This window comes from Triturus cristatus, chromosome 8, assembly GCF_964204655.1.
Source record: "Triturus cristatus chromosome 8, aTriCri1.1, whole genome shotgun sequence".
Classification (NCBI taxonomy): Eukaryota; Metazoa; Chordata; class Amphibia; order Caudata; family Salamandridae; genus Triturus; species Triturus cristatus.
Window position 1 is genome coordinate 1357268248 of NC_140591.1, and position 72089 is coordinate 1357340336.

Below are 72089 nucleotides of genomic sequence, written 5' to 3' on the forward strand. Positions count from 1 at the left end.
AGGAGTATATACTATTATTCGGTTTGATAACCATGAAGCCAAAGTACAAATACAATACCTTAGATACATATTGAAATAAATATCCAGAAATTGCATAGGCATATATAGCAGCAATACATTCCAGAAAGAATCAGTGAATATAAAAAACAAATTACTTAAGCTAAAACTTGCACATTGGCATTCATATAAGTACAAGAAAACTAGATCAATACTAGCCACCCAATCCTCAAAAATATCTCTTATTTAATTTAATTTTTAACATGTTTTATAATATTGTTTACGTTTATTGTTTTATTATAAATTATTGTAATTATGATTTTAATGTTTATCATAAAACATTTTTATTTATTTCTTTTCTGGGTAGTTATCTCAATATAATTAATTATTTAGCATTTTTGCGGGATAATTAAAATATATTTCTTGTTAGATTTGGGGGTCTCTAGTTGGCACAGGTATGCATAAATAGGGACCCTTGCCTCTAGTCAGGGTAAGGGGGTACATTACTAAAATAACCCCTGCTCACCCCCTTGGTAGCTTGGCACGAGCAGACAGTGCAGTGTGTAAAGCATTTGTGAATACATACAGTAATCAAGTGACAACACTATAGATGGACACCACACAAGTTTTATATAAAAAATAAGTATTCTTTATAAAGATTTAACACAAGACCATAAACGTAAAAAATCCACAATACTGTTACTTAAAAATTGTAGTTTTAGCTAAGTTCTCTTTAGTTCATAAAGTGCGACACTCTTAGTTCAATGTACCTTTAGAAGCGACATGCAGGACAACGAAAGTGTTGCAAGGGCGGTGATGCGTTGAAGATTTTGGTGCAAAGAAATAAAGACGGGAAGATCTTCCTGATGCGGCACACTTCTCCGATGTTGCGAGACGCTTCCGCGCGATGCAACAGTTGCAGCAGCGACACCCTTGTTCAGTAATGCGACGACAGCGGCTGCGACGGCGACACGCTTCTTCCTCTATGCGAGACACTTCTCTTGATGCGGTCCAATGCGACAGCTACAGCAGTGACATCCTTGTTCAGAGATGCGACGGCAGCGGCAGCGGCTGCGACGGCGACACGCTTCTTCTCCGTGAGTCGCGCTTCCAGCTCCTTGCGACACGCAGTTCCTCAGAAGGCCCAAAACAGCAGCAGGCACTTCAAAGGAACTCTGGTCAGCTGGGGGTTGAAGTCTGTTGTCCCTGAGACTTCAGCAAGAGTCAAGCTCTTTTCCAAGCACTTGGAGATCCTTACACAAGTTGAAGGTAAATGCACACAAAGTCCTTTCTTTGGCAGTCAGTCAACCACTGCAGGCCAATCCCCCAAGCAGCACTTCAGCTTAGGGATAGTCTCTCCTCAGTTTCTTCTGGTTCCACTCCTCAGCAAAGGTTTCTTCTTGTTTCCCAAGGTGATCTAAAGTTCTTGGGTTGGGGTCCCAATATTTATACTAAGTTTTCCTTTGTTCTCTGAAGGCAGAGAGGCCTTTGCCTAGTCCAAACCAGTTCTGGTCAGTCCTGGAGCACTTTGTTTACATGACTCCTTCTTTCCTTTCAGAGTGCAGGGTAGAGACATCAGATGCATCACAGGAGGTGGAGCAGGCATTGTGGAGGGAAGGCACAGCCCTATTCAGGTCCCAGGTGCAACTCCTCCCTCCCATCTAGATGCAAATCTCTCTATTCACCACTGGGCTGCCTCACCCTGTCTCCTGGAATTCCCCAGCCCTGTCAATCAAACTCCAGACAAGGAATACACAGCCTAGCAGAGGCAGGTTTGAATGGTTAGACAAGAAAATACCTACTGTCTAAAAGTGGTATTTTCAAACACAGAATGTTAAAACCAACTTCACTAAAAGATGTATTTTATCATTCTGAGTTCAGGCATACTAAATTCGAATTTCTACTATGTCCCCTGAGTCAGTTAGGATTGTAAGATGTAAAAATCAAACTGTCCATTCTGGCCTATGGAGAACAGGTAGACTTGCAATAGTGAAAACCGAAAATGGTTGTATTTCACTATTAGAACATGCCACACACACCAGGGCATGTCCTACCTTATACTTACAATGCACCCTGCCCTTGGGCCTACCATAGGGGTGTCTGATGTGAAGAAAAGGGAAGGTTTAGGGACTGGCCAGTGGGTGCATTTGCCGAGTCAGCATGACAGTACCAGACTGCACGCCGGCTCTGCAATGCAGGCCTTAGACACACTTTTACAGGCTGCTTCTGTGGGTGGCACAACCAGTGCTGCAAGCCGACCAGCAGCATTTGGATTTACAAGTCCTGGGCACTCCTGGTGCACTGTACTAGGGTCTGCCAGGTAAGCCAAACCAACCAATCATGGAATCACTGATTCATACATCAATTTACAATAGGGAGCACTTGCACTGTGGCACTGTGGCACTGGACAGCAGTGGCACAGTGTCCAAAGCATCTAACACCAGCAAAACACATGAGGCAACAGCAAAAAAGGGAGACCCACGCCAAGTTGCCAGGACTAACATTTCTTTAATTTGTTCTTTTTAGTGAAATGTTTAATTCCTTAATATGCTTAAGTTTAAGAATAGGAAATGTCACTCCCATCCCTCAAAGCCCAACACTTTCCCTAATGTAGTTAACCCTTTCGGTGTGTCGGACGGCCGGGAGCCGTCCGCCGCACAGGGATTTCCTTTCGATCAAAATAGCCTCAGGAGCTGATCGGCTCATTTCAGTTTTTCTTCCTCAGCACCGAGGCAGACGGTAGAGGTATCATTGGAAATGGGAGGATCTCCCTCCCTATTGGATCCCTGCTTTGGGATCACCTCAGGACAGCAATCCCCAAGCAGGGATCCACCCTTTAGGCACCAGGGAAGGGGGAACAGCTCCTTGGGCAAGGTATTTTGCTCCCCCCAATGTTTTCCCAATTATCAGTCTTTCTGCACCCCCTGGGAGGCAGATGGGGCAATAGTCCCTGATCTGCCCCGGGGGAGCAGAAAGCACACTAGCGACCAGGGATTTAAAAAGAGTAGGGGCTTCCCAAAATGGGCATGCCAATGCCCCCACCCCCAAACAAATTCCACAGTCTTTTTGCCCCCCCCTTGGAGACAGATAGGGGCAATAGCACACTAGGCACCAGGAATAGTTTTTTTGATACACTGGGGTGGGGGGCTGCCCAAAATGTATATGCCAATTCCCCCCCAACAAATAGCCACAGTGTTTCTGCCTCCCCCGGTTGACAGATGGGGCAAAAGTCCCCGATCTGCCCCCCACCAGGGATTTTGTTTTTTATCTATATAGGGGAGGGAGCTGCCCAAAATGGGCATGCCAATGCCCCCACCCCCTAAAAAATGCCACCGTCTTTCTGCCCCCCCGGACGCAAAGGAGGGCAATAGCCCCTGATCTACCATGGGGGGGCAGAAAGCCCACTAGGCACCAGGGACTATGTTTTTTTTTATACGTAGAGGTGGGAGCTGCCCAGAATGGCCATGCTAATGCCCCATCCCCAAAAAAAGTCTTTCTGCCCCTCCAGAAGGAAGATCGAGGCAATAGCCCCTTATCTGCCACCGTGGGGGGGTATTGTTTATAGGTCTGTCAGGGAGAAGCCCATAGACAAGGGTCACTCCCCTTTTTTAGGCACACATTTTGGCTGTTTCAGTGATATTTTTAGTCTTATCTGACCCCACGCGGGGGCAGAAAACCACTAGAAACCAGGAAGAGTTTGTGTTTGTGTGAAGTTGAGTTTGGATGACAGTCTGTGTGTATTGACCTTTGGCTGGCATTTTGCTGGTTCTGTGTGTGGACTTGCACTTGGCTAATGGTGTGTGTGGAATCGCGATTGATGATAGAAGAAGTTACAGGTGAAAATGTTGGTACAAACTGCTGTTTCTTTCAACTCAATTTGAATAATATTTAATTTCAACTGTTAGTTTCCATAGGAAAACCTATCATTTCAGAATTGTATCTACTTGTTTGTATTTCTTTCCATGATTCATTATTGCTGTCACACCCATTTCTACTGGTAAATGAAAGGAGGTTGAAAGCACAAACAATTGTAAAAACAGGCTATGTCCCAGTAAAATGCCAAAACTGTGTAGAAAATTTTAGTTTTCTGACGAAAGTCTGCCTGCCTCTGAAAGTTGGGAAGAGGGTGATTTCAGTTTCATAAACCCTTTGTTGATATCTTTTGCAGGGAAAAAAACCAGACACTTTCTTCTGCAGCACATTTTCCCAATTTTTCCCCAAAAACCAAAATGTCTCTGTATTTTGCGCTACTTTCTGGTCCCCCTCCAGGGGAATCCACAAACCCTGGGTACCTTTAAAATTCTCAGGATGAAGAAAGAAAAATACGCAAATTTTGTGTGGATACCTTATGTGGACAAAAAGTTACATGGTCCTAAGTGCGAACTACCCCAAATAGCCAGGGGGGAAAGGCCCAGCAGTGATGGGGTTACGATAGAATGGGAATAATAAATTATACCCCTAACTCCAAAGTCCAAAGCTTTCCCCAATATGATTACTTTTGAAGGGAAAATGGCAAATCTGAACCCCCTGCCTTTCAGTTCATAACTTTCCTTGATGCGGTTAAGTTTGAAGTTGGCATAGTTAATCTGAACACCCCAAAGTCCAACACATTCCCCAAAGTGGTATAATTAGTCTTGGAAATAGTAAGTCTTAACCTCTTAAATTTTATTACTTTTCCCAGTGTGGTTAAGTTCAGAGAGGGAATGCTAAATCTGAACCCCTTAACATCCAATACTATCTCTAATGTGTTTACTTTGGGAGTGGGGTCCTTGGGAGACTCATTATTAATTTTTTTTTTAATGTTATTATGTTTGCATATTTTCATCAGTATTTCTTTAACCCCTTGGGTGCGAAGCATTTGATGGGCACAGCACTGGTATTAGGGTGTTGAGGACGTGCCCAATATGTCCTAGCACCCATACACAGGGGAAGTGCAGGAGCTTCCCCGTGTACTCCCCTACCACATTCCTCCACCAGGGATGGCAGCGAAAGCACTTCCGCTGCTACCCCCTCCTCTGGTATGATGATGATTTCATATGAAGCCAGAACATGCTGGAAGCCATTTGCTTCCATCGCGTCATGGGTCCTGGACCTTTGAAGGTTGGTCCGCCCACTGGAGAAAGGACTGGAGCTGAAGTGGCACACTGGGGGAAAGAAAAGAGTTTTCATTTCCCCCAGTGTATCTCTTCAGTGAATTCCTGCTGTGATATCATGGCATGGAACTGGGATCGTGCAGCAGAAATGCACCTACAAGACACTGGGGATGTCTTTTAAGTATGGGGAGCACCCCCATGGGCAAGGTTTGCCCACCAAAATATAGGAGCCTTTGTTCTTGACATTTCTGCCCCCCTGGGGGCATATCAGCCATGCTTTTAGGTTGATCTGCCTTCCAGAGGGTGGAAAGCCACAAGACACCAGGAATTATTGTGTATATGTATTTTTAATGGTGAGCTACCCCTTGGCCAACGGTCACTCCCTCAGGGGCACAATTTTCCTTTGTTTCTGCCCCTGAGGGGCAGATCAGCCATTTTTAGGCCAATCTCCTCCCGGGGGTGAAATGTACTAAGTGCCAGGGATTTTATTGTACATGTGGTTGGGTTGCGACCCCCTGGGCAACAGTTGCTCCTCAAAATATTTGGCCATTGTTTTGACCTGAAAAATGGCTGATCTGTGCCCCGGTGCGTGGAAAGCCACTAGACACCAGGTATTTTATTGTACATGTATTGTACATGTATGCTGGGAAGTGGCCCCTTGGGCAAGAGACGCTCCGCATTTTTGAGGACATATTTTGACCATTGTTTTAGGCTGATTTGCTCCTAAGGGGAGCAGAAAAATACTGGACACCAAGGAATTTTATTGTATGGGTATGCTGCGGAGCCTCTCCTTGGGCAAGGGTCACTCCTGATTTTGGGGACCTTTTTTGGATACCCTCTGCCTCCCACCTTGGGGAAATTTTTTAGGTCGATCTGCCCCAAGGGCCCAGACAACTACTAGACACCAGGGATTATATGTTTGTGGAGCAGCCCTGTGCTCAAGAGTCCATCCCCAGCATTGCCCACACATGTCCTTTGTTTTCTGCTCTCCCTGGGGGATATCAAAGTTTTCTTTGGCAAATCTGCCCACGGGAGGGTGCAGAAAACCACTGGACACCAGGGAATACATTGCTGTGTGTGTGTGATCTGGCATTTGGCTGGGGGTGTGCATGTACTGGCGTTTGTCTAGCGGTGCATGTTGACTGGTGTATGGCTGGCATTTTGCTGATGGTGTGTTTGAACAAGGGTTTTTGATGGCAGTGTGTAGTGACTGGCTTCTGGTTGGTGATGTGTGTGGCTGGCTTTTGGATGGTGGTGTGTATGAACTGGTGTTTGACTTGTGTTGGCTGGTGACTAGGGCAAGGTTCATTCCCCTCTGGAGTGCCAATGTTTTGCCTTTGCTTTGTTCCCCCCTTGGGGCAGATCGGATGTTTGAATGCTGATGGGTGCCTAAGGGCAGACTTCATATTGTTTTATAATGTTAACTTTTTTATTTCTTTTCATCATTTGCATTTGCAATCTTAATGTTTTATTTCTCCTTTTTATTGTAGGAAAAAGCTTTTAATTTCCTTTGTGGCGATTCCTGCTTGCGGTTTCAGCACTGGTAGATTAGGAGTTGGTGCAGTTGCATGTTTTTGGTGAGGAAACTTTTTTGTAATGTTTATTTCAAATGAGTATTATTTCCCTACTTGAATGTTTTTTCTTTAATAGTTAATATTATTGTAGCTAATTTAGTTCATGAGTTTTTTTATTCATGTTTGAATTTGTGCAAGGTTTTTATTGTGTTATCTTGTGTGCAATTTTTTTTTCCTAGTGGGATATCTTTGGTACTTGCTGTGTCTGTGTAGAGTAGGTGCAGTTGATCCTCAATTTATCTGTCTGAGGCAAGTGAGACATATCTCTTTAGAGTATCAACTTCATTGTGTTGATTGCATTGATGGGTTTTTTCCAGATCATATGCCAATAGTTATATTTACTGTTTGATACAGCTGAGTTTGTTGAGTTTTAAATTGATACAGCATTGTTTATTGTTGTCTTGTTTGTTATGTTAAATTCATAAGTAGGCATTATGGCTGACCACACATCAGGATGTAGGTTTGCTTTTTGAATTTTCCTCTGAACGTGGCTCTGGGACTGACTCTGTATCTAAGGTAGAAGCCAAGATGTAGATTCTGGCAGATAATTTGCTATACAAGAGTAATCATCTGATGATGAATCCACTATTAGTGCCAATGGCTTTGCTTTTTAGAGAAGGGCAGTGTTATGCAAATCGGAATGCAGCCAGAGGCAGGAAGGCTTCCCATTGGAAGTTCTAGAACCTGGATTGCCCCTAACATTGAGCAGCCTGATTTGCCTGCCTTTAATTGTGTTTCAGGATGTAGAGTCAATACATATAACATTTTGCCTATCAATTTCTTCTAACTGTTAATGTAAGATATGTTTTTGGATGATATAGTTGAGCGTACTAGTTTGTATGCAGAACTGTTTTTGAGGGACAACAATGCCAAATTTAAGACCCATTGTCACATTTAAGACCCACTGCAGAGCTTCCTGCTGGACTCCCACAAATATCCATGAGATTAATCATTTCTGGGGTATAACTTTACTGATTGGATTGATAAGGAAGCCATCAGTGTCTATATATTGGTCTGCTAGTTTCTTGATGGCAACTGCTATATTTCCAACAACTATGAGTCGAGATCAGTTTTTAGTTCTGCAGTGGATGCTGCATTTTGTCGATAATACTACAGCATTGCCATTAGATCACCATGATTGTGACTGTCTCTTCTAGATTCGACTTGTCCATGACTATTTAGAATATCGTTTCTCAGAGAACTATGTTCCAGGGAAAGATATATCTGTGGATGTGATGCAGCGCGGAATGCAAAATCCCTCCCTTCGTCACAGATCATAGATCACACAGACACACTCAATCACTACATTCGCTGGTGGGGCCCATAACACCAACATTCATCCTCTATTAACCTGTCTCCAAGGAGGTGATTGTTCCATTCGCTGTAATGAAAGGAAGTACCCACTTATCCCTAATGAACAATAGATTTCCCTACCTTTCTCTATTTATTAAGGCCTAAACTTCACCTTTTAGTACTCCTCCCATGGATAGGCCATGAATCTGCTAGCTGCTGGTTGAAGTGATAACTAAATCTATCATTTATTTACATCAATACACTTTTCATAATAACGACCTAACACAGTTCTTGTAATAAATCTTAAATCTTTATCTAAATAATTGAAAATCGAATTATTTGTTTAATCAAGCAGTAGACCATCATATTTACCTATTCTGGCTAAAAGTCGTCCTCTAAGTCAAAATCTTGGTCATCAGTTCATACTGTCAGAGTCTTAGGAAACAGCTGTCCTGCAGTGTCACCGTCCTCTCCGTCAGCATAACGTCAGGAAATCGAAAATCTTCTGAAGGGTCTCGCTTCTAACCTCTCTAATCTATGGTAATTTATAGTAAAATTACATTCCAAAAGTAACGAGTAATATTTTTAAATGTCTCTGATTAGTTGGTGAGATCTGTTCCAGAAGTTTCCCATGCGGAAAATGTGTCTTTAGATATAGTTCAGAATTTCTTCGGAAAAGTATCTTTTATTGTTTCTTTCAGGGCAGCTGGCTGGTAGCCCAGAGCGTCCTTGAGTGGCACAGTTGAGTTAGGGTCGCGTAGAGGCCTCTGCTGCTGATGGTGACGCATGCACACTTCACCCAGAGACCTTCACAATAGAGTTGTGTTCGTCAAATAGGGATGTCTGCCATTTTGTGGCCACTCCAAATGGTCAACTTAAGCAAAGAAACACAAAAACGTAATTAATACATGGAAATGACTAATAAATGTTATCCCCTTACTAATACGCATATGTGTGTGTATTTATCTAGCAGAAGCAACACTTAATGCAGGTTATATTCACATTAATAAAGCACAAATCACGAATACATAACGAAAGCAACATATATTCATGCAAAATTCTAATTATCTATGATCAATATGCATATACAATTTAGTTTACGTATTAGTTAGGCCATGCAAATACAATTCCCACGTGTATTCTTATTAGTAAAGTTGATTAAATTCCACAGCAATCCAATTAATACAATTACGATTAGTTAATTATTCTTATTAATAAAAACATGCAAAATGGAGAGGGTATACAACATTTTTAAAATAAAACCCGCTCCAGCAGATGCATCTCTGGTCTTTTTTTAGGGGCGTTTGATTTTCAGGCAATACATTCCCAGCACGAGAACACATGATGGTATTAAGCTGTATATGCTGTGTGATAATGTCACTGCATATGCATAGAATTTCAGGGTGGACACTGGTAGCTATTCTTCAATTGCCTACCATGGTTGGCCTTCCACTTTTGGAGTCAGTGAGAAAAATGTGTGGGAACTTGCCAGATCACGTTTTTACAAGGGTCACCATTTATACATGGTCAATTTCTTCACAAGTGTACAATTATTTAAAGAATTGTTCAGAGTGGGCACAGTGGCGTGTGGCACAATCCACTCTAACCGTAAAGGTTACCCTAAAGAGCTTGTGTATAAAAAGCTTGAAAGGGGACAGAGCGGTGCTTCACCTGGTAATGAACTCCTTGCTGTGAAATTTTCCGAAAGAAGAGATGTCCACATGCTGACAACTATTCATGATGAAAGTTTTGAGCTTGTGACTGTTTGGGTTGGGGTTGCAGAAGTCTGCAAACCACTATGGATTCTAGACTACAACAAGCACAGTAGAGGTGTAGATAGAGTAGATCAAAGGTTGGAGCCTTGCAATGCTGCTCGAAAGACCTATATCTGGTAAAAGAATGAGCTGTTCCTTCGTTTCGTCTGGCATCCTTCAATGCTTACATTGTTTTCAAAGATCTTTCTCCAGAATTCAAGATGGCTTTTATACAGTCTGTAATAGGCAGTCTTCTTGCAGTTGAGCAGACAAGAGTTCCAAGAGTCAGAATGATGGAAAAGACTTTCCTTGTCAGGGATGTCTGTGTCCGAAGAAGAGTATGAAAGGAAAGTTGTATGTACTGTCCAAGTGTCCTTCTAATCCTGGCGTATGTGTGCCCACATGTTTTAAACTATTCCATACAATTCAAGCATTGGGAGCTACCATGCCAGTAAAAGAGAACTGACTGAGGTCTGTATTGCTATATTTTCTCTGTTTAGATGGCTGGTTGGCTGTGATTTAATGTGCTCAGTTACACCTGTTGTGTATTCAGACATAGTTGGTATTTCATATTTTACCTATAGGTTGATTCTTTCTATTTGAAAAAATGTGTTCTTTTGAGTAGGATATTTGATTTTGTCTCCTCTCTGTGCTTTGTGTCTGCAGGCTGTTTATTGTGGTAGTGTTTTTGAAATGAAAGTGGTGTGGAGTTTCATGGTTATGTCTGCATAGTGAGATTATTTCCTAATGTGAGGTTTGCTTAGGAGGTGAGGGTCTAATGCGTTTAGACTTATGAGATGATTCCATAATGTGTTTATGCTGGTGAGGTTTGCGCAGAATGTAATTCGCGCCTAATGTGATACTGTGCATAATGTGGTTCATGTTACAGGCGGATGCTGAGTACAGTGGTTACCAGTGATTACTGGTTGTACGTTTATGATATGTTTTATTTTTACTAAGGTCACTAAGTGACAGTGGTCCACGTGGCCCTGTCATGTGTATATAATCCCCTGTAAATATTGCCCACTGCCAGTTGGCACAGTGTATATTGTGTGATTACTATTCTAATGTGTTTTATGATAATACAAAGTCTATTTTTGATATAACCTTATGTGAGGTTCCTTTTCTGGTGTGCCTAGTATGTTGTTGCTGTGTGTGTTGCGCAAATGCTTTACACATTGCCTCCGGGATAAGCCTGACTGCTCTTGCCAAGATACCAAGGGGGTTAGCAGGGGTTATCTTTGGCGTGTAACTCCCTTGCCCTGACTAGAGTGGTGGTCTCTGCCTGGCTTTGGCGCAAGCCTTAGCCAACCAGAGATCCCATTTCTAACACTGTGCCTATTGGCACTTCCAAAGTATTAGTAAAAATATCACCTGTGCATATTATGCCAAAATACTTCCCAGATATTTTCATTAGGAGGGCATCATCTAACCTGGACTCGTCATACTCTGTATATGCCAGATGCCTCCCAAATTCTTTAAACGCCGTGTGTACAGATCTCTTCATTACCCCCGCCAAAATATTGGCCATCTACGTTGATTTCAGTGGGCTCGCTGACAAAACACTATTGGCCTTTGCCTATTTTGTTTTGGTGGGCTACTGGTTTGAAAGGCTTCAGGCAGTGGGGCAAAGGTAACACAAACCTTAACAAAGGAATAGAAGATGAGGCCTTCCGCTAACTGCTCAGTTGATAAGAAGACGGCCATAATTTCTGTAGCACCGCCACGATTCCTCTGCACCTGCTGCCCAGTCGATAGCGCTGCCCCAGGAAAAATGTGCCACGATATTAATCCATTTTGCGCGAGAGAAATTATAACACCTATGTATTGATCATATACTTGATTTGTACACATCAAGTTCCCCTAACGTATAAACATCAACTTTTTTTTTTGAGAGGCAAGCGTCCTCCAGTCATTTTCAAAGCATATAGCTGCCGTTAACACGCCAACAACCCGAGCATGCTCTCCCCATGCGAGGCACTCCGGCATGAATGCAGCCGGAAGCAAAGACCGGGCGGACAAGCCATGCAACTGTATTTGTTTGTTTAAAAAATTCTGCCTCGACATGGAAGGAAGGCGCGCATCTCATACGTTATTGCGAGGCAGCAGTAAAATTACACACACTCGCCCTTACCCCCTGACGTGCGCAGCCTCCCTCGGCAATTCCCGCTGCTCCCCCAGTTACCGGCCTCAGCAGCTCGTTCCTCTGCTTTGCTGGAATACTTCCCAGCCTGCGGGGATCCCGATGCCACCGGCCCGCTGATCACCACCTTAGGACGCTTGGAAAACGGGACCCAGGAACGACGCCGGACAGCTCCCGCGGCTGCGGTCCGGAACTTGGCTTCATCGCAACGAAACCTGCAGGAAAGAGAAACAAAGAAAACAAATTGAGGGCCACTGGTGGCCCGGGTGCCGTGCCTGTGGGGAGCAAAGGAACAAGAGACCGTTCTGCTCCCCTAACCCCCTTTTAAGGGGGGAGGCACGGGCCAGGCCGATCTAAATCGGTGGCACCCTTAAGTTGGACGCCCGCGTGAACCGGAAGCACTTGAGTGATTCCGGTTCATGCCCCTCCGCACGCCGCCTATTGGACGCTCAGGGGAGGTGGGAGTGCTCCCTCCTCCTCCTTGCCCCCGGGGACCGGTGCGACCGCCATAATGGCGGCACGCGCTAATTTAGCGCTCAGCCTTGCCCAAACCCTGTTCCACAGCGTCGACGTGGACCACTCTAGCCATAAGGAGACACAGTTATCACTTGTTAAAACTTTCTGCGTTACGAGGCATTAAACAAACGTAGAAGGGAGTTCTTTAAATCCCAAACTTTTGATCCAAGCTGCAGGCAAAATTTTGTAGCGTTGCCTGTGCCATTAGAGTTATCAAAATCATAAATATTAGTATTTTCAAATATGTGTTCTACTCAAATGTATAAAATCAGGTACACAATAGCTAATGAAATCAAAATTGTATTTGTATATCCAAGGAAGGAGCTTCTAAACCGTCCCCTCTCCAGTAAGGCAATAACATGCATGCACACACGCAAACACACACAACGCACGAATAACAGGCACACACACACATACACAGTCACACACTCATGCCCTAATGACATTTTTAATAGCTGATTGACTTCTGTGTCTCCTGTGATGCATACAATCCGAAAAAAGCCATGAAGCAATTGTGCAGATCCATTTTAAAGATGGCGAACACTGCACATCCATATAGTCCTCTCCACCCCTACAGCGAAAGCGAACCTCAGGCCAATGGTCTCGAACATTACATTCTCATGTCATCACCACCCGAAAAGAGAAAGGTTAGTTATGTGCTAAAAGGATACTTAGTTCCTATTTAGCACATGATTAACTACAGAGGGAAGAGAATCATAGTAAATGAGGCCAATTGTGTTGAAGGGCATCGTAATTGAACACGAACCAAGTGGTATTTGTTTCCACCAGGGAAGCAAACAAAAAATGCATCGGCGCAGTAATGGATTCTGGAATGACCATGAGCCGCCTAATGAACACAGGTGGCGCTGGCCTCAAGAGAGACATTTCTAATAGACTTTAGATTAGCAGGAGGAAAGCATCAGCTTCAAATACTTTTGAAATCTCACAAGTGTGAAAGACTTCATACATCATAACTGGAATAATAGAAAGTGATTAATAATTGTCCCTTGCCTAAATGAGTTGCCAGATGCATTTGATTCTCATGTGTAAAAAAATTAATCCGCAAAAAAGTGTTTGATTTTCCTTCATCTAAGCAGCTTGCGGTAATTTATGTTAACCCATTATGGGCGCTGCCATTTAGTGCTGCAAAATGTTTTTAAAAAAGACCTCAATTCTCCTCTAAATGATTCTGAGCAACATCAGTGGATGCATATTTCAATTACTGATAGTTACCAGAGTGTGTTTAAACAGTCATCATTTAAATGATAAATTACACAAATAGAAAAATTATACTTCATGCATAGTACATTGCTTGATGTTTAAATAGAGTCTCCTGTGTCAGGCCAAAGCCTGTTGTGTTTTATCTGGGCGCAAAAGGGGTATTGATTCAAATTCAGAAATACAGTGGGGCGGGAGGAACATGCTTAAGGGGAAAGCTATTTTTGTTTAATGGATAATTTATGCATTGATACACTACAGGTGTATTTGCAAGACTGTCACTACCATACATTCCCATGGATTCCTCCTTTCATTTTAGATACATGTGCCCATGTTCCATCAGAGTATGCTTTGACAGTTTCATAATCATGAACAACCAAAGGTGCACATTGCACCACAATTGCACTTTCGCAGTTTTTATTCCTACTTGGTTCCTTGACCCTAGAGAAAAGACACATTTCTGAATGAAGATTCTAGCTGTTTAGGTCATTGCCACTATTCCTATTTTGAAATATATCTAAAAAATAATTAGAATAAGAAAAAGCACACCAAGGATTGACTGGAAGGCATAACCTCTGTGAGGGTTACATTGTCTACTGCAGTAGAAACAGAGGAAAGAAAAAGAGGAAAAGCTAAAATTCATGAAAAATGTGCATAAACCAGGGAGCTGTTTTAAGATTTCTGACCCGTTTGCACTGACAGCCTTATGCATCAACCCAAAATCCAGTCGGTAAAATACCGATTCCTTATTAGCTCCCGGTATTAAGTAAAAAATTCCCAATCCCAATGCATCAACCCAAAAGCAGAAATCGGTATTTAAGGAATCCTTAAATAGCGATTCTTTAAATAGGGATTCCTTAAATACCGATTCCTTAAATAGCGATTGCATTTAAGGAATCCCAAAGTGAGATTCCTTAAATGCAATGCATCAAAGGTAAAAAATTAGCGATTTCGCTAATAAGGGGAGCAAATTACCATGAAGATGAACTGCATGGTAATTTGCAAAAACTTTGAAAAATGCACTTTTGTGCATTTTTCAAAGTGTCATGTTGCGCACACACATGCCCTTAGAGCATGTGTGTGTGCAACATATGTGCACATATCATTTTCAGGGGTGCAACAGGGTGTCCTTTTGACACCCTGGCACCCTTGAAAGTGCTCCAGCTATTAGCGATTCGGTAATACCGAATCGCTAATACAGAATGGCTTTACATTCATTCCTATGGGCCTCCAAGCCCATAGGAATGAATGGGTAGGTATTCCTTATTACCGATTCGGTATTACCGATTCGGTAATAAGGAATGTTAAGGAATCGCTATTTGAATAGCGATTCCTACATGCATAGCCTTTTGCTATTCCTTATTAGCGATTCCTTATTTTTCGCTAATAAGGAATCGCAAATGCTAATGTTGATGCATATGCCCCTGAAACTTTTAAGATGAGATTGTACTTCTTTATATATTTCAACACATGAACAGCTTGTAATCAGGAGTAACATAGTGGAAAGCGGCCATAAAAGAAAACACCAGTTTTTCCTCCTGGGGATTAACTCATCAGAGTAAGGAGCTCAGTGGTGAACTATAAACCTTGGTGCAATGATGCACCTGGGTTTGTGTAAGCCAATAAGGAGAGAGCAAACACACTTTAGCACTGTTTAGCAGTGGTAAAGTTTAATGTCTCAATGCTAATAAACACGAAATTCAGGGCACAGCAGGGGTGAAGGAAAAATGTTTGGGGGAAAGACTACGAAAAGGATGACAGGTCTAGCATTTGCCCCCCCCCTATATGAAAGTAGGTAAACCTACCCATCCTTATGGGAGTTCTCATCACTAAGGCGGAAAATCCGTCAGCATTGGAGTGGTCAATGGAGGGTGTTCCACCATAAAATCCATTCCCAGTAGGGAGATGGACCACCTCAAGAGATTGGGATAATCACTCTTCATTTGCATTAACCATTTTAGGGTCCTGTAGTCTGCCTGAACCCGGATGTGAGTCCCAAACAAGTATACTCTCAGCTTCTTCAGTGTTCAGACCACAGCAAAGGCCTCCCTCTCCATAGCTCTCCACCTCTGTTTTCTGAGCGGTAACTGTGAGAGAACAGCCCCTATGCCATGCTCTGGCATAGGCATCTGTCTGTACAATCAATTATTTGGATAAGTCATGGGTCTTGAGTACAAGTGCTATACACATGGCCTCCTTCAGCCTAACAAAGGGTTTCTGGCAAATCACTGTCCAAATCATCTTTTTGGGCTGCTTCTTACAGGTCAGCTCAGTGAAGAGTGCAATAATGGTGACATAGCCTTTAACAAACTTGTAATATCCAGTGAGGCCTAGGAAGGCCCTCACTTCAGTCTGAGTCCTGGGGTTTCCCTAGCCAGGATAGTCTCATTCTTGGCTTGGAGGGGCTGAGTTTTGCCACACTCACTAAGTGTCCCAGATACACCACAGATTTCTGTCCTATATGGCGCTCCTTAGCATTGATAGGCATGCCTGCTACAAGGACTGAAGCATTTCTTGGAGGTAAAACACGTTATCTTCCCAGCTGAAACTGAAGACTGCAATGTCATCCATATAGGTGGCATTGTAATCCTCCATCCCAGCTAGGACTCCGTTAAGCAAACACTGAAGGAGGCAGGGCAATTCCTTAGCCCAAAGGGCATTATTTTCAACTGGAAGTGCCCTCAGGGGTGGAGAATGCAGACGTCTCCCTGGCCCCTTCAGTTCGGGCAATCTGCCAGTACCCTGATGGTAAATCAAAGGTACTTAGGAACTTGGCATTTCCCCAACCTATCTATGAACTCATTAGCTCAGGGGATGAGGTGAGCATTAGATTTTGTATCTAAGTTGGGCCTCCTATAGTCCACACAGATTCTGACGTCTGGGGCAATGCCCATTGGAGCAGTTTTGGGTACCAGCACCACTGGAGTGCTCAGTCACCCTTAATTCCAGTACCTTACACACTTCCTCCTTGATGCTGGCTCTCAACTTGTCAGACAGTTTGTTAATAGTGTTTGTCACAGGCATGCTGACCCCATTGCCAATATAATGGGTACACAGATGAGTGAACCCAGGGGTCAGCGAGAATAAAGAGGCAAAGTGCCCCAGCAAGTGACGAGAGTCTGTCTTCTTCTCAGGGGTCAGAGTCGGGGAGAGGTTGATACCTTCACTGAACCATCCTGCTCCTTAGAAGATAGAGGTTTGCTCTCTTCTTCCACCCCATCATCTGGCACAAGGAGCATAGTTACTTCAGACCTTTCATAGTGGGGCGTGAGGTGATTAACGTGGAGGACCATTAAGGGGTTCCTTGCCGTATTGAGGTCCACCAGGTAGTTGACCATCCCCTTTATCTCCTTTTCCTCATAAGACCCAGATCAGTAGCAATGTAGGTTCCTAGGCTCCTCTGGCTCCATCACTCACTTTTGTTCAGACTGAAACTCGACCAAAGAGGCCTTCTGGTCATGCCAGAGCTTCATCACCTCCTGCTGGCTTCTAGATTCTCGGTGGCCTTCTTCCAGAAGCGCTTCATCTGAGTCCTGACCGTCATAATGTAGCTGACTATATCCTAGGGGACTTCTTGGGAGCTTGCTCTCACCCCTCCTTTACAAGACTGAGAGGTCCCCAAAACACTTTGCTGTACAGAAGTTCAAAAGAACTTAAACCAACTTCTTGCTGTGGCACCCCACTGTAGCAAAAGTGAAGGCACAGCAAGATGACATCCAACTTACACCTCATGGGCTCTGACAAGCTAAGCTCTCAACAAGCACATTAGCCTGGGGTGATAGGGTGTGGCAACATTGTAAATTACTCAACACTCATCCAACATTGACTTATTGTATGCTGACATGATGTTTGTACCCATCAGACACTACTTCTTTAGGGAGTTACATATGGGTAAAAATCTCCTTCAAGGCCTAGGCCACAGCAGATGCAGTCCCAATCCCTGGAGGTAAAACCTGTGGGTATCTAGTGGCACGGTCCACCAAGACGAGGATAAACCTTTTGCCCAGGGCAGTCATGAAGCCCAGGTGACTCACCAATTTAATGCCCACCATTTCAAAGTGGGTGCCAATGATAGTTAATGGACCCAGCGGAGCAATTATGGGAGCCTTTCGTTTTCTGCCTGACTTCCCACTGGCCTAGCAAGTAGGGGACAAACTGTCAAATGCCTTCATCCATGGCAAACAGAAGTGGATGACAAGTTGGCAAAGTTCTTGTACTGCAACCAATGTCCTGACAGGGGTATGTCATGAGGCAGACCCAGCTGAAAAATGCTGTAGTACTGGGGGACCACCAGAAGATGGGTGGCTCCAGGCTCAGGAACCTTATGCTCATTATACAGGAGGTCATTCTCTCAATAGATTAGGTGATCTCCAGAGGTGCTACCAGTTTCTTGGGCCTTGGCCTGTCACCTGAGACCCTCAAGAGTGTGACACTCCTTTAGAGCCTCACAGAAATCCTTCCTGGTGGGTCCTCTCTCAGCTTACCAACCGGCTAGCTCAGATAAGATCCCCAGGGCAGAAATGTACTCACCTGTAGGTTCCAAGACATCAGCCTCAGGCTCAGCCTCCTCCCAGACCATAGGAGTTTCCCATACTGCTTGATCTTTTTCCTCTTTAAAGCTACCTGGGTGATTTGTCTAGGCTCCAGGTCCCCTTTACTACCTTCTCTAGCTGCCATGGACTTTGTGGTCAGCTACATCTACTCAGGCAACCCTAAAGCCTCCTTGTGGGTCATGTGCACCACCTCCTTCCAGACAGTATGCTCTAAGTCATTACCAAGCAGATAGTCCACAGGCATTGCAAGACGGACAGCTACCCTCTAGGAACTTGAGACCCCACCCCCAGTCAAAAAAGAACCTGAGCACTTGTCTTTTGACTCCCAGTGTCGTCTGCTACCACAACCTAGTGGAACACATTAGAGATTACCTGATCTGAGGATACCAGGTGACACATTACAGTAGTCATACTGGCTCCTATGTCCTTTGGACCCTCTACCCTTACTCCCATGTAAGAAGAGGGAGAACTTTGGTAGAAGTTCAGGAAGCCTGGAGTTCGGTTTCCTTTTGTGCATTTCTCTTTGACTTGAACGGAGTTCTCTTATAGTACGGAATACTGTGGTGTCACCGCGTATTGCCATTTCTTTCTCATGCGAGCTTTCTTTCATTCTATTTTAGGGAAGTTATTATTCCTTCAGCACAGCGGAATACAGCGGTGAAGTTAACCACGTATTACCATGTGTGTTCTTCTTTATTTTGCATTTACTTTGGAAAGTCTGGGGACTTTGAAAGTAGCGGATTTTGTGGAACTCTGCTGAACGGTGCAGAGGAACCTCTCTGTGTACTTTATTCAAACCTGATTTCTATTACTCATTTCATCTACATTCACAGTGGTGAAGCAACCCCGTGTTGACTGTATTTTTGAGCTGCTACTCCCGTGAGAGGGGCTATACCTTCCTTACCTACGAACAGTGCAATAGGTTGCCAGCATTCACGTGCTGGAGTATTGTTTGCGCTGCAGCCCAATCTTATATCTCAGGCCTGTGTTTAATACAACCTCTGGGTATGCAAGCTACTGAATTGGCACCTATTGTTTTGTATGGTGGAATGAGTCTGTGGAGTTAATGTTGTGAGTTCTTTTATTAACAGGTCAAATGTTGTTCTGCATAACATGGAGAATTCCCCAGGATTGTAACAACAGCCTAAACCAGTTCAGGTATATATAAGATCTTCTAGAGAGATAATATGAGAGTAGAGATATATGCCCTGTTTACATCTTTAAATATTTTGTTGTTGCAGGTTCTATTCCACTCCTGTCCCTTCCCTCTCCTTTTCCCTCGCCTGATCATTCGAATACCCAGTATCTATTTATATCCCTGGGTGTTGGTAATATCAGGAGGTGGACCATATTTTCTGCTACGACTGGATCCTGCGGAGCTGGGCCTGACAAGGTAACCGGGGCACTCCCCCCATAAATAGGAACAACCTCCCTCCAAATCACTACAACAGCCAAGCCGTGTATCTGTCTGCCAATGGGGGGGGGGGGGGTGCTTCAGCATCTTGGGGCTTCTGGCATCTCCCTTCATACCCATAACACATAAAATGTAAGGTTGAACTTTCCTGAGGACTTTTAGTTAGGGAACCCATTCTTCTTTTGGTCAGTTTGGGTTTGGGAATCCTTCCCCACAGAACTATTTTGGGGGCCATTATAGAATTCCTTAATTGTAATATTGTCCACCCCTTTTCCTTCTGTTGGAGACACCTGGTCCTTAGCCAATGGTCGGCCTCCTTAACAAGCTCCCCAGGGTCAGGTGGCTCACTATCCACTAGGTGTTGGTACAGCTCTGCAAATTAATTGCTGAACATGTGCTCTCTGGCATCCAGATTGCATCGGCCTTTTTAATCATTTATATTGTTGTACTTCACCCAACCATCCAGTGTCTTGCAAAGGTAATTCACATAATCTACCCAAGACAGGTGGGACAGCTTCTGTCCCCTAAACTTTTGCTGTGGGCGAGCCTATATTTCCTAACAATGGTGTCATTTCCTTCATGAGTGGTTCCCTCAAACCATCTCCCCTCCCCAGGGCCAAACGTTCACTCCCTCCCTTCAATGGGAATGTGCTTCCAGAGACAGGCTCCCCAATCCCCCTCACAGACCCAGTGCAACCTCATAAACCTCAAAGTATTTGTGAATGTCTTCAACCACAAAGTTAGACACCAGGTCTTTGGGGATGTGAACCCTCCTGCTCCAATGGGCACTGGGGTATCAGTGCCACCACAGCTGTTAGGCTGTGTGCTTTGTTTGGTTTTAAGGTCCAGCTCCTTCAGACTCCCTTTATGAGCCATTATGAGCTTCATCTCCTCCAGAGCAATCTGTATAGCAGCCTCCTCTGCAGCCCTTTTTGCAGCAGCCTCCCCTATCATGAGTTTGGCCAGCTGCAGTCTGAACTCCCTTTCAGTCTTCCTGTCCTCCAGTACCTCAGAGAACAGGTAGTGGGAGGAAATGCTGCTGCTTTCCTTAGACCTGGTAGGGGACATCACTCCAGTGGGCCCTCCTCTCGCCTCTGAGGTCATGGTTAAAAGGTTTTCTTTGTCCTCCTCATCACTACCCTCATTCTGCTGTTTCTCCAAGTCCTCCTCCTCCTCCTCCTCCTGAGCTGTGGCTCATAACTGGCTGGCCCCCTCACAGGCCCTGAGGAACGTCTGGAACTTCAGCTTCTTGGAGCTCTTAGTTGCTTAAAGCCCACTCTCCCTGCATAATACCTTGAGCTCAGCCACAGTGTACCTCTTAAGTTGTTGAGCTCAAACTCCAATCTTGCAGACAAGTGCACAAAGTCAGTTGGAATTGAAGTGAATGTGGAAAAAGCACAAGAGGCCAACCAAGGAGAATTTAAACAGAGAATGAATCTGATGTCTGATTATTTATATGGGATTTTAGTATTACACAAGATCACTGAATGGCTCTGCACAAACACAAATACTGGATCCCGCTACTGAATACCAATATAGGAAAGTGGGTTTATGGTTGAGGGGGTGAGAAGTGTTCTCAAGCAACAACCAACAACCACAATACTTGTACTAAATGAACCTGTGTTTAACACTTTGGCAGCTTGGCACTAAGCAGACAGTCTTAACTTAGAGGTGATGTATAAAGTATTTTTGTAGTACACAATTGGTAATAAAGTGAAAACTTATAACAAGAAAAATCTCAAACTGCGTCAGAAAAATAAAGTGAATTTTAATAATAAATTGATACCAGAAGGATAAAAATCCCATCAGTAGATCTGGAGACATGCAGTTTAAAAGTTTTAGATACGAATAGCTTCTAAAATCACACAGTGTCGCTCATGGTCATCTGGTATTACTGAAGCGGAAGAAAGTCAGGAGTTTAGACTGACTGCAATGAAGCTGTTAGATTTAATAATTCCCTTTCCTTTGATGCCTCTGCCGTGGTATTTTAGATTAGCAGTGTGTGGCTAAATTACATGTATTGATGCTCGCATCCAGAAGCCTGTCAAGTATTCCTCGCAGCATGCATGCCGCATTAGCCAGTGTGACTCCATTTTGTATTTTGCAACTCTTATAAGAATACCTGTGTCGTGCTCATGTTAGGCCTTAGAATCGCTTGCCTCAGCAGAACATTGCATTTTGTTATATTTTTTGTTCATGTCCAAGGCTGCAACCCGACTTGCTAAAAGGATAATCATTCTGCTCTGCATTCCATTGTATACATGCAACTCTGCTCCTACATTAAGAGACGCTGATACTCGGCACAGTGGCCTTGGGCCGCTGATAGTGCACCCATCTGGCAGGTGTTAGCCCATCTTTCTGTGCCTCCTTTGTTTGTGTCCAGCTCTGGCCGGTACTTTTCCATTAGAGGCGTGGCCGAAGTCTCCTGAAGGGTTTATCATCTATTAGCGAATGTTGGGGAGCCAGTCCCTCGGCATCCATCTCAGGGTGAAGGTCTGACAGGGCTCCTCTGCAGAGAATATACAATAGATAACGTGAATTCTCATTCTCTACTGTCTGATCGACTCTTCATTTTTGGAAGGCATAGCAGGTGGTTCTAAGTATCTGAGTGGCCCTAGAGGGCCACGTCCTTCAGTTGGCGCCCAAACAGGAACCCCACAAAAGGGGCCCCTCACCCATAACTGGGTTCGTAGGGGCCGGGGTGGTGTCTGGTTGGTCGGGCGGATCGGGCCCCCATATACCAGACAGAGCATGGTTCTCGCAGCTGCCCCGCCCTCCCGATCAGATGGATCTTCGGCTAGTGGCCCTTGGCTGGGGTCCTGAAAAGGCGAAACCTTGGTGCTGACCGTTTTGGTCCGAAGAGTCAGCAGTGGAGAATAACTTGCTTGAACTGTGTGCACCAGGTGAGTGATCTGATTCTTCAAAAATGGCGCCATTATTGGTTGGCACGAGTTTTTGGGCTGTGTTTTGATGCAGTCTCCTGACTGTCTTGTTTGCAGTTTTTGAACAGCCTTGCTTGAACAACATGACAGGCTGTGTCTTGGTATGGTTTAGATACCATCTTGGTTTATATTTGGTTGGTTTGTAAACCGTTGTGGAAGGCACAGAGTGCCTGCGAGCAGCTTGCCAGACCAATTGGTAATTCTACTTTCTTGTTGAAAAAGGTCTGGGGGCTGTTTGTGGGAAATCTGCTAGACCAACTGGTAATTGGCATACTTTTGAAAAGGGTCTGTGACTGAAAAGTCTGCCTTCTTGAATTGGTATAGTTTTGGGGTTTGCCGTTCTGTGTATGATGCAGCTTCTGGGCTGACTGGTGACATGTTCGTGTGCTCAAGTGTTGCACGATTTGTGGACCGATGCTGATGACGTAGATGCATGTGTGAGGAGCGACTGTGCTTTCCGGACAGTGGGTTTTGATCAGAGAACGATCTTTGGTATTTTAGTTTATTTGTATCACAGTTGTGTCTGTTCGCTAGGGACAGTACATGTGTCCGACATTAAGATGCCTTGTTTTAGTAGGTTTGGATGTTTCGGATGTCGCTGCTGTTCTACTGATGCGCGGTAGGAAGAAAGAAAGCCCGCACCTCCGGAGGGTACACCAAATTTCGAAATATATGTCAAACACGGGATTGGCCCTATTATGATTAGCACATTGTGGAATAAACATACAAGGGACAATGCTGAGTCGCAATGGCCGCATACTGGCTCATTTGATGAACAGAAAATTAACTTCCTGCAAGATAAATTATTTGCTAAGAGGAGTAGACAGCCCATGTTTGACTTTTTGAGGGTATGGCAGAAGGAAGCAAAGCAATGACGCATGAGGGAAGAGAAGGTGGCTAGAAGGAAAGAGACACACACAATTACACAGAAGGCAGTAGCCTATGATAGGGATAAGATAGAGAAAGGCAAAGCGCACGAAGACAGAAGGTTTCCAGTACAGGCTGATAAATGTAATGTGGTTTGGGAAGAAGGGGACAAACTAGTTGAGGAGCTTCTGGATTCTTGCCCCCCGCCACCCTATGCCCCGCAGCGGATATACCCTACGGTCCCTACTTCCACAGCCCCGACTCCTGGAGCTGCCCACTCCGATATTCTCAGCAGTGTTTCATCAGCCCCAGCACCACTTGTTTCTCTCGTATTCCCACCGTTAGTGAGTACAGACGCCGTTCCTTCTCCTGCACTGTCCCTTCCTTCTTCTGTCCCATCTCTTGGTTCCGCCTCATCTGCTACACTTGCCCTTACACCCCCAACACTGACCCCTTATATAATGGTGCCTGTTTCTACCTCTGCTCTTTCCTCTGTGAACGCCACGCCTCAAATGCCGTTGCACACCGAGACGCCTACACGTGACTCCCTGACAACAATTGGGCAGCAGCGCAGGATTGCATGTGTTAGTGCGCTCAGCTGTGGGACTGGAGGAGAAGCAGATGGTAGCGAATCAGGCAGCTCAGTGGGTTCTAAACCTGATCTATAGTGTGGAGGATATCTGGAGTGTGATGAAAGACTATGAGCCCTTCATACAACAGCTTGCCCTTAAACACATGTTGGCTACTCTGATACAGTTGTGGGAGCAGTGCTTTCAGGGTACTGCACCGCAGAATATTTATGACATACGAGATTGAGTATATGTTACAGACATGGCCCGAACAAAGTTTTCAGCAATGTGACTACATTGGTGCGTTACCGAGGCTGATTACTCCAGAAGGTTCCACTGTTAGGAACACAGCACCCCATGAGGGAGATCCATCCCATTTAGCACCCTGAAATACCAGAATTGCGCAGCTCTACAGATACTGTAATCAGATAGCGAGTCGACGCTCGGTTTCAAGAAAAATTGATCTACACCCCTTGGAAAAGGAGTGAGGTCCTTTCCCTAAAGAGTCAGTTACCGGACCTGAGAAAAAATCCCCCTGTATATTACAAGGAATTGATAGAAGCAGCTTCTTCTACAGTCATGACACTGCCCGACATAGAGTTATTCTTCAGTTTGTTGGTACCGGTAGATATATGGAGTCAGGTCCATACACAAGACCATGCAATGGAACTGGGTGGCACATGGGAAGAGATTAGAGCATGGGATAATGAGCGCAAGCCTAGTAAGAAGTGAAAAGCAGACTTATTAGCTTTGCCATGGCACATCATCGCCTACATGCAGTCCCTTATCCCACCGTAGAGAGTGGACTGGGATAAGTTGACTGCATGTCGTCAGAAGAAGGAAGAGAGTGAGTCTGACTTCTTTACCAGATTCGATGAGGTGTTCCTCGATTTCAGTGGCCAGGATTTGTTGCAGGAAGGTGGTGTTTGATTGTTTGTGAATAGGTTTTTTACTAATTTGCTCCCTGAAATTGCCACTCTATTGCAGGCCTCAGAGAGTACTTGGACAACATCCTCCCCGTCAGTTATATTGAGCATGGCTCAGTATTACGAGCATAGAGAGAACGAAGACCAGGAAAGGGTAGAGAAGAAGTCGAAGGATTTGAAGATGAGGGTGTTGATGCAGCAGGTTTCAAGAGGAGGGGGTAGAGGATGTGGTTCGGGTTCAGGTCCTCAGGGCCTTAGGTCCAACAGGGGTGGTGCTTCAGGTGTGCCCGTGGGACCCACCCACTGTGTGTACTGTAAAATGGAGGGGCATTGGCGGAACGAGTGTCCGGAATTGTTGCAGTGAGGTGGGGCTCCGAGAGGTAAAGGTTTTGGAGGTAGAGGACGTGGAGGAGGAGGCCGAGGGGGGAAACAGTCAGAGAACACGACAGACGATAGGCAGAGCGGGAACTATGTTGACGACCCTTGGGGAAGACAGTACAACCATGACGACTATGATATGGACGAAGTGACGGGGTTGTCTCACAGCTAGGACAGCTGAGGGTAGGGCGAGGGACCAGTTCTGGTGTCTGTAGATCAGTGCGGACCCTATGTCACTGAGGATTTGCAAGGCTCCACCGAGAAATTTCTAGTTGATACAGGGGCAATGAATAGCTTTTTTTCCCATTCCCTGGTCCCGGGGGCAGCTCTGTCTGGCCAAAATGGGTTACTCAGGCATGCCGGTTGTTAGCCCCTTCACAGTCGATTCCCCATTTCTGCTGGCGTCAAATTGTGGAGAGAATCTGTTAGGACTGGATTTGCTGAAAAGACTACATGCGAAGGTGCAAAGACAGATGGCTACCTGCAGTAGGCAACAGAGCCCCGCACACAGCCATATCCGAAGAACAAACAACACCATGGAGCTACTCATCATGCAGTTCGGAGACCCAACAGGGCCACAACACCCACCACCACCACCCCCTGGACCGCCACCACCCCCAGGACCCAGACCCGCCCCCCCGGACCACCAGAGAGGCAGCATAGAGTGAGACAGCGGACCTACCGAAAATGCACCACTCACACAGACCTAACGCCAGCGGAAGTCATTGCCCACTACAGGCTCAAAAGGACAACCATTCTCCGCATCATTACCCACATCGCCCACAGACTGACGGTCCCAACACAGCGGAGAACCAACATCCCACCACAGTCAAAACTGCTGGCTGTGCTGCACCTGTTGGCCTCTGGGACATTCCAACCAACAACTGCCAGAGTCGGAGGAGTCTTACAGCCTATCAAAGTTCATCACACCTGTCCTGGATGCTAACCTCAGCTTCATACCTCAGTACCTTCCCTTCCCCAACACTGCGCAGGAACAGCTAGAGACAAAGCAAGGCTTCTATGCCATAGCCGGATTCCCGGCCGTGTTGGGGCAATTGACTTCACACATGTTCCACTTGTGCCCCCTGCGGATACTGCACACCACTATAATAACAGAAAGCACACGCATTCCATCAATTTGCAGGCAATAGTGGACCAACGGGGACTCTTCACCAATGTCGCTGCCAACTACCCAGGCAGTGTGCACGATTCCTTCGTCTTCCGATAGTCCATCAACAACCAGTGCTTCCAGGATTGCACATATGGAACTGGACTGCACATTGGTAAGTACCAAATCAACACACCACACATCCCACAGCCAAGAATGCAAAAAGCACATCAGTGGGGATGCACACGTGACCAAGCCACATGCGACATGTCAGACTACACGAACACCTACCAGACACGACTACACCACTCCATGGTCATCTGGGGCTACTCCCTGTGGGCTGGCTTACCCACACAGCCAGCACAGGCGTCACTGAGCTGGTGGGCCTGCATTCACATCCTGCCGAACCAAGTATTGACTCTTTTCTCCCTGCACTGTCACAGGTGATCAAGGATATGCACTCTGCCCTTGGATGATGACACCCCTCCGAGACCTGAACACACCTGCCCAGAGGCAGTACAATGCAGCCCACATACACACCAGGGATATCGTTGAATGCTCATTTGGCGTGTTGAAGTCACGTTTCAGGTGCCTGGATGGCACAGGTGGGAAGCTCCTGTACAGCCCAGAAATCGTGTGCAAGATGATTGTTGCATGTTGTGTGTTGCACAACATCTGTGTTCGCACCAGGGCCCCATGGATCCCAGTACCAGAGGTACTGAACGAGGATGATGGTGATAGGGCAGGTGGGCCATATCCCACTGCAGCTGCGGCAGGAATGGCCCATAGGAACTACATCATTGACACCTACTTCTCATGAGCGCGTCACATTGTGTCAGTCCGTGGCAATCATGGGAATGTAGCAGATGTCCAATTGCACTGCATGTGTGAATTAAACATTTTGCAGGTTGACGTTTGGAACTGTGCATTGTCATGTTACATATCCCTGGGTTACAGATGTGATTTGCCTGGTTGTGCTCATTTGCCGGTCCAGGTGTGTCCTGTGTTCAGTTGTGGAGGGGTTGCTGTTTGTACCGGGATGTTGCCAATGTTGAGGTGCACTTCTGCTCATGTGCGTATACTGCACGGTGGGTGTGACGCTCCAGCGGATCAGATCTGTCTGCCACTGGTCTCTTTCAGGCGGTGTGCCTGTCGGTTCTGTCATTTCACGGTGCTTGGATGTTGTCCTCTGCAGTTGGCCAGGGTGCATCCGTGGTACTCCGCTGTTGCTGTAATTTTTTCAGTGGCATTTTCCGTATGCTGTTCTTGTGCTTGTTCCCGCATGCGCGTGAGTATTGCTGGCCTCACGCTGCTTATCCCTGCTTTCCTCATCGCGGAAGGGCTCATCGCAGGTTTTCTGGTGTTGTGGTTTGTGATTTTATCTTCCTTGGGGTGGTTGCATCGCAGACATTGTCCACCTTTTCTGGTGGCTATCACATGCTACCGCCTTGTTGTGAATTTCACGTTGACACAGGGTTATTTTCCCACAATGGGCTGTGATATTGGCAGTTGCGTTACACTACTCTTGCGGTAGTTATCACACGTTCTTGTGAATATACCCCAAAGGGTCCTTATCGCAATTCCAATATTGTCGACAGAAGGTCACCTACCTAGGTCACCTACTGTCTAAGGAGGGTCGCAGACTAACACCCAAACGCATGGCGGCTATCATTAATATATCTGTTCCTAACACCCAATGTGAGATACATGGGTTCCTGCGTGTAACCTCGAATTGTCGTCAGTGGATTCCCAATTTCTCCCTTTTAACAAAGCCCCTTCTTCACTTGACCACTAAAGATGTGCATGAGCTCTTACCTTGAACACCTGCATGCCAGCAAGCTTTTGAACAATTTAAAACTATGCTTTGCTCTGCTCCCATGTTTGGCACCCCTGACTACCAGAAGCCTTTTGTGCTCAAAGGTTTTGGTGGTAAGCAGAGACCCTGCGCTTACTTCTCTGCCATCCTTGAGAATGTCGCCAGAGCGCTTCCGAGCTGTCTAAGAGCTGCAGCGGCAGCAGCAATCTCTGTTAGACAATTGGCAGGGCTCGTACTTAACACTGACCTCACAGATATGGTCCTGCATGCTGTGGATACACTTTTGAACAAGACAAAGACTCAGCACCTCACCAGTGCACATCTTACTGGATATGTTTGCTCCACACATTACCATTAAACGATGCGCTACTCTCAATCTAGCCACATTAATACCCATCCCTTCGGAAGAAAAGGACAGTGATGTCCATGATTGCTTGTTTCGGATGGAGGAGGAAATGAAGGGATGCGTAGACCTGACAGATGTTCCCTTATCTGACCCCCAAGGGGAACTATATGTTGATGGCTCTTGTTTCAAACTGCCGGAGGACACTACTACTGCAGCCTATGCAATCACCACATTACAAACTGTAGTTGAGACATCCTGTATCCCATATCAGTCAGCCCAAGCTGCCGAGTTAGTTGCCCTCCTAAGGGCTTGCGAACTGAGTGAAGGATTGACTGTTAATATGTACACCGACAGTCAGTATGCCTTCAGGTAGCGCATAATATTGGTCGCCTCTGGGCGGAGAGAGGGTTCCTGACATCCCATGGTCAGAAAAAACAGCATGGCCCTTTGATACTCAGATTATTATCAATACTCACTCTTCCTGACAAGTTAGCCAGAATCAAATGCAGTGCCCATAAAGCACTGGTAGATGATTTGGGGAGGGGTAATGCCTTTGTGGACCAAACAGCCAAGGAGACAGCCAGAACAAAGATGAACAGGATGTTTTTAGCAGGACCGGCTAGATGGGTTCCAGCCATTGCGATGTTTGAGGACACTATAGAAAGCGTGAGGGAGATACAAAGAGAATCGACTGTAGATGAATTGGCAATGTGGGAGGAGAGAACAGGACGCTTAGATGGTGACGGGTGTTGGACTGATTTGTCAGACAAACGGATGCGGTTGCTGCCCAATGCCTATGTCCTACCTGTAGTCACTATGGCCCATGGCCCAGCACATATTAGTGCAAAAGTCATTTGCAAATTGCTAGACCCAGTATGGCAGAATGAGAATATCCATAAGGTTGCATCACAGTTAGTGAGACACTGTATCGTTTGTTTGAAGCACCTTCCTGGAAAGCGCACCCCTACACCTGCTGGTAACTTTACACCACCTTCCTTCTCTTTCGAGGTCATTCAAATGGATTTCATCGAAATGGAGCAAAAAAGCAACCTGAAGTATGTACTAATGGTAGATTTTGCATTTAGTAGGTGGGTGGAAGCTTATCCAAGTAAGGGCAATACAGCCATAGCAACAGCGGAGGCACTTCTAAAGGAGTACTTCCCACGGTACATATTGCCTCGCGTGCTCTGGAGTGACAATGGGAGCCACTTCAATGCTAGAGTCATTGAGCTGGTGTGCAAGGGCCTACAAATCACAATTTCCATGCGGACAACCATCCTCAATCGGCTGGCCGTGTCGAGAAGTACAATGGCATTCTCAAACTGAAACTAGCCAAGATTTATGAAAGCACAAGACTGAAATGGCCAGATGCTTTGCCCCTAGCACTAATGTCAGCAAGAGTGACAGCACATTCTAGGACAGGATTGTCACCTTACAAGGTGACTTTCGAGGCCCTGCCAGTGTTTGGGGCGTCCCCAGACCTAAACATTTTTCAGAAATAGAATACCCTCTTTTGATTGATTATTTGTATGCCTTGTCTAAAGATCTGCATTCTGTCCACCAACAGATATCTGCCGCCCTACAACCATTGCCAGAGGGCCCCTGACATCGGATCCAGCCTGGGGATTTTGTCTTTGTACGCCAGTTTTAACGCAAGTCCTGTTTGGAGCCAAAGTGAAGAGTCCCTACCCAAGTGCTCCTACCCACTCGGATGGCTGTGAAGGTAGACGGCCGGAAGCACTGGATGCACGCCTCCCATATAAAAAAGGTGCCTTTCCCACTCCCGTATGATTCCTGGGTGAAGAACGGGATTGATGACCAGGATGGGGAGCTGGTCCCCTGCTTTGTTCCTTTTTCTGATGCTCGGCTGAGAGGGGCACAGACCGACATGGAGAGTGACAAGGTTTTGTTTGAGGTGATTCCCCTTGAGATAAGAGCCGCCCGGATACTCCAGCTCCCACAGCACAAAGTTCTGAGTCCCGATCCCCAACTGATTCTGAGTCATCACCTCTGTTTGCTAATGAAGAAGTGCATGGGCACACTAGGTACACTCTGCGGCCCCGATGGAAGGACAGTGCGCCAGCAGGGCAGTACAGGAGTTAGGGAAGGACTTGAGCTTAGGGTACAGGCGCTGTGCTTCTGATGCTTGTATAGATTAAAGTGATAAATACTGATGATGGAGGGAGGTTGCCCTATCCTGAAAGAGGGATTGTTTTCAACAAGGGGCGCAATTCTTTTACTGGGTTGCAATTGTGCACCGCTACCGTGGGAAAGACAACGTTTGATGAACGATAGAAGCCTGTCTGTGAGGCTCTAGATGGACACAGGGAAGAAGAATACCACTCTGGCTGGTTGTACAGAGGCTCAGATTCCCTCAAGTATTTTTCAGCAATGTATCCCTTTGGTCTCCCCATCCCTGATGAGGAGCAACCCTTTGCAGCTCCCCTCTCATATTCTCATGGTCCTGTTTCGTTTACCTGGCCCCTTAAGGCTTAAATTGTAATTGTGGTGATAATTTTGCTTTCTCTGATCTTTGTATTTGGAATACTGTTATCCTGTGCATGCTTGAATAAACATATTATTGGTACTTTAGCCCCTCACAAAGAAGAACACCGTAAGACTTACAAAGATAATGTTTTTATTCAGAGGCTGCATCAAACACATGCTGTTTATAATATGACAAACTGTTGGGTCTGTGGGTTGCTGCCTTCAGCCACACACAAGAGTGAAAAACTGCTGCCTATGCCTTTATCCTATGTTAATAGTTGTGAGGGTTGGTTTACCTTGCTTAGTTTGGTCCGCCCCTTCTCCCAACTGGACTCCTTGGAACACAAGGGCACTAGGCCCCTTTCATCAATGACAATGAAAGTGTACCTCCAGCATAGATCACCATATGGTGCTTCCACTGAAGATGGGCGTTTTAATCGGATATTCCTGACTTCTTGCCTTAGAGCAGTAAATAGAGGAAGAAAGATAAATAAAATGGAAGAGGAAGGGGACAGATTCTTGCAGTTCAATGTGTTCGACTATTACCAATCTTTTCAAACTCGCAATGTCATAAATGATTAGTCCCTGCCCCTGGCGGTTGTAAATGTACAGTCTTCCTTCTGTGTCCAGGGAATAGGGAGTGAAGAAGTAGGGAACAGTACCTGCAACATAACCTCTATACTGAAGATACCTAAGAGCCCACCATTGATTCCACCACATAACATTTATTTTATTTGTGGAGACCGTGGTTATGTGTGGTTACCTGAGGCGTGGTCAGGGCAATACTACCTCTCTTATCTCCTTCCCCTAGTATATGTGGCCCCTTCCGACTATCACAAGACACACCGACTACAGTGCAGGCATGTCACAATTTCCTAAGTCAAGAGAGTTGTCAATCCAGATGATATTGATCAGACAGACACCTCCCTGCAGCAGTTCACTGATATAATGAAGGGTCTCACACCATTCTGGGATCCCATATTCAATAGCCGCAACATTAGGTGTTTGGCAAGAGTGATAGAGGGGGTCATTAACACCACAGCAGATATACTCATAAACATCACAGTTGAGCTCCAGGCCACAAGACTTGTCTCGCTTCAAAACAGGATGGTTTTAGTTGTTATCTTAGTTGATAGGGGCAGAGCATGTCGCGTCATCGGGAGCAGCTGATGTGTATACATACCAGACACTGCCCCTGTCAACTTAGCAATGAAGAAATGACATAAACTTGCTTCAGAGATCCATGTAGATAATGGTTCTTGGTCCCTCACGGGGTGGCTCTGGGGTCTACTACTGTCATGGGGTTGGAAGATTCTATTTGTCCTAATAGGTATTGCAGGTATCATTTTTACTTGTTGCCTCTGCATCCATTGTCTCCCAGCATGTTGTTCTTATTGTGTGACTAGGCTTACCCTGAGTGTTCCAGGACATGCCAGACGAGTTTCCAAAATGCCGATGCAAGAAATTCAGTCAATTATGCTTATTGATGATGCTCTCTTCGATTATTAAATAACATTATGATAGCTGTTCACTTTTGCTTTATTCTACCCTGCTCAAATGCATCTATTATGTCCCATTTCCTCCCCTTAGAATTGTAAAGAGCCTGCCAGCTAGCAATGAAGGTTTTAGCCAACACTGCTAAAAGGAGGGTCTGTTAGATTTAAAATTCCCTTTCCTATGATGCCTCTGCCGTGCTTTTTTAGATTAGCAGTGTGTGGCTAAATTACATGTATTGATGCTCGCATCCAGTAGCCCGTCAAGTGTTCCTCGCAGCATACAGGCCCCATTAGCCAGTGTGACTCCATTTTGTATTGTGCAACTTTTATAAGAATACCTGTGTCGTGCTCATGTTAGGCCTTAGAATTTAGAATCGCTTGCCTCAGCATAACATTGCATTTCGTTAAATTTTCCGTTAATGTCCAAGGCTGCAACTCGACTTGCTAACAGGATAATTATTCTGCTCTGCATTCCATTGTATACATGTAACTCTGTTCCCGCGTTAAGAGACGCTGAGACTCGGCACAGTGGCCTTGGGCTGCTGATAGTGCGCCCATCTGGCAGGTGTTAGCCCATCTTTCTGTGCCTCCTTTGTTTGTGTCCAGCTCTGGCCGGAACTTTCCATTAGAGGTGTGGCTGAAGTCTCATGAAGTGTTTATCATCTATTAGTGAATGTTGGGGAGCCAGGTCCTTGGCATCCATCTCAGGGTGAAGGTCTGACAGGGCTCCTCTGCAGAGAATATACAATAAATAACGCGAGTTTCCATTCTCTACTGTCTGATTGGCTCTTCATTTTGGGAAGGCATAGCAGGTGGTCGTAAGTCCCCGCGTGGACCTAGAGGGCCACGTCCTTCAACGCGCAGGCCGGATGCAATAACCAAGTTAATCCTGCTGTAAAAGTTGCAGTCTCACAGTCCAGCGTGAAGACTCCAGTTAGTGGTGGAGAGGGGCACGAGAAGCTAGGAGATTGCTGCAGATGGTCATTGCTGTTCACGAAGAGAAGTGTGGTTAAAAGATCTGATCAAAGATTGTTTCAGGAATTTGGCATTGCCAGTCATCCCTGGCTGCCAGTGCTGTACTACAAAGTGCAGGTCTTGTGTTGCTGGTCTTGTGGGTAGGTATTGTCTGTGCAAAGAGTAGATCTCACTGGAACTTCATGTTGGTGGTCATCACAGGCAGCAGAGTTTCAGTGTGAATGTGTCTGTTTGTGGCCATGCGGAGCCCAAACTTTAGGACTTTCACCTTTTATTCTTCAAGGAGCTTCCACTGATGACAGCCAAGGTTTGAAGACCTGGGGTGTGCCTCTTGGGGATCAGAATGCACTCCAGCGGAGGCTATCAGCAGGGCTCAGGCAGGTCCAGGCAAGTTCAATTACAGCTTGTCTACTGTACTGGGCAGTTGCATCAAATCCTCTGAAGCTTGTTGTGGCCTGTCACACACAGAGGAGGTCAGCCAACTGTTCATTAGAGTCACTTTGGGTAGTCTGGCATCAAGGCAAGCAGGTCCAGTATTCTTTTTTCAGACATGGAAGGCAATCCTTCAAGCAGTAATGCAGTCTCTGGCAACACAGCAGTCTAATTCAGAATCTTCCACAGGTCTAAAAATGTTCTGATATGTGATTGTGATGATATTTTTCTTTTTATGTTAGGTGCCAGACTTTGTGTATGGGGAGAATTCACTGACCTCCCCCAAAACAGGTTCTAGGCAGTTCTTTGCCTCCCTTACCCCTTCTCTCGGCTCCAAACTGTCTAGGTTGACAAAGTCAGATTCCTTTGTGTGTGGTGTAGGCAAAGCCCTTCCAAGTGTAAGTAAGGGTGAGTGCAGGCCCTCCTCAGACATCCTGTCAGGATTATCTATCCTGTCCACACCTAAAACTCCTTTGTCTTGATGTCTGGAAGCAATACACAAACCCCAACAGCAGAGCTGTGGCATCCTGCCTCTTTCTCACTCATTGTTCTAATACCATGGTTACCTGGGATTCCACTCAGCTGGTGATCTCCCTAGCATTGGAAAGTACTGTTTGAATTGCGTGTGACTGTGATCCCTGTCTGGCTGAGTACTTGGATGGGTTTCTTCTTGCTTAAGAATAAAACTTGGATTTCAACTTTAAGAATACCTGCTTTGCGTGATCCTTTCTTTCCACTCAAGGATCTTACACTGGTGTAGTCGGCAGCTGGCTGAGGAACCCAACAAGACCAAACTCTACCTCATCTGGAAGTTGTGTAACCCAGGTAGTGAACTGGAACTCCTACCTCAGGTACTTTTATCTAATTCCTTTGAGGCACGTATGCTAGATTTTATCATTTAAAAAGAAACTCCGACTCAAATTTAAACCGGGACTGGGAGCTATTTCTTCGTGACTTTATATGAGAAAGGGTCGACGCGGGCTCGTCCTTTTAGGGTCCTTTGTGCATGTTGTAAGTCATTTTTGTAAACTCCAGTGCACCTTGCTACTTTCTACCTTGGGATTGCCTGTTCAGTACGAAAGGGAGATGTGCATTTGTGCCTTTTAATGATTAGGCTGCCGTGGTGTGTCGGTAATTGGCTTACTTTTGGGCTGGTACATTTTGCACATTTCCTGCGCTTGTTTCAATGTACTTGTTCAGCTGTATTTTACACTGTGTATCTCACTTCAACGTATGATTTTAAAGGTATATTTTTTAAGCTTACCTCACATTGGCACTCGTGAGCACAAGAATCCTCTTACTTTGCTTGTTCGTCGCGCAATGAGGAAGCCTCTGAGTGTCTAGAACGCAACCTTCATTCTTCTCTGGAGTGTCACGTTGGCACACTTTTCACATTGCGTGATGACGTGGGAGTCATCTTGGTAGTGTTCTATCTCTGTTGTCTTTTGTCTTCTTTTTCTTCACTTGCGTGCCACGTCAGTGACACGCACACTTGATCATCCTGGAGTTACTTTGTTGGGCGTGTTCATTCTGTGACATGCACACATTCACGAGAGTCAGCGTGCCACTTCTGTGACACGCACACTTGATTATCGTCCTTAATATCTTCAATTGCGTGCCTCTTCAGTGACGGGCACACTTTACTATCGTTGAGATTCTATGACCGGCGGGTCAATGCTGTGACATGCACACATACGTGAGAGTCAGTATTCTGGAGAGTTGCGTACAGTGTCAGTGACACGCACACTTGTTCGTAGTTTGGCTGGTGTACTTTAGGCACACACTTGATATTGTATAGTTATTACAATTGTTGTGTTGTTTCTGTGACACATGCACTTGTTCTAAATCAACTAATGTACACTTTTGTGAATTATTTTGTTTGTTTAATTTCACGATTAACCCCAGTGCAGGTTCTCATCATTTAGCGTGCCACTTCTCAGTGTGCCACTTCTGTGACATGCACACAATATTTAGGAGTGTTTCAGCATTTGTTTCCTGTGACACGCACACACTTTTACTGCGTGTATCAGTGTATATTATATAGTATATTATACTAGTATAATAATTTCAAGTGTTTCTCGCTCTATCACGGTTGTATTTAACGCACAGAACAGTTACACTTCTGTGTTCTATCTCTGTTGTTTTAACGCTAAAGAATGCAGAATGTTACTGCTCCTCCTTTCTTTCTTATGTCTCCTGGGGAGCCACCCATCAAATGGCAGAAGTGGAAAAAAGTTTTTGAGCGGTACACTAGAGTGTGTGGTGTAAGTTTGAGTGTGGAGCGTAGATCTTCTCTCCTTCTTCATTGCTTAGGATCTGAAGGTCAATATGTGTTTGATCACCTTCCTGAATTTAGTGATTCAGAAGGTTGGAATTTAAATGAATCCGAAATTTGCATGAAAAAGCTTGATAAACATTATTTACCCAATGTTAGCACCATGTTAGAAAGATATAATTTCAGGAGAAGGTAGAAAAATGAAGGAGAGACTGTTGAAAGTTACATCACTCAACTTAGGAAACTTGCTTCGAGCTGTAAGTTTGTGGAATGTTCAGAAGAAAGGATTTGTGACCAATTCATAAAAAATACATGAAGAACTTTGGTTGAGAGAGGAACCGTCTTTAGACGAGGTTGTTCAAGTAGCTAAGAGGGTTGAACATTCTTTGAAATGGGTTAACATTATCAAAAGAGATAAACAAACAGCTGTTCAAGTTGTTAAAGGAGGTGATCAAGCTGTTAATGCTGGGAAAAGCATGTAGTCAAACCAGAAGTTGAGTCTAAAAGTAAAAGTAAGCCTTTTGTTCCTAAATGTTTTAGGTGTGACAAAGTTGGCCATTTGGCAAATGATAAAAAATGTCCAGCTTTGCATGTAATTTGTTCTAAATGCAAAAAGAAAGGCCACATATCTATTGTTTGCAAAACTAAGATTGGAACTTCAAAAGTCAAATGTGTAGAGGCAGAGTTTCCCGAAGAGGATTTTGTATGTGGACAAATTGTTGTTCAAGTGGATGCTGATATGAATTAATCTGGTCCAGTTGAGATAATTCAGGTAGAGGGTGAAACCACCAAAGTTCTTTTTGACTCTGGTGCTAAAATCACCATTATTTCAAATGTGTTTTACCAGAGCAAGCTTGCACACAAGACTTCTCTATTCCTTTATTAGGCTATTTTGTTGGTCTAATTGAATACAAGCATCGGTATGCCTCAGGGAAGATTTATGTGTCAAAAAATGGTTTAGACATTCTTGGGCCTATCCAATCTGATGGTCGTCAAGTGTTTATTTTGGTGCTCATCAATTTATTTTCTAGGTGGCCTGAGATTCATTTCACTTCTAGCATTGAAAATGCTATTGTCATAAAGTTTTTGCAAACACTCATTGCTAAAGAAGGTTATCCAGAAACTATTCTTATTGACAACAGTGTACAGTTGGTCTCACGTGAAATGGAGATGTTTTTAAAAGTTTGTGGGATCAGGCACAAGAGATGTTCTCTTTACCACCCAGAAACCAATGGTGTTGTGGAGAGGTTCAACAGGGTATTGAAAGAGACCATTTCTTGGGCGAAAAGCTCTGGCCTTAATTGGAAAGGTGAAGTCACAAAGAAAATTGAGTCCTAAAGTTTGTCTCCTCACAGTACGACTGGTATGTCACCTTTTGTTCTGTTGATAGGTAGGGCTCCATGTACCATGGTTGAACCCTCTTGGGTGAGGAATCTAGAAGAAAACGTGGAGGAGTCAGTTTCTCAGTCTTCTTCCAATAAGCTTCCACCTGTCTGGCGTTTGAGGGAGGAGGCCCAAGGTCTATCTAGAATTTACTTTGATTCTAAAAAGTCTTCTAAGTGCACTGTTGTGAATGTGGGAGACTTGGTGGTAATCAAGTTACCTGGTTCAAAAATAAAGTTCTCTAAACCTATTTCCGTCACTAAGGTTTTTAATAACGCTGTCAGAACTCAAGATCACAGAATTTGGAATTTGAATAGAGTTGCTGTTTATAAAGGGCCTGTTATTACTGATGGTGTTTCTGGTAGTGACAATCCACGTCATTTGTCTTCTGTTTCTTCATGCTCATCCTCTAGGTTAGTTAAGAGGCCGAGTTATTTAAAGGACTACGTATCATAACATGTTCACTTTTGTTACCTTTGCTTTGTATTCCTGTTTGCTTCTCTCTTTACCTCACCTAGTTTCTCCCATTCATCCTTTCTCACCTCCCTTGTGTTCTCTTTGGTTAACGGGGGAAGGTTTGTGTCATCCTGCCTCCTACTCACTCATTGTTCTAATACCATGGTTACCTGGGATTCCACTCAGCTGTTGGTTTCCGTAGCGTTTGAATTGCTTATAACTGTGATCCCTGTCTGGCTGAGTACTTGGATGGGTTTCTTCTTGCTTAAGAATAAAACTTGGATTTCAGCTTTAAGAATACCTGCTTTGCATGATCCTTTCATTCCATAACCAATACACAAACCCCAACAGCAGAGCCATTCACAGTCATGTGACCCAAGAATAGCACAGATGGCTGGGACTAGAAAATACAAACTTTCTAAAAGTGAAATTTTCAGAATTGTAACATAAAAACCTGACTTCACCAGTAAAGAGGATTTTAAATCACAAATCCTTTCAGGGAAAACAGCATATGTCTATCTGCTCCTAATTTAAAGTTAGTCCATGGGAGAGATAATCCTTACAACAGGGAACAATGCGTTTAGGAGTTTTTCACTGCCAGGACATGTAAAATGTGCTATTTTTAAAATACAATGTGCCCTGCCCTGTAAGCCTTTAGCTCCTATTTTACAGGTGGTTTATAAGTAAAAAGGAAGTTTTAGGCCTGGAAAAAGGTTTATTTTACCAGGTTGAAAAGGCAGTTTAAAACTGCAGTACAGGTTGTAGTGGCAGGCTTGAGATATGTTTTAAAATGCTGCTTTAGTAGATGGCATAATGCCCACCAATAGCATTTAATTTACATGGGTACATGTAGTATCATTTATACCATTCACTAGAGACTTGTATGCAAATTAAATGTACCCATCAGTTTCATGCCACACACACTTCACCTCTGGTTAGCAAAAGAGCCCTAATGCCAACAAAAATGGGTTCAGCAACAGAAGGCACAAATCTGGGGTTGTTCCTGCCGAGAGGCTCAGGTCCAACAATATTGTTTCCTGGGAGATTGAAAGCATCCTAAATGTGAAGAAAGAAGTACTAGTTGTGCTCCTACAGTGGAACAGACTTCCTGGACCATGATTCATCAGCCAAGAAGGTACACAGAGGGAACTTGGGTCAGGCCATGTTTGCTTCTTGAGTGTGTAACTCCTGGTTTAACCCCTTCAGTGCCCATGACGAGATTGTCTCGTCATGGAGCACGGTTGCGCTGTGCCCATGACGAGACTATCTCGTCATGAACCCCGCCCGCTAATTCAAAGCCCGGCACAGGGCGGGGAAAGGGCGGGGCACTGAAGAGGTTAAACAAAGGTCTGTCTAGTGCCCAACGCCTCTTGAAAGGGAACTTGTTTTACATCATTGGATCTGGCTGGTTTAAAGCTGGGTTTCCATTGTGTGATACTTCTTAAAACAGCAATATTTACAGAAGGATTTTGTTTTGGCATAGTATTTTTAAGATGTGTGACCTCCTGCAGTAAATGCAGTAGGCCTGATTTTTGTTTATCCAAAGTGCATGACAAAGCTAATAGCCCAAAGTTGTTTATGATGAAAAGACTTAGGCTAAAGACAGTAGGCCTGTCGTGTGTGTCATGAAACGTCACTGACAAAGCTAGTGAGTCTCTTCTGTGTACATTATTAAAAGTTGGTGATAAATTAAGCATTCCTGATTTTGTATCACAAAACACCAATCTCAAATAAAATAGGCCAGAATTGTGTATATATTTGACATTTTTATGTGTTGTATGAATCTGTATTTGGATTAAGTATTGTTTCATTTTCAAAATAAAAACACTGGCAGGATGTTGTTTTATTTAAAGTTACTGGTGTGGATTGACGAGCTGCATATTTCTGACGCACACACTTTCATGAGTTAGTTGTTTACAACTCAGCCTCGCTAAAAAAACAACATCATTGTATGAAATTAGGTTGTTGTTTGCCTGGGGTATGAGTCCTGGTCAAGCAGCAACCACAATCCGTATCAGGGTGAGGCACAAGCAAACCCTAAACTAACCCGCCCTCAATCCCCTGTTGAGATGGCACATATTAGTCAAGCTTAATTTAGAGGCAATGTGTAAAGTATTTATTTATGAACCACTTCAAGCAGTAGCACAGTGAAAATGCACTGCAAAAGGAACCCACAAAAGTGTTAGAAAATAGAGTAGCTTTTAATAAATAAAACAAAACCAGAATGAAACAGCTCCAATTAGAAGTTTTTAATAAGATACGGCCAAAAGGTGTAAAGTGTCAACTGTGGAAATCTCATCATGCCACACCCGTGCAAAGTCACAAGTTCAGGCCGACCAGGATGGAGTGCGGGCCGGCTACAGGGACCCCGTATGACCCGTTAGTTGTAACGCAAATCGCTCCTTTAAATACTTGCTCCTTAAGAATCAATTGTAAATACCCAACTAATGTGTGAGTTTAACCGATGGCAACTGTTTATGAATCGTGCAAGCAATACATTGTGGACAAAAATTCTGGTCACTGCAGATGCTTGAGGTTGGGGCAACTTAGAGCCTGAAAGTCTTGGTGGAAGGAAGTCAACAAGCCTTTGCAACAGCAAGTCGATGCGGTGCACAGAGCTTCTGGCCCTGCGGCTCCCACAGGCGATACTGGCCTCGATCTTGGTGAGAGGGCAAGGCAGACCTCGCGAGCTGTGGAAAACCACAACCTGTGTTGCAGAACCTTTCTGAATCCGTTGGAGCTCAGCTGTGTTGCAGTGCCTGCAGATGCAGGGAAGTGACTACTTCACTTCAAGGGAGATTCCTTCAGTTGTCTTGGATGCCCACAGGCCTTAGAAGGTTCCTGTATTGTACACAGACACAGACAGTGCAGCAGACTGAAAGGGGGACAAAGTCAATCCCAAACAAAGTTCAGTGAAGTCCAGAGTGTCCAGATGGTAGAAGTAGGAGTGGTTTCTGAATTGAATCTTGTCCCACAATATATCCAGGAACCTTCACCCAGGTAAACCCATAGGTACCCTAAGGAAATGGTTGGGATGATTCAGGGGGCCCTCCCAGGGTAGGGTCTGGACAGGGTGGAGGTTACTCCCATGTCCTTTGTCCAGGTTCATGCCAGAACAGGAGCCAACGGCTCCAAGAGCTGATTTGAACTGGAAAATGCATGAGGACACCAAATGTGCCCCTCATGCTGACTGAGTGGCCCTGCCAGGCACACCCATCTAGCCCCAATACACTGAATCCTGTCTGGGAGGTGGTCACACCTCCTTGTGACAGGATACCTTTTGTTCTGCCTTCCTCTGCTCGAGCTTGTCTCAGCAGCAGAATGGCAGAATCGTGTCTCAGCTTGGCAGCAACCATTTTGTGCTGCCCGGGTATAAAAGACTGGTACCTGGAGCACTGTGAGCCTGATGGACGGCTCTTACAGAATGGTGTGAGGGTGAGGGTATGATTCCAACATGTTTGATACCAAACATGATAGGATTCGTTGCAGCCAGTTTCGAGATGGTCATCGCGTAATTTCCCAGTGCCCCTCTATATAGTATATGGCTGCTTCACTTAAAACCCGGGAGAATGGACTCCGTAGGCTGTACGGGTGCCCTGCTCATACAGGGGCACCTTCACACTTAGAACCAAGCACCCTGCCTTCAGGATTGTTAAGGCCTGCCATAGGGTGACTTATAGGTTTTAAGTGCAGTGACCATAGATATTGGACACCTATATCTTTAGTAAGTGGTGCTAGCACCAGCTGACACAGGCTGCAATGGAAGACCTGTAGTTCCTTTTTGAATGGTCTCTCATGGGTGGCATAATGCATGCTTCATCCCATGGGGGATCTCTGCCCTGGCTACCTTAGTACCATATACTATGGACTGTTAAGGGTACCCCAGTATCCAATCTGGCATGTACCTAAGTACTGAACATAACAATTTAAGGGAGAAAGCAGATAGGCTGGGATCCTGATTAGCAGGATCCTAGTCAGACTAGTGAATAACAGCTTAGTGCCAGGCAAAAAATGGGGATAACCATAAAAGCAGATCCTACTTTCCTACAACACCTGTGACTGTTGTTCATATTTTGAGTAATTCATTATTCAGATTCACATTGTGGAATTTCATTGAATATGGAAATGAGTTGCGATGAAAATAATTCCTCAAGGAATATTGTTTTGTATCATTAGTAATGTACCCGGTTCCTTGGGGAAGATTGGATTGCCCTATTCTGTGAGAAGATAACTTTCTAAAAGTGACATTATCAGAATTGTAATTTAATATCTAACTTTGCCGTACGTTTGGATTTGGAATTGTGATTCCAGAGACTTCACACATGAGCTGATTATCTCTTCCAATTTGGAAAAAATACTTATAAAATGTAATGTGGCATCACAAATGTTATCCTATGGAAGGGATAGGCCCTGCAGTATTGAAAAACACATTTAAGAGTTTTTCACTATCAGGACATGCTCTGCTTTTTAATTACATTGCACGCTGCCCACTGGACTGTCTAAGAATTACTTAGGGGTGACTGATATGTTTTACAAAGGATGGTTTGGGCATTGCCAAAGCATTATTTTGCGAGGTCGAGATAGCAGTTTAAATCTGAATACACAAACTCTGCAATGGCAGGCGTGTGACATGTTTAAAGTGAGTGGCACAATCAGTGCAGCAGACTCACCAGTACATTTTAATTTACAGGCTCTGGGCACAGGTAGTTCCACTTTACCTGAGGACATAAAATTAATTTAATATGACAGTTAGGGATTAGCCATTATTACTATGTTTAGTGGAAAGAGCACTTTAGCAATGGTTAGCAGTGGTACAGTCTGCAGAGTCCTAATATCATCGAAAACAAGGTCAGGAAAAGTGGAGGAGGAAGGAAAAATGTTGGGGGGAAGACCACCCTAAGGCTGACAGGTCTAACAATCAGCACCAATACTATCTTGTTCTCCGTTTAGAATAATATATATTGAGTTATTGAGGTCTACTGTGAAAAGGCACAAACTGAGGTTTTTTAGGGGGCTAAAATTTGCTGAGTAGAGAATACCACTGCACTGACCTCAAAGGAAAATAGATTTTAAGATCCTTATTTAGCCTACTCCAAAGCACTCCCGTGATACCTCTTTCTTTTTAAAGGGGTCTCTAAATCGTTGAAATTTTTGCCTCCTTGAAACCTCTTCACATTTGGGTTACAATGTGGTTAACCCTTGAGTTATTGCATTATAGGTCTGCCTTAGGAATTGCAGGTCTAACACCCTAGCTTGTAGTGACATGATCACAGACATTAAACATCTATTATTCTTTTGTCCATGTTTATATGAGTTTTATAAGTTAAAGCATTATGGGCCAGATGAACGACCCTTTCATTTAGCGCCTCGCAATTTGCGACACATTGCGAGTCGCAAATTGCTACCCCTTCCCCTTTGCACATGCATTACCACCTACTTGAAGTGTGTGGTAATTGTGAGTGTTTTGCGACCGCAATTGCGGTCGCAAAACATTAGTACAGTGTTTAGAAACTCGCTATTCGGAAGGGAACGCCCCTTCCAAATAGTGAGTCGCAAAACCTATTTAGCGAGTTACAAAATAATTGCGGCTCACTAAATAGGCTATGTTCATGGCCCAATATGATTTTGCATGCACAATCGGGTTCTCAAACCCCTTTGAGCATTCAAAAATGGGTTGTACATCTGTACCTTAAAGTGCATTATTATAGATAACTTTTAATTAAAGTGTGCACTTTATTGATTTTAATAACATTTTCTGTATTGCGATTGCTTTTATATGTGATTACTGTTTTAGGATTGTACAGATGAGTTGTATTTTATTAAGTTTCAAGTGGCTAGACCCCAAAATAAACTTCTTTCAGAATATATAGCAACACTGCATATAATGTGGAAAAATGGATATTACTCAATGTAAAATAGAAAACTGGAAGCATTTATTTTACAAGTAATCACTCCCCAAACTGTCAAAGCACATCAAAACACAGCTGATGAAAACACTCATGTTTCAGTTACAGAAGAACAATCCTAACATAAGACATGATAATAAGCATATTCTACTTGACATTGCAGCGTGCGCAATGTAATTCATGTTATTTATTTATTTAAGTACTTGACTCCGGTCAGCCGTATGCCGGAGTTTACTACGCCCCAACCTGCCTCCCCCCCCACATCCCCGCAGCACTCCCCAGAAGAGCTGCGACTGGGGTGACCCGTTTCCCACAGAACCCTAAATTGGATTTACTTTTGTCCATGGCAAGAGCAAATCTTCAATTATGTAGATAAGAGGGAGTAATCAGAGGGGAAGCTTGTAAATTGCCACAAAGGGACAGGCTGTGGGCATTCACTCTAAAAACCCTACTCCTGATATCTTGCTTCGAACTTACTCTTTCAGAATATCACACAGCTATGTGGTGATATTTCATGGGAGCAAACGGATTTATTTACTAATGCATGGTAACTTTGTGTGAATTTCTTGAACTTGTGAATACCGACAGCCAGGTGAGATTTTAATGTGTGCAAATGACTTTGTGAATCTGGCCCTGCTTGTCAAAAATATTTGTGATATCACAGTGCTAAGCGTTAAAGTCCCACTCAAGCAGTGATGAAAAATGATATAGAATACCCTTAAGAGGCAGTTCACAAGAACAGGGCCCTATTACACATACAGCGCACTTTCCTTGATCGCAGTCAAGGAAAATGCGCCATATTCGGGTGAGTGCGCTGCCCCCCAGGGCAGCAGCAAACTCGGGCTGCTCTGAGGGCAGTGCATTCCTGTGAAAAACGGAGCAGCTGCTTTGAAGACGCTCCTTGTTTTTACTGTGCAGGCGGCAACCTGCCTGCACTCTGAAAGGGGATTAGAGATCCATTGGACCCCCCCCCCTCCCCACTCCAGAGTGCTGCAGTCAGCGCTCTCAGTGCACCTCATGAGAGCTTCTTTGCGTCTGCTCCCATGTCTGTAATACGGCGCAGATGCAAAGGGTTTCCCTCATTTGCATGGGGCAGGGCCCCATCCAAATGTCGAAACACCCTCTGAAGATAGCGCTGGTGCTTTATGTCCACCAGTGCTATTGGTATTACAGAAGGGGCTGCACAAGCAACTGTGGCCCCTTCTGTAATACCAAAGGGCCGCTCAAGCATCTGTGGCCCCCTTCTGCAATACCAAAGTGCCCCAGGGGTGCACAAAGCGGGCTCAAACTCCTGTTACGCCATCGGGGGCACTTGTATAATGCGATCCCAGGTGAGCATGAGAGTGCATGCAGGGTTCTTAAAATCCTTTACGTTGCAGTGTGAACAGGACGACACGTGCAGCACACGCCCCTCGGAATTTTGCCTTTCAAATATGAACCATAGGATAAAATTAGTGATCTATCAAATACTGGATGGTACCTTGTACGCACCAAAACTATAAGAGGTACTTTTCATACTGTGTGCTACTTACATCGCTGTATATTCAGTAGATGACGCATGAAGGGAATGCAGATACTGTTAAAACGGGTTTATAGGCCACTTTCCCTTGAAAATGCTATGAGGGATTAGACGACACAGCAGGATATAGATTAGAATAGAAGTGCACAGATGTCTGTTCCATGAAAATGATAGTAAAAAAATCCTCTCTTTTTATTTTGCGTTATTACTTTCACAGACGGATGGGACATTCCACATATCTCCTAGAGGATTTCATAGAACCTTTGATTTGAAAATATGGTGTTCATATCACAAAATAAAGCAAATAGGTTTTAGGAAGACAGCACAGAGACAGAATTGATAGTCGGCGGACAGCGACGAGACAAAAGCGTAGCTGTCAGGACAGCTGCCTTTGAAAACTGCCAGGATCCCAGATGCTGGCTGCGGAAAATATTTCTTCTGCCGCATGCCATGTAGATTCAATGATTTGCTAAACAAGTAGACAACACGTGCACCTTATATTTTTTTAAATATGTTTGCTCCATGCAAATCTTGGCTCTCGCTTCATTCATCATATTGCTGTCAAGCAGCAAACCCAGTATTTCTAATATTGTTGAAATGTGTAAATGACATGCATTTTGTAAGCGTTTTTTTTCCCAAACCGAACCTCCAATTCACACATTCAAATGTATAAAAATTAGTTAGCTTCTAATTTTATTAAAATACTTTTACTCTGCAGAGCAATACAACATGAATATTCATCTGTTAATAGTGCACGTTTATAACTCCACGGCTGGAAATGATGGTTTTAATTTGTTTTATGCTGTTGCATATTGTACCCATTGCTCTTAATGTTCCCTACTGCACACATTGCATGCAAATTGGAGTTTTGCAAACAGCCATTAAGGTTTGCAATAAACTTAACGGTTGTGCCAGTGCCAAGAAGGGGTTTGATAATCTGAAAGCGCTGGTATTCAGAAGATCAAATTCAAAAATTTGACATAGATTAAATGTTTTATAATGTTTGCCTAACCAAATATGCCAAAGTCTTCACTGTGGATGCAACTCTATTTAAATGCAGTGTTTCTGTTTGCCTGCATATGTAGGGGACTATTTACAAACTGCATTTTGATGTACATTTAGTAGTATTTCAATAGTACTGCTAATGTACTACAAAATGCTATTTACATACATAAGTGTGGAGATTTCGCCTCTGCCTCACCCATCTTTTTCTCCCTGGAGATCTCTGACCTGCCTGCAGAGTCTCAGCACACACAATTATACGTCTCAGTAGTAAATGTGGGGCAGACAGAAAGGTGTCACTGGAAAATGGGGAAGGGGTTAAAGTAGGAATAAGTTGGGGTTAAGGGAAGGTTAGGGAGGTATTTAGGGAGAGACTCACACACACCAACAAAACAATACACCCATTCCCACTTACAAAATCCACTTTTCAAATAACTACATCCAAAAAGTACCCAAAACATTAGCAAAAGCACTCCTGCTCAGAGTAAGTCCAACACCATCTCTGGACAATCAGGGTACTTCAACAAATTCCTATATAAAATAAGGAAAGTAGGAACTTGTAAAACCTTATAAGGTTTAAATGAAATTACTTAAACTAGTGAAAAGTATAAATCAATTTATTTTACATTGAAAAGCATCTAAAAAATTAAACATTTGAATGTAACACATTTTTATAATCTATTTTATATTTAAAAGCTAAAACAACATATATTTATTAATATATAATTAAGTTACACTTAATTTGGTGCATCACTTGTAATATTTTTTTACTACATAATACAAAATACATATTTGTTCCCTTTAGGTCCTTATTTTTTATGTAAATTGCAGAAAAACGATTTTTATTTAATTTACTACTTTCAAAACAATTACATTGTATTCTTAAATTAAGCTAATGAAGCTATAGGCTCTTCTGCACTGTTCTACAATTAAAATAAGTATGTTCAATTATTTAACCTTAACGTTTTACATTAAAATCATTTTTTCATTTTTTTAAAGTTTAATAAATGGACATAATGTCAGTAGTAGTAGTCACAATGGAGGTAACTTTATGGTTGTATTTAACAGTTGTACTGGCTCCACCTCCTATTTCAGGGATGGGGACATGTAAACCTACACTCTTGAGTAACTTTAAATTCGGAAATAGTGAATTGCCAAAATAAGTAAACTTATTCAAAAGTGTAAGAATAAACTTACACAAGTAGATGTACTCACCTGTGTGTTTATCACTGTGAATAGACCCAACAATAGTTGTGATTTCAACAAACACATATATCAAATATAAATGTAGCTAATGTTCATATATTGCACACATAAAGACGTTCAAAGAGAAAAAGAAACTTGAACTAAACAAACATAAAATGTCCCTAGAATCAACCATATTCAAACACACATACATATTACAAAACCATATATTCACTGACCCCTGCTGATATATTTTTTTACTTACCCAAAAAGTATATGAAGATTTGGGGGAGGTGCACTTTAGAATCTTTTCTAGGTGTCCCCATACGAAGGTTTCCTCTATGTAAGAGTCTCCGGAAGTTGCCAGGCTGCTCTGTTTGTGATTTTTGGCCAAGCATAATAAATCAGCAGCATAAACCTGCTGATTCAATATGGTAAGGTGCATACATTTAAAACAATTAGAAGAATTAAATAACTGCAAAACTAGTGGGGTGAGACATTTTAACAGGTTTTGTTTAAATCTAACGAGGGGTGAGGGAAATGTTGTCGTTTGTCTATGAAATTCTGTGAGGTGGACGAATGGCCCTGTAAAGGACAGACCTCCTCAAGATGGCATTTGTCAGAGTTCTAACACGTAGGAGTAGAGACTCCCTTGCATGAAACTACTATGTTTTATGCACTACATGCCCATAGACTTTCATGTACATGGGTCATGAGGGTAACAGAGTAAATCAGAAATAGAAATGGAGAAACGAAAAACATATTGCCAGCAGAGTTAATTTGAATTATTCTAGCCAATATTTAAATGATGTGCCATGTAACCCAGTGGCATACTGCAGGTCATGTTTGAAGTGGTGAGAATTTTCAGATTTATAGATCAACAGTTGGTCATTACTCCAGGCTATCAAAAAGTTCCAAGTATGATCTGAAAGTATAGGATGATTTTGAGAAAGTGCCACTTTTGTCATGGTTATCCCCATTTTTAGTGTGCTGATGCTGCTGGATTGTGGACTCTGTGAACTGGGAATCTGCTAATCAGGCCCCAGTGAATGCAATCTGACCACTGAAACATGCAAAACTGGCAAAACCCTATATGGAATAGATAACTTTCCGATAAGGCCATAGCACAGTGGTTCTCAAACTTTTTCAACCTGCAGCTCACTTGACCTATTGGCCGTGGCTCCTCATTATGTTACTTTTTTTTGGCGGGTGGGGGGATGTAAGCCCGGCCTCCGGAGTACTTCAATCTTTTTCCCTAAAAATATTTGGGATGAAGGCAATGAAGGTATTAGGTATTCAGCATGTTAGGAAATGTTGTGTAATTCATTGGCTTGTAACCAAAGAGGGAGTGGGGGGCGTAATTGTAAGTGGAAGTAGTACACCCTATGTAGTAAAAGGAACAAAAATACTGCATGAACTTCACAATATTCTGAGACTATGTGGTCCACTGTTTCTGCCAGCTATATGACTAATCTCTTAGTAAAACGGACGTTGAACCCTCCCTCACAGCTCGTGGCATGTTTCATCACTGGCTCTGCGACTATGTTGAAATGAACATCCACAGTGCAAACATACATTTGTAATTGTAAACATCCTCCAGTGCTCCCCAATTCACAAGTCCACAATTTTATATCTTTAGCAAAAATAAATGCACACTTATTGTGATGTCATTAATGGCTAAAGGGTATGTGATGTCATTCCTGATGATGTCATACCTACCTATTTTTGGTCACTAAAAGCAGGTATCTAATGAGCATAAACTGTAACATACACTGGCTTGCAAGGCTTTACTCTTTCCTCTCTGTTTAATAGCTGTATGGCTTTCTGTAGATGAACTGATTAATTAATTATCTCTGTACCTGTTTGAAGCAGGGTAAACAAACCCTAATTTACACACGTTTAACACTGATTGAAGTCATATAAAACACTTTCCCATTAGCTGTTGATTTTTAACACCCGAGGGAACTTTAGATGTGATAATTGACTATTTGTTCTCGCCAGTTTCTGTAGCAGAGTTATGGGGTAAGTGAAGATGGAGCTGGATTTATTGGGAGCATCCACGGCTGGACTACATTCACTTTTTGTTTTGTTTATTTTATTTAGTGTTTTAGGTTGGCGGACAGAAGACCCAAAGGCATTGAGAAATATTTTCCTCCAGGAGAGACATTGTTTTACTGTTTTGTTTCTATTGCATCGTGGCGAACGTATATTGCTCATAAAATTAAAAGGTTGTCAATATGCATTTATGAATGTGTTCATAAAGCATCTCATGGCATTACCCTTCATTTAGACAACGTCATATAGAAAATGGCAAAATCGGTTATCGAATGCTCTTTTGATGAATCTTTACTGAGAAAAGCACAAGGAAATCTTTTTGCAGCAGTAATAAGTTGTAAGGTAGCTTCAGCTATAAAAGTTCGTTCTAATTGGTTGGCGCTCTATTATTATACTATGTCTGCCTAAATGTTGGGATACTGGCAGATGAGGGGAATGACACAGTGAATGCATGAAGCAGAGAAAATAAAAAAGCTTAGTCAATGAGCAAAACAAAAAAAAGGCAAGCACTATTTCCTGTCATGCATGTTCAATACACAATGGCTACTACAATCATATTTCAGCACTGGATCATTAACATGCTTTTGTAGCAATGGTGATTATGAGAAAATGTCCTTTTTTGAGTGGTCATCCCCATTTTTTGCTAAATCTTATTGCTGGGTTTTAGACTCAACACACTGCAGCACTGCTGCCCAGGGCCCTTGGTATGACCCCTTAGACACGTAGAAATTGGCTAATACCTGATTGGCACATTTCCATTTCGTGTAAGACCATAGTATATGATGAAGAAACTGTACCAAAGGCATGGAAGCTTACATGTCACCTGTGGATTACAGCCTTTATTGTGCCATCCATTAGTGCGACAAAGGGAAACATGGCTTTGGAGCTATCACTGTCCTGACTGCTGCAGTGTGAAACCTGCCGAGTAACCTGTTAAAATAAAACTTTTTGACAGGAAAAATCTCCCTTTTAAAAATATTAGTAAGTCACTCCTATGTAAGCCTTGTAGCCCACGAGGTAGGGTAAATGGTATTTAAAAGTGAGATATGTACACAATTAATATTGTCCCTACAAGGCCGTAGGAGCTAGTTTCATTGCAGCAGGCATAGCTATCCTATGTAGAAAACCATATTACAGAATAAAATACTAATACTGAATCTTGGAAATAGGACCAGATAGAAAAAATATTAATCCATTATTTTTAATAGTTATTAAAAATCCAATTCAACATGGACCTCTAATAGCTATTAAGCAAATCTTACTTCAAGTAAGTTACCCTTTACCTGCCTGAACTGCCATAAGGATAATTAGCATTTGCCTCTCCCAACTCCCAGCCTGTGCTCTTTCCGAGAATACGTGTGAAAGAGATGTGAACTGCCTCCCAGGAGCAAAACATAGGTTGAACTGAATGGGCAGAAATGCCTGCTCTGATCCCCACACAATATTCAGAACAGGGTTGTGGGCATCCTGTAACACCACACTGTCTAATCATATTTGACAGAGTTGTAGAGGCACATGTCACCCTTTGTGTGCACTTGAGAGGGAAATAACAGGATGCCAAGATAATTATTTTGTCTTGCTGCTGAAGGGCCCTATTTTTGTTCTGCCAGATTTCCGTCTGAGTTAATTGTGGGTACAGTGCCTGTTTCAAATGGAATTTTAGTGTTAGATATGGGAGGACCCTAGAGTCAACATAGTACACTCCCTGTACATACCCCAAGCCTCAATACCCAAGTTTAGTGTGTCTGAAGAAATTTGCATCTTGAATTTGCCCTAACACAGTGCACTTTGGGCCTGTATGCAGTAAAGCAAAAATGAACTATGTAAAAGTAGGTAGTTGGGAACTTTTATTCCATAGGTCAGAGAGGGACTAGTAGATCTTAGAGTGTCCTCCACCTAAGAGGCTGATACATCCAACTAAGCAGCCCCCTCACCCAGTTTTACTCTCAGCACTGCTGAACTTGCTCCACCTGACCTCTGTGACTTGTGAGATAGTCCAGAGGAGGTTGGATTGCCTTCCACATGAAATTCAAAGACAGAAAGATCTTCAAGAATCGCAAGGCTGATCCTCTGGCTGGCTCCAGCAGGAACAAAAAAACAGACAAAACTTTGTTGTTGCCTTGTGCCTTACACTCAGAGAGTCATTAAGTGGTCTGCCAACGGGGGTGGCCCCTTAGAAGTGTACTGCTGTGGTTGTTTTGATACCAAAAGAAGTTTGGGAACATTGTCAAAAACCTTTGCTCCCGAACTCCAGATTTTCAAAGGGACCAGCTACGAAATGTATCAGGCAGCAGCACCACAGCATCAGATTTCACGGGTTTCCCTGTTTGGAGATTGGAGAATAGCTGTTCGACAGAAAGAATGCAATGCCCATTTTCAGATTGAAATTTAGAAACCTTTTCAAAGTTCCCTACTTCCAGACCTTATCGGGCCAATCTACCTGGTGTACCCAACCCGCGCAATTGGTGTTTTACCCTTTGGGCACTATTTTCACATAAATTCCTAAAAATTCATACATTCAGTTCCTCTTATTGGATATTTGTTGTTTTTGTGTCATTTTGCTTATTAGATACTTTTCTCTTTTTATAATTTTGAGTGGAATTTTTTATTGTGTTGTGTTTTTTACTGTTTTGGTACTTCTAAATGTTTTACAAAGTTTCTCTAAGTTAAGCATGTCTGCTGTGTGTCACAGCTTGAGGGGCAGTGGTCAGGTTTAAGTTACTAAAACAATTGACAGATCCTAACAAGATAGGATTGTTTTACTTGTGGTAGACAACCAGCCACCGGAACTAATAAACCACTTTCCTACTGTGATAATTTATAAGAATATGCATACATGAGCAGATGAGCTATATTTGAGGTACAACACAAAGCCAGAAAACTACAGTAACAGAATATAACAAAGAAAGAAGGAATATCAATACACAATAATAATCACAATAGAATATTAATAATGCATAACAGCAACAAATAATTCAACACAACACAATACACAACGCAACACAATGTGACAAAAAAAACCAATAGTAGCACAAAGAACAAACACACAGAACAACAAAGGCTTTCAATAGGCAAACAAAATTAAACAAATCAACAAAATATTGCATAAGAGCAGGTTGCAAGAGCAAAAACTAAACTATACTTCAACACACAATCACATCAAAAACCACAAAACAACACACAATAATAAAACTGCACAATGTTGCATGACAAAAACAAAGCAGCAAAATGTCAATACAACACAACAGAGTAATAAGTTGCAACACCAACACAAACTCAAAGCAATACAATTATGTTGGGTTTCTCTTTTGTGGTATTGTGGTAGAATGTGTTACGCTTTCATAACGCTTTCTTGTTTTTTTACTCTGGTATATGTTTTGTTTGTGTCACTTTTTTGCTTTATTTTTTGCATTTATTATTGTGTAGTGCTTTGTGTTGTCTTGATATTTTGATGTGATGTATTGTAGTGTTTTTTTGGTATTGTATTGACTTACGATGCATTGTTTTGATGTGGTGTTGTATTGTACTGTGCTGTTGCTTGTGCAGTGTGTCGTTCATATGAATGTGTGTTTTGTAAGGCTGTATTGTGTTCATGTGTAATTGTTGTGTTTTTTTCTATGGTCATGTTCTATTGTATTTTTGTAGTTTTGCTATAGTACTGCGTTCTGCATTATTATGGTATGGTTGTAATTCACTTTATGTTACACTGTGGTTTGCCTTGTTGCTATAGTGTATTGTCGTTTTTTGTTGTTAGTATTTAGCACTTTCTTGGACTACTGTGCTGTTTAGTATTTGGATCAAATATATGCTCTCAAACGTGAAGACATGTTTGTAGCCTTGGTGAGGAAGACTGTTGTCTGACTCAAACCCGCATCTCTGCACAAATGGCACTGTCACAGATGAAGCCCAGAATTAATTAACAAGATTTTGATGTGAGAGCAATATGAAATGCACTTTCCCATTTAGGATATTGTGGAACGTGTGTCTTCACTGCACACATAAGGACCTATTCACAAACTACACTTTGTAGTACTGTAAAATATTTTTCACAAATCTACAAAATAAATGTCCACCGCCACCTATTGTATCGTTTCTATGTGGAGAGCCTCACACATGTAAATTTACTACTTATTAGTAATGTGGGAGGGACCAAGGAGAATAGTTGGAAACAGAGGCATACTTACTACTAAATGGGATGGGTTTAGGGAGGAGTAAGAAGGGGCTTTGGTAGAGTTGGTGTGAGGTTTCTTGATCCACTTGCACACACCCAAAAAAAAGTTAGCCCATTGCTATTGACAAATTGCACTTTTAAAGTTAGTACCATTAGTAAATCGCTGCAACAGTAAGTTACTCCCCCTCAGAGCTGAAGTAAGTTCAGCACCACCCATTACCAACCACTAATGCAACACCTTCTCATAGAAAGCAATGAAGGTAAGGTCTTAAAATAAATCTCCAGCAGAAATAATGTTAACCTAACTTAAATGATTTAAACTAGTTACAAATATAAATACATGTATTTAATGTTAAAAAAACTAAACATTAAACATAATCTTTATGCAATTCATTCTATGATGTTTTAACAACCTTTTTGATTTAATAAATTAATGTAATATTCATTGAGTTTCATATATTTAAATTCCTTTATTAATGCATAATGTATTTTTTACTTTAGATGGGAATTCATTTTATAATTTAAACTGCAAGAAAATGTTTTATTTACTCATTCACAAGAACAAGTTATATTTGTGATTAGCCCCATATATGTCAACATTTTGTACCCAAATTAATGTATGGGCTCTTTCACATACGTAATAAGTTGACAACTTTCACTGAGCAATACCGAATGATATATATGCTTTTAGCTGCCCTGCAAATAGTGGTAAAACCTTTGCTGCACCAACGGGCAGGTCAAAGACCTCTGACAACAATGGGCACATTCTACGATCATTGAGCTTCTTCTGACAGAGGAAAGGGGAAATTACAATCTCCATAGGTGTTAGCAGCACCGCCATGTAATCTTTCCACAGTCTATTTTGTAAATATTAGTATTTTTATTGAAGTATTTAGCTGTGAGTGTGTATTAAAGTATTTTCCCTTTTTAAAAAAAAGTATGCAATTCCTTACTGCATTTTTTTGGCTGCTTTAAAAGTGACAACTGATATAAGAATTATTGGATTCTGCATAATATCAGCCTTTCTAGAGGTGATTGAGGCCAGCAGTGATGTAGTACTTAAAGGATGTGGCATATTGCCTTTGGCAAAACCTATGGTGTAAGTAACCATGCAGGGAAGGATATTAATATGTATGTTCATCTAGAAAGCACACACCTGAAAGGAACTGTTCACAACAATGACTTTGGGATTCTATCAAAACAATTTATAACTCTGGCACAAGATATCTCAATACATTTTTCCAAGATCTAAACATAACAGCCGTTCAATCACAAATAGTCATGTAAACAGTGGATGTTTAAACATAGACTCATGAATGTTCGTGGATTTATTAAATGACTGAGTTCTATTGATCAGGAATTTGTAATTTTTTTATAATGCATAAACATGCATACAAAAAGAAGCAGATGCAAGTTTTCATTGCTTTTGTAACACTAAAGTCCAGGCGGTCTCTTGCATTACAGGATGCACTGTGAAAGTCTGTGCATCACTGATTTATTTGAAACAAACATGGACATGTACTGGTATTTTCACTGTGTCGGCAGTTCATCATCAAATAAACTTTATTTAGTTTGACAAGAACCATCAAACGCATAAATCCCAAAACATGATTGTGATTAAAAGTCTAAAATACAATTCATGGGGGGTGTGGCCAAGATGGCGAGCGGGTAAGACGTGTCACTTATGTCTCCCCGCTCCCGGGGGCCCAATCCGGCCTGGATCGGAGCAATATCCCATCAATAAATCGCAACACTGGGGGAGACACATACCTTGCCATGATCGCACCTGAGAGGAGTTGATTTTCGGAGTGGGGGCCCGACTCCGGGTGTGTGAGAGCTCCGGGAAGACATTAGGCCAGTGCAGAAAAAGGAGACCGAACTCGACTGGGCCCGGTGAGGCCGCTCTACACGCCGGACCCTCCAAAGGCAAGTTAAGACCCAGCTGAGATGGACTGGGAACCACCATCGTGCAGGAGGGAAGGCGGGAGACACGCCGAGAGCCAGGGCCCACGTGCGGAGTGGGGTGCCCAGGTGCGGGCCCACATCAGGGTGACTACGGCCGCCGTGTCAGATGCAGATGGACCAAAGGAGAGGCCGAGCCCTGCGGTGCTTAAACAGGTGGAGGCCTGAAGCGGAGCTCCCATGAGGGAGGTAGGGATAACAGTGAGCCAAGCCGTGGCCACACCTACTCCGACAGAGTGTAGGCCAGCGTCTTCGACTATCAGGAAGCGGGAGTGCGAGATTGGAGGAGTCAGGAACCTGGGACCCAGGGAGGTTCCACTAACAGAGAGAGGCTGCCGTCAGGGCCAATCACCTGTAAACCCCCACGGCAAAGTGCACAAATGAGGATCCCAGCTTGGTCACATGGCACCTGGGCTGCTGATGCCCGCTTCCCCGGAATACGAAGCGCAGAGCCCGGAGAAAAGGGCTGGGGCTGCCGGAGGAGAGAGACCACTGTGCCCTAGATCCAGGCCTGTAAGTGGGACACAGGGACGTGGACTGAAGGAGGTGAGAGGCCAGCGCATGAAGATAGGGCCCCGAGGGAGCCGGATACAGTGAGACCTAGTGAGGAGGACTGCGTGACCCCGGGCGAGCTGGCACATCGTCCTGCCAGGAGCTAGACACATGGGCCTAAAGTGAGCAGCAGGGGTGTTTATCAAGGAGAAAAGAGAGCACCGGTGGGCCTGCGAGCAGAGAGAAGGATGCGACCCATCCCTACAGGGCCCACCATCTGAGAACCCCCGTGGTGAACAGCTGGGAGGAGGAGACGGCGAGATAAGGTCTGGAAGTGCCAAAGGCAAGAGGGTGCTCTTGGGAGATGGGAATAAGCTGGGAGTCACAGTACCGGCAGGACAAGCAGCCATTTTGTGGTGCCTTTTGGGAAGACTACTGCACCTAGGCCCTCCAACAGGGTGCACACGCCAGTCCCTCAAGTGGACCACAGAAGGAGGAAAAGCGGAGTGCCCCCTGAAGCCCCATAGGGACCAACACTCACCAGGAATATCCGAAAGCAGGACCTGTGCCTTTGGCGACAGCGCGGAGGGTGACCGTGGGCTGCCGACCTGGTGAAAGTCATTCACTGGGGACAGGACACAAACCCCTCTAAGACAAGGCGGATCGGAGTGGAGAGATGTGGGGAGACATAGCAGCCATGACTTCAATACGGGGCAAGAAGGACCGGAGATGCTGATCAAGCTCCTGCCGACCGGTAGCAGAGAGAAGAGACTCTCTCAAACAGCACAAGTTGGGCAGGACACGGAGCCCTTTGGGGCCCCAGTCACCTGCTCCTTCCTGGAGATGCTCTTCAGCACATTGAGAGAGAAAATTCAGACACTTAAGGGGGATATTTCAAGAGAGATGAAGGAGGTGCGACTGGACATCGACGACGTGGGAGTACGAGTGGCCTCCATCGAATATCAAGAACAAGCCCGGGAGAACAACTGCAGCAAGAGATTCTCCGGCTCAAGGCACAGCAGATTTACCTTCAGGCACAGAGCAAATTACACCAACTCTAATCAATGCAGGACACTTGCAGGGTGCTGGTCATCAAGAATCCACATCCAGAAGAGGTGGAGAGCCGACAGTTCAAGACCCCCCAGAGATCGATGGCAAAAGGTCACCGGAAGGAGAAGCATAGAGCGAGCGATGAGGCCTGACCCCACAACTATGGCGCAAGAAAGACAGGCGGTGCTGGAGACGCTGTCGAGGGGTACATCTCCCCATGAGAACACCCTGGACACTTGAGGGACAGATAAGTGGCATATGCAGGGCTGGATAGGTGGTGGAGTCACCTGATTGGAGCGGGGAGGCTCAGGAATTTGGCTACACAATGCCCTTAATCTTTCTGAACGCCAAGGTCAAGCGTACAGGTTTGGCCGGCCCCGGAAATTGTGGGGTTCAAGGGGGTATACAGTCAGGGTTAGGAAGGGGCGGGTGGAACACTGGTATGCAGGTTGCTGATGCTGAGGGGATAGGGAATGAAGAGTGGACAAGGTACTCAAAACAACCCTCCTCCCCCATGGATACCTTCCTTTATGTCCGATTGAGACAACGTGTCAAAGAGTTCACCCCTTCATATCCACTGGAACCTCAAGAGGTTGCCCCGTTGTGAACAATACTATGCACAGACACACCCTCACACTTAGTTTACACATTATATCACAATCTCTACCTCAGTCCAGCTCTGCCCCCGTGAGCTGCTAGGGATAGGTGGGTTGCTGATTTGGGACACAATATTACTGATAGGCAATGTGCGTATTGCTGCCCCCAAACAGAGCAGGTCTCTTCTAGTAGCCGTTTACGCATTACTCATTATACATTTTTGCACCGCACATACTATACCCCAGCCAAAATGTGTAGATATAAACTGTGCGATAAAGACACTTGTGTTAGGTGCGGTGTGGGGGCGGCAGGCTTCCTACATTTGGCCTGGGTGTGTCACGCTGTCCACACCTACTGGCGTCCAGTGCTTACAGCATTGGAACAGATGACTACTTTGACACTCCAGATGTCTCCTATGCTGACCCTTCTAGGCTACACGGAAAACCTGGCTGCAGCGCCACACAAATTTGTCTCCTTTGGTCTCCTATTAGCTAAAAGATGACTGCCATTTAGATGGGGGCGAGGCAGGGCACCCAAATTTAAGGAGTAGATCACAGATATGCTCTTCTGACAGGAACAAACAAACACGTACGCTGAACTACTTCCCCTCACTTTGCATCCTTGAGATATTTGTTCTCCCCTACAGGCATATCTCCTGGATCACCTGGCTGTTGCTGCTGACACTCCATGAAACTTCTGCAGTTGATCATAACACTAGCTTCTAGTCCCCACTCTCTGAAACATGCAGATTCTACAGCACTACCACGTATCATGTCTGCTAAGATAGAGCCCTGAATAGTCTCTGTGTCTTTGCTGATTGTGGTCAACGTGGGAACAATGCCTGCTGCTTTTTATGTAATTCCGGACACTGCTTTACATCTCTATACTAGCAAATTCTACTATCAAGCATGTTTCTACCATTTACTGTGTATGTAATGCTGGATATATGTTCCAAAATGTTAATAAATAAATGTATTTTTATTTTTTTTGCAAAAAGAGTGGACAAGGTATGGGAAACAAAGGAGAGGGGTGACCTCACTGATCTAGAGACAAACCAATGAAAGTACCATCCCCACAACACGTTATGTCCCAGTCCATAATGAAAATTCTCACTCTCAACATGAGAGGTCTTAATAATCACATTGAACAGAGGTCCATCCTCTTCTATTTGGAAAACTTGGAGGCGGATGTGTGCCTCCTCCAAGAAACGCACCTCCTCTCCAAAGATTGGCATAGATTGAGGTCACGCGTCTTTCCCCAACAATTCTTCTCATCCATCCCAGATACAAAGGTGGGAGTGGCTATCTTAGCTGCTAAACTATTCAAGGGGACAGGGGGGGAAGAGGTGGCCGAGATCAAAAGCAGACTCTTGGCCCATATATTCACGATTGGGGGACACACCATACTGATAGGTTCCATTTATGCACCTAACACAGGTCAGGAAAAAATTCTGAAATTGGCTCTCACAGAGGTCATGCACATGCAAGAACATAAGATGACCATAGGGGGAGATCTGAATATAGCTATGGACGATACAATAGACAGGTCAGGCAATTGATACTCACAGACAGGGGAGATATCACAGGACGGCAGAGAGTGGCTCCAGTCCATGGGCTTGGTGGACTTGTGGAGGGAGGCGCAAAACAAAACATCGCAAATTTATATTATTCTCATGCACATAAAACATATGCACGCCTGGCTCACATGCTGGGTACGGTAGAGATCAACAAGTTGGTGGGAAAGGTTGACATTTCTCCGACTGCGCTTTCTGATCACGATGCTGTGAGGGTCTCCCTTCGGTTGCTGCCGCAACTGAAACCAAAGGGAGGCTGGAGACTGAGAGAAGCTATGCTCCACAACAAGGCAGTGACACTACACTTTATTAAGTGCATCAACGGGTACCTGCAAGAAAATGGGGGGCCCTGAAAGTGGTGGTGCAGGGGGAAATAATTGCGATCTCATCGGCTGAGGCTAAAGAGCGCAAGGAAAAGAGGGTGGATCTTACAGCACAGGTATTGGAGCTCAAAAGGATGCATAGCCGGAATGGGGGGCCTAGGGTTTGGGGGCAGCTGAAATCGGCACAGGCACAATTAGTGGGGCTAGACCTCGACAGAGCCGAATACACGGAGAGGATTGAATGGGATGCATGCTGGCAGGTAAACTAAGAGTGAGAGATCAACAGATGAGGGTGCAGACAATAGAGACCGACAAGGGGGATGACAAGGACATAGCACACACATTTGGGGACTTCTATACAGACTTATACACCCAGGGGAATAAGTCAGAGTGACTGATGACATCCTATTTGCAAGGGACACACACATCCACGCTAGTTAGGGACCAGACCTGTTGCTGGATGCCCCTATTTGGATTGAGGAGGTGATTGGGGCGATAGCACGTCTCAAGCCTTTCAAGTCGCCGGGGCCAGTTGGAACTTGGGGGATTTTTACAAGTCCTTTTGCCACCTGCTAGCATCTGTATTGACACGATTGTTTAATTTGTTCGAGGGCCAGGCTCGATTACCTCCGATATGTTGGCAGTGTCTATAGTGGTCCTACCTAAGCCAGGGAAGGACAAGAAGAAATGCAGCTCCTACCGTCCAGTGTCCCTATTGAACATAGACCTCAAATTGTTCACGGGCATCCTGGCGGCGAGACTGGGTCCGATGATGCCTGGAATATTAGACCCTGATCAGGCGGGCTTTATCCAAAATCGTCAAGGTGGGGACAACACAAAACGGATCCTCCACTTGATAGATAAGGCCCACCGAATGAACATGAATGCCCTGCTGTTGACAGTGGATGCAGAGAAAACGTTCGATCTGGTTGACTGGGGCTTCTGCTGGTTCACTGTGGGTTAGGAGAAAGTTTTAGAGCGTGGGTAGCGAGCTGCTATAGCTCCCCAACCACCTCCATTAGGGTTAACGGGATCCCCTCTTGTCCCTTCCCCATTCAATGAGGCACCGGGGAGAGGTGCCCACTGTCTCCCCTCCTGTTCGCCTTATACATTGAGCCATTGGCGCAGAGGGCACAGTATAACCCAGACATCAGCAGCATACCATTTGGAGGGGAAAGACATGTAATAAGCCTGTACGTTGACGACATATTGGCCTCACTATAGGCCCCCGAGAGGTCGGTTCTGGCATTCTTGTGGGAGTTGGAGGTCTTTGGGGGTGTCTCTGGTTTCAAAGTCAATGTTGGGAAGTCGCAGATCCTAAGTCTGGCTGGGGCACGGCTAGGCACATTGAGGGAGGGAGATCGGTTCTCAGGGATACAAGTAACAGACTCAAACCCGTACTTAGGGATCGAACTGGCTTCGTCGGTCCAAGAAACGATCACCATGAATTACGAGAAACTTGCCAAAGATCACAAAAGATCTCCAGGCATGGCAGCACCACCAGCTGTCACTAAGTGGTTGCGTGGCCGCAATCAAGACGAGGGCCCTACCAAAAGCACTGTACATGTTTCAGATGCTACAGGCCAAACCACCGAGAGGGACACTTAATGCATCACAAAAGGATATGCTTCAATTCGTATGGGCAGGGGAGAAACCACACATGCGTCAGGATCTGTGCTCTCTGAGGGTAGAAGAGGGAGGGTTAGGGATCCTGAATCTAGCGGAGTACTATAGAGCAGCTCAACTGAGATACCTGGTTGAATGGAACTGGGAGGAGTCCGAAAAGCGGTGGCTGTTCCAAGATAGAGCACTGGCTCAGATTTTACTGTGGAAGGTTCCCTTTTTGAAAAGGGCTGATAGACAGCAAGGTCTCCTAGGGTCTCCTATTACCAGGGCAGTGTTTGACGCATGGGAGGAGGTGGCCACGAGAAGAGGGCTTACGTCATTTCCTTTCCTGATGACACCCTTGCTTGAGAACAGGGAGTCCCCCGGGAATGTATGTAAAGACGCTCAAAGACTGTCAAGATACGCCTTGTAAGTCATCAGTCCACTTGTTTGATGTAGACGGGATTATTCCCTTCTCACACATAAGCAGGATTACACACTTCCAGAGACAGAATGGTACCACTATATGCAGGTCAGACACTGGCTTCTACACCCTGACATATACTCCAAAGTCAATAGAAAACTGACAAAATACAAAAAATGGCTGGTCACAAAGATATCGGATAAAAAGTTGATTTCCGAGCTATAAGAAATGCTGCACAAGCCGGCGCCCACAGAGCTTACCCCCAGTCAGATACGCTGGTGGAAGGAGTTAGGAAGGGACCTATCAAAGAAGGAATGGGGAGATATTTATAATAGGGCCAAACATACAGGGAGAAACACTGCCAGTAAGGAAACAGCCTTCAAGATAGTCACATACTGGTACCTGACACCTGCCCGCCTACACCAAGGGAACCCAGACCATAGCCCTACCTGCTGGCTGGGCTGTGGGACGGAAGGAACTTTGCTACACTTGTCATAGAACTGTCCGGTTCTGTCTAATTACTGGCCTCAAATCTTGGATGAAATTGAGAGGCAGCTTGAATCGAGACACAGATTTGATGATTTCAGGCCTACGAGGTATTAGGATTGCAAAACCCCCTAACATTTCCACTGAAGTCCCGCGAAGGAAAACAGATGGGCTTAGCTCTGGGGGCGGCGTTTCAAAACATTTTAACACACTGGGGCACGCAAACGGTACCCACCCATACAGGTTGGCTCCATAAACTTTGGTACATTTTGGGGATGGAATGCATTCAGGCCTCCCTCATAGGCTCAGTGTCTGGATTTAAAGAGGTTTGTCAGCCCCTCCTGACCCTTTTTCCACCAAATTCCATGAAATTACGTGTCCAAAGTACCTCCGACTCCTTTGTCTAACAGCAACGGAAGACGCTTCTGGGATAAAGTGATCTCTAATAGTGCCCAATCTCTTCACAATGGTATCATAGTGGAATGAGGAAATATGCATACCAGTGGTGGGGAAGGGAGGGAGGGGGGGGGAGGGGATTTCAATGTTTCGTTTTATAAGGGTAATTTCTCACTGTTTCATTTTATAAGAGTAATTTCTCACTCTCTTTAAGTTATGCCTATTCATTTCTCTTTGGCATATGGACTGCCTTGCACTCACCGGGTGACGTATATTGAAAACAAGGGTCACAGTAGAGCTGAACGTACTAGAAATATACTTATGCATAATTGTTCACTGCACATTAACTGGCAGAGCTGCAACTGTATGTACAATGAAACTCCTAATAAAAAGAGTTAAACCTAAATACAATTCATGCAATATAAAAAGTAAAGTGGGTAGAAGAGGCCATTAAAAGTTTCTCACAGGTATAAAAGATCGAATAAAAGAAAGAATCAGTTATAATACCAAAGGTACAATGGAAATCTTCTACTATAATGTTTGTGCAAATCTAGCAGAGGACTAATATAGCCTTACTTAGCTCAGTGAGTGTCAATATTATAATCTAATTGAATAGAGTCATGTGAACCACAGCTATCAGAATTCAATTCTAAAAGGAAGTAATGTACTCTTCCTCTCGCTAGAGTATAACCTTAGAGCATTTATGCCAAACATTGGCTAAAAACCAACATACAGAAAAAAATATTGTTTCAGAAGTGTCAGTTTTAAAAATTCTATATGCAGTTTTATAAAAAATAAACCTGCAGGTTTAAAAAGGCAGGGCGTATTCATTTTCTGTGGGCGCCATGGTATTCTGGGCAGAAACACAAAAGTATGCCTCAGTCTCAGGAACTTCCCTACAGGCAGGGCATTTGCTCAAATGTCACTCCCTTGCCCACTTACTCATGGAGGTTTTTAGTTGCAGACTACCCTACAGAAATCTCACAAACAGACTTTTGCACGGGGAGAAATTATATCAAGAAAAACTTCAAATTTTGGGCTAGGCTAGAATTCAAGAAACTGATAGACCTGAAGAAGTCATTGCTAGTTGTTGGTTATGCAGGAAGGCCCAATACCTGGTTTTGAGTACAGCAGCCTCAGACTTTCCAATTTTCCCAGGACTATCCCAGAGTCTGCTTAGCCACATTCTCCTACTCCATGTTGAAATATGTTGTAACCAAGGGGTATAGAGGGCACAATTGATCTTCATTCAATTCTTCAATGAGACCCTATACTACAATATTGGCAGTTTTGTAGACAGATTAAGCAATTCAATAAAATTTCAAATGGTTTGAATAAATATTTATTATAATCCTAAGGTACTATGGGGCATATTATCAAGCCAGGCGATAAAATTATCGCCGCTTTAGCGGCAGAAAACTGCTGCTAAAACGGCGATAATGGGCTTGATAATATGCTCTATGGAATTCTAATTGAAGCCCATGTTAGATGTGAAGGACATCTAACATGGGCTTCAATTGGAATTCCATAGAGCATATTATCAAGCCCAGTATCGCCATTTTAGCGGCAGTTTTCTGCCGCTAAAGCGGCGATAATTTTATCGCCTGGCTTGATAATATGCCCCAATATCCCTGACTAAAATACAATATTGCATTTTAGAATTACGATCTAAGTCCCCTCAAGCACTATTCCTAATATTTGGGGATTTAAATACGCTGATTCTGAGCAAATTTTGGATGCTCATATAAAAGTAGAAAGTATAAATGTTCCCCCAACTATGCTATGGTGTCCGTATGCAAATGTGGTGTAAATTTTGTGAATCGGCTAATCAAACCTTGGATAGTGATATTAAATGGTCATTCTAGAGATGGCCGGCTGGCCCATAAACAATTCATTAGAAGTGATCTCGTCTATCTAATTGATTATATGTATATAGATATCTCTACTTTAAACATGATTTTATTATTTAAAGTTTTACATTGAGTTGATAGGGGGCATCTTCCAATAAGGTGTGGTCTGATGTTACACCAGAATCTGAAAGAAAAGAGTAGACATGAAAAACTAACATTGTGCCATATATAGGCTGGTCATTTGTAAAAATGGTGAAACATTACATTGGAAAAAATGTAGTTAAATGTCAATCATCAAAATTAAGGCTCGTTATCCCCCCCAACAAACTGTCCCCACTGAAACATAAGCTAAAAACCTTACTGACCTGCTATTTGTCAACATTAGGAGATCAATAGCATCACACATTTGGTTTCAATATCACAGCTTAAATAATTGATCCAAGTTTCAATTAGCCCTAAAAAAGTACTTAAGAGTAAAATCTGAGTGTATAACATATGCTCCCTGTCAGACCAAGCTAGATACATACGGACCTCTTTATCTCAAAAGAATAGAATTAGTCAACTGATCTACACCTCTTAGGGCAACAAGTACAAACATCTTCTCATTCTCATCTGCTAGTGAAGAGGAGTTTTCTTTTAGTAAATCTGAAAATCAAAGGGTTAATACTTAGTCTGAAAACCAGAAGGTCTACAGACCCAGATCCTACAGCTTGGGTGTTTTTCTTACAACCACATTTCAAACAACTTGTGGTTTCCAAAGAAGTTCCGGGAAGTTGGCGAGCATCACTGATTACTCCTCAATAAAACAAAGGGGGTGGGAGAAGTTGAAAATTCCCATCTTTTATTGACGTATCTCTGTGCTTGATGTGGTAGCTAAAATGTTCACCAGAATTGACCTGCAGGTTGCTGAAGACTGACCACATGAATTTTAATGCAATCACACAAGAACAAGTTACTCTTAGAGCAAAGGAAACAACTATCCATCATACATTTGTATATCTGTCTAAGCTTGCCATGGGGAGAACCATTGTACTTTTATCACTCCTGTAAAATGATTCCCTCTTCTATGATAAGCCTCATTTTTTGGACTATTGCTTTGGTCTCTGGACTCTACTAACCAAGCTCAAGTGCACGTACTCTGACCACTAAAAACTAGCCAAATTGGTTAAAATCCCTTAATAGCATATTCAACTTACCTATATACCTATTAAATGGTATCAGTGTGCCCAGGTCCTGTAAGCTTAATGGCACTAATGGACTGCAACACTTATTATGACTCAAGGCCTGCCACAGCAGCCTAGACAAGCAGATTTATCACTGCCATTTCAATCTGTCACATAACCCTTTTGCCAGGCCTAAACCATAATTTAAAATAGAAGTAAAGCACTCTTAATTTAGGACTTACCATCCATAAGGCAGAGTGCATCATGTTTAGAAGTTGGACAAATGCATTGCATGCCTTTATATTGAAAAGGCCCCAAACCTATTTTCACTTAGGCAAGGCTGGCTCTGCCAGAGAAAACACTGGGTTGCTTTATCACACTTAATAAAACTGAATTCAGATTGGCACTAGCCAGAAAAATACTTCACATACTCATTTTTCTAGATAAAATAAATCCAACATAATGCTGAAGTTGAACATTTCTAACTCTTTCAGAAAGAGTGACTGACAAAAACCACTATTTTTTTGCCTAAAGCCTCTAGTAGCCTTTTCATAGTTCATTTGCAACTGTCACCCGCCAGCCTTCTGGTCCCCCACAAAGAGGCATATATGACTCCCAGGAAAGAGAGCAAATATGGCCATGGGTGGAAGGAGGTGTGGCCTCTTCCTGACAGGATGGCCTCGGGGACATGACCACTGTTAAAAAACCTTTAAAGGGGCATCCCCTGTCACAGGCAGATGTAACTCACACCTATGCCTGCCCCTTCAGTTGTCCAGGTAGTCAGAATGGCACCCATTCCAGTGGGGGGAAAGCCCATTACAGAACCAGTTTTCAAGCAGAGGTTCTCATTTTCATTGACACACCTCAGGTTGTATCAAACAAATGGAGGGAAAAAAGGGCTTTTAAATAATAACAATCAGTCTTATTGTTATCACAGGTCCAGCATACATGCCCATGAATAAGTGAAAACAAAAAGTATGCAGTTCCTAGAGTGAATGCAAGGTGTGAAAGAATAACTAGGGGGTACCAGGGTGGTAACAGGGAACTGAAGTGAAAAACAGGAGTTATGGTAACTCCTTATTTGGAAAAGAAGACCCTCACACACCCAACAAGCAGGTGTCTTGCTTCATCACCGGGTCTTTGCTCCTTATCGGGCCGGCAGGTGCAATGCCCGATCAGGCACCTAATAGGGCCTTCCTAGCGGAGATCTTTATTCCAACGCCGATGAGTGAGGTGTGTGTGGGGGGGGAAAGATGATGACATAAGTGAGTGTAGGTGCAAATGAGGTAAAGGTGAATATATTAAAACAGGGGTAGGTGATCCACTAAATAATTTTAATATAGCATGGTCACCATCCTGGTTAAAAAATTATATAATCTGCACATTTATCACCGTTAGTTATGTGAGTGTATGTGCTGGGGTGATCAATAGGTCAACATGTTTCTTGCCTTAGAATATAATAAATGGCAATTCATCAGGACCGGGAAAAATATTGCGGCTACCTACACCTCTTTGGTGGTGCCCAACGTCTCTAAGAGATTGCAATAGTGGGCACGCATACAGCACCCTAAAAAAGTGTGGTACCGTAGCTAAAAGAGCACACCTGCAGAGAAGGAAGATAACAACAAGTAAAAAGCATAAAAAACAACAATTTGATTGCAACAACAGTTAATTCAAGACAGTTGGTGGTGTCAAGACAACCGTGACATGCAAAGCTATTGAGCAATGTATGGAGGACATGTAAAGGACTCAGGGCAATGCAGATAAAAGCAAAACATCCTGTCAATGATACCAGGAACATAAGGATGTAAGGAAACAAGACAATTAACAAACTCACCCTCCTGGGCTGTGCTGAATTCAAGGCCGGGGTGAGTAAACACTAAAATTTAGTGTCCTGCAGTGAGGGAAACAAAGGAGATAACGGACAATAGCAATATGTTAACAAATGCACCCATAGCAGTTGAATGCGGTCAGGAAAGCGGATTTATAGCGCCTCTACTGATTAGCAGGTAGCAAGGGAAGCGGCAACTAACTCTGTGTAGACCGGCAAAAACACAGTGCATATGTGACTAATGAAACTTCGCAAGGAGCAATCACGATGCATTACACCAAATGTGGAAGCCAACACGCATCCAAAGCTCCAAGACCACCCTCCCAAACGCTAGGGGAAAAGTACAGGGGAATGCAATGAGAAGGCGGCAGACCGCGAGGTTAAAAAAGTGAATTGGAAACGGCGCGGTGCAATAGTCACCGCATGACTGGAGAAAGATGTTGTCAGGTATATGAAACGCTAACCACATAGTGTCTCTGTACTTACGATTCCGTAATTCAGGAAGCACCGTACGCCTAGTATCTCACCAGCCGCTGTGATCTGGTGTGTGTGTGTCCGGGCCAATCCTGTATGTAGCCACACAACGGCGTGCTGGCGCGAAGGGCGGGTACATCCGGAAGTGGTGAGCGTGCCCACGTGGGAAACGCTAGGGCGCTAACTGGCCGGAAGTGAGGGGCAGAGCGCGCTACTCGTAGTCATGGCAACAAGGGTACGCGCAGTAAAAGCCCTTTTCAATGATTGTAGCGGCGCGCATGACGAAGGTAACAATAAAATAGCGAGGTTGCTGAGGGCACTCGGGTATCGAAATGGAATTCCTCGGGGTCGAGGTGGAAACTTTTTAACGATTAGCTGCAATATCACAAGGAACGTGGGGAGTTCATAATGGAAGTCACACCCAATTGGCACTCATAGGTGGTTGTAGGCATGGAAATTACTTCGCAGTTAAACACAGGGGGTACGGCAACTCGAGGAGTGTTAAAGTGTGTAAAATACAGTCATAATGAAGTCAAGTCTGCATACTCCAAGGAATTTCCTCGTTGAGGCCAGTGGTGTCAGCAGCCAATCTCAGGACCCACCGTTGTTCAAGTCTAAAGAGGGTTTTTTTTTACATTTGTGGATGTGCTTCAAGGACAATCCATTGGAAGGAGTTAGGGGCGTGGTGTTCAAGCTGATAGTGAGTAGTCATTTTGGTATTGGTTTTAGCGCATCGAAAGCTACTCTTGTGTTCTAACATGCGTGTCTTGACTGGGCGGGTCGTCATGCCTATATAAGGTAGACCACAGGGACATGTCATCATATAGACGCAGTTAGAAGAGTTACAGTTTGTGTGTTTGGAAATGTTCCACGTTAAACCGTTGCGGAATGTCAGTTCTTTACTAGTGCGTGTCTGGGGGCACATGGAGCATGACCCACAGGGATAATGCCCCTTTACTGGAGGAAGATCCCATAGCATTCTTTGTGAACTTGTGGTGGGTTTCTTCGGTCTGGTATGGATCAGTAGATCCTTAAGATTGCTGGTGCGCTTGAATGCAAATCTGGGGGCCTGCAACTCCAAATGACCAGTGTTGAGAATCCCCCAATGTTTTTTTATAATAGATTTAATCCTGTTGGAATCAGGAGTGAAGGTGGTGACACATGTAATAGATTTGTCAGGTACCTTGATGTTGATGTCCAACAAACTTTCCCTGTTGTTGTTCCTAGCTCGTTTACGAGCCTTCGCTACCACATGTCGAGGGTAGTCTCTTTTGAGCAGATCATTCATGAGAGTGCCTGATTCTTTCTGGTAGTCTATCACAGAACTGCAGTTTCTCCTAATGCGCAAGAATTGCCCGAACGGCAAGTTTTCCCTCAGTGACTTCGGATGAAAACTGCTGAATAGGAGCAGGCTATTCCTGTCAGTGGGTTTGCGGTATAGACTCGTGGTGATCTTGTTGTCAACGAGACGGATACAGAGATCCAAGAAGGGAACTTCTGTATCAGAAATTGTGTGAGAGAATCTCAAGTAGGGGTTCAATGTATTTATCCAAGTGCAAAATTCTGTGCATTTGGTGTAATCTCCTTTCCAAAGGACAAGGATATCATCAATGAACCTTTTCCAGAGCAGTACATTCGCGGATTAGGGGTTGGAGGGGTGGTGGATGTCCCTAGCTTCGAAAGCCGACATGTAAAAACATGCTAGACTCGGCACGAATGTACTGCTCATGGAAGTCCCCTGGATTTGATGGTATAACTGGGTATTGTACTCAAAGAAATTCTGAGTAAGAGCAAGACTTGCACAGTCCATTATGAATGGTACAGGAGTGTTAGACGAGTGTTCGCTGTTCATTAAAGCATCCTCAATGACCCCGAGAGTCGCTTGTTGGGGTATGTTGGTGTATAACGACTCAACATCAAGGGTCAGCAGTAGGTCTATTTCCTGTGGGTTCTGAAACCCCTCAAGGAGGCGCAGGACATCAGTCGTGTCGCGGATGTATGAGGGTGTGGTGGTCACTAAAGGTTGAATGAAATGGTCAACAAACTGTGACAGCAGTTCCAAAATGGACCCTATGCCCGACACGATAGGTCGACCGGGTACCGGTGTGATCCCTTTGTGTATTTTAGGGAGACAGTAGAAAAAGGGGGTTACCGGTTCTTTCGCTGTCAGAAAGATGGCCTCTTTCTTCGAAATCCAGCCTTCTAGCTCAGCAGTCGAGACCATTGAACAAATGGTTCTGGTCAGCTTCGGGGTAGGGTCTTCCTTAATAGGGACATAGTATCTAGTGTTGTTGAGTTGCCTCCGGCATTCAGTATCGTATTCATCTGCAGACCAGATGACAGTGGCACCACCTTTGTCTGCTTGCTTTATTATGATCGATTTATCATTAGCCAGAGTATTTATGGCCAATGACTCATTTTTGGACAGGTTATTGAAGGGAATACGGTTGGTATCCGAGTTCAGGTCCTTGAGGACTGCCTGTTCAAAAGTAAGTACTTCTGGAGGGACCATGCTTCTAGTGGGTGTGAAGGTAGATGGTCTATGTAGCCCTGAATCAACAACGGTGGGCGGGGGGCGATCCTGAAAGAATGCCTGAAGCCTAACTTTGCGAAATAGGTTCTGGACCTCACATGTATCGCGAAATCTGTCAATTTTGGGTGTGGGAACATAGCCCAGCCCTTTTTGGAGTACTATTTCTTCCACCTGAGTGAGAACTCGAGGGGAAAGATTGACGATCAATCTCTCATGTCCCTGGTTTGGCTCCTGGTTTCCATTGTCCTGGGGGGTTGTTCCTGCCACTGTACTCTTTTTTGTTGTCGCCCTCCTCTGCGCCCTCTTCCTCTGCCCCAGCCTCTGTCTAAAAAAGGTTGTTGCATGCCCGGTGGAAAAAAGGGTGGTGGGGGGCCTTGGTGGTATATAGGATATTGCCACACAGGTGGTCCCTGGTATGGGGGCATGTTAAAGGCCGGAAAACCTGGTGTCTGGAAAGGTCTTGCTTTCCTGTTATTGCTGTTCCAGCTCCCTGTGCTAGAATCGCTGTTTGTTGAGGAGTTACGTCTAGAGGGTCCTGAACCTTCATCTGACGAATACCCTGTGGCTGTTGAAGTGTAGTCTGCTTTTAGATAGGGATATACCTTTTCTGTAGAGAACTTCTTAATATCTTTTTGAAGCTTAGATATCTTTTGCTTCATCAGGTATTCCCTATTCTCGGCAAGTTCAGCATTGATTTCTGCTAATTTGGTTTTGTATGCAGTGGTTTGAATGATGACCTTAATAGCACCCTCCGCTGTCTGGATCTTGATTAACAGGGCATCCGCTATTCTTTTTGCGGTGTTAATGATTAGGATAAGCCAGTCCCTGGTGCATTTCCATGCTACCAGGGACCACTCTTTTTTGAAAAGGGCATCCTCTAAAAATAGGCGAGGAAAGTTATTCACGATCAGCCCGTTGGGTGCTATATTTGCTCTTAAATATTCGGTCATCATGACCCCATGGAGTGTCACTTTAAGCCACTCATGTTTCAGATTAGATAAAGACGTCCAATCTTCTGCATGGCTCCCAGAGGCCGAAGTGCCGTCGGCGGCCAGCAGTGATGGTGTTCTGAGTATTGCTGCTGCAGCTTCATCATCAAAGCTTAGTCCTTGAAAGTCCTCCATAAGAGGGAAAAAGGGGGGTCCACAATGTAATAAAGGTTATACAGAATAGAATGTATGCTGGACCTGTGATAACAATAAGACTGATTGTTATTATTTAAAAGCCCTTTTCCCCCTCCATTTCTTTGATATTGATTGTACGGGTGACCCCCGCGGGAATCTCAGGATACCAAGTGGTTAGACAATGTCTCCTTGGACCATGAACCTTTAGAATTTGTCAAATTTTGACTTATTCTATTCTGTATAACCTTTATTACATTGTGGACCCCCCTTTTTCCCTCTTATGGAGGACTTTCAAGGACTAAGCTTTGATGATGAAGCTGCAGCAGCAATACTCAGAACACCATCACTGCTGGCCGC